At 33.4% G+C, this 72,089-nt stretch overlaps 2 protein-coding genes across 2 annotated transcripts in view; both read left to right on the plus strand.

Annotated features, from left to right (window-relative positions):
* The window catches only part of LOC121733330 (scoloptoxin SSD14-like), a 12,947-nt gene extending 8,017 nt beyond the window's left edge, over positions 1–4,930 (plus strand). Inside the window, exons 8-9 of the mRNA XM_042123547.1 lie at positions 1,822–1,935; positions 4,778–4,930. Of these exons, the coding sequence (XP_041979481.1) occupies positions 1,822–1,935; positions 4,778–4,930 (267 nt within the window). The remainder of the gene's footprint in view (positions 1–1,821; positions 1,936–4,777) is intronic.
* Positions 4,931–29,514: 24,584 nt separating this feature from the next.
* Positions 29,515–43,740, plus strand: LOC121733161 (glutathione hydrolase 1 proenzyme-like). Its single transcript, XM_042123331.1, has 11 exons — positions 29,515–29,579; positions 30,223–30,381; positions 31,701–31,970; positions 32,393–32,530; positions 32,687–32,887; positions 33,255–33,367; positions 33,845–33,987; positions 35,248–35,438; positions 36,887–37,127; positions 40,175–40,288; positions 43,131–43,740. The coding sequence occupies exons 1-11, from the start codon at positions 29,530–29,532 to the stop codon at positions 43,284–43,286; spliced, it is 1,776 nt and encodes a 591-aa protein (XP_041979265.1). The 5' UTR covers positions 29,515–29,529; the 3' UTR covers positions 43,287–43,740.
* Positions 43,741–72,089: the final 28,349 nt, after the last annotated feature.

Consider the following 72,089-nt stretch of genomic DNA (forward strand, 5'->3'; position numbering starts at 1 on the left):
TTTTCGCAATTATTTTTTTTACAACTTTGAAATACTCTCAGTTAACATCCCACCACGCGTGCGGCGACTGACGCTGATTATATTGATTGATAAATATTAAGCTACCACTGGACAAAAATTTGGTCGGTATGAAATAACTTAGCAAACGATAGCACTACCTCCCCTACTATTAGGGAGATCGCAGACGGCACACTTTTTGTGTGATCGAGTCTGCGGTGCACATACAGATTACAGTCTGCATGGCCGCGCAAGAAAAGTTAATTTAAATTACGGAATTTAATATGAACTGTCCCTTCAGTAATCTTTCCGATATTATAGGATTATACCCAAGATGTACCCAACATTTTCTATTTTTTCTTCGCGATCTCTGCACGATTTCCATAGCGTCTACATCCCTACAGTTCAGTGGACAGAATGATCGAAGATGAGCGTCGTGTGCGTTTAGTCAAAAAAGTCCGCGCACAACTTTATGCGCGCCATGACGATTTTGTGCGCCGCAGACTCGATCACACAAAAAGTGTGCCGTCTACGATCTCCCTAAACCCGGACACGCACTAGCGGCCAGGTCGCGGCGGCCATCGAGATAGATACCTTAGTATGAAACCGCCATGGACGACGCGCACCTGGCCGCAACGCGACCAGCGGCCACACCATACTTTCGATGGCCGCCGCGGCCTAGCCGCCGCGGCTTGGCCGCTAGTGCGCGCCCGGGCTAAGGGCGGCAAAATTACAGTGGTCTATACTCATCCTACTATCCTACCTCCTACTAATCCTACTCCCTACTAATATTATAAAGGCGAAAGTTTGTTTGGATGTGTGGATGTATGGACGTTTGTTACTCGTTCACGCAAAAACTACTGAACGGATTTTAATGAAACTTTACAATAATATAGCTTATACATCAGAATAACACATAGGCTACAATTTTAACCGACTTTCAAAATGGGGGAGGTGCTCAGAACAGGAAAATAAGGGCAGGTGTTATGTTCGTTTTTTTATGTTCAACGATTACTCCGCCGTTTGTTAACCGAATTTCAAAATTTTTCTTTTGGTATATAGAGAATCATCCCAATTTGGTATTACATTCATAAAAGTGGTGATCTAATAAAGGATCCATAAGTAATCGAGGGAACTCCTCAAAATTTATAGGGATATGTGTGGTGACTTCGGTTTAGTGAAAAATATTCTAAACATATTATGCTACCAACAAGTAATGTTTTGCACCGAGGTATACCTGGTATACCGTGGTTCGGAAGGTGCTGAGAAAACTCCTGATTCTTTATAGATACACGTTTGGGAGTGTCGGCGTTGTTTTAAGAACGGAAAGCATATTATGCTACTATGCAAATTACATTCATCATCATCATCACTTTCCCATAAGCTATTTTTTATGGGAAAATGTACGGTTTCCGTAAAATTCCTAAATTACGCGGGCGAAGCCGCGCGGGAAATCTTGTAAAAATATAAATCCGCCCCTGTACAGCTGTCATGTAGCTCAGCCGTATCCTTGTAATTAAACTTGCTTAGAAGCATTATTTATTATTATAACGTTAAACTTAGATGTATTAGGGCCTGTTTCACCACTTCCGGTGCCGGGTAGGCTTATTTGACTGATTCTCCATACTCTATCTGTCAAGTTAAGTGGTAGATAGCCTTTTCAGGAAGTGATGTAACAAGCCCTTAGTCTAATATTATTTTCAATTGTATCTGAATTCGCGCTAATGTGTATACTAAATAATTTGAGCGATATGCATGAAGATATTCTGCTGCATATACTTATTTTCATATAACATAATATTTACATCAATATATTTTGTTTAGGTGGTAATGCAGACCCTGTATGAGAAGGAGGAGTACTCGCCTGTGATACGGCGGCCGCGTCTGCACCACCAACTCGTGCCGATGCACATCGAGCACGAAGCCAATGTCGATCCGGTAAGTTACACCTTTTTAGGGTTCCGTAGCCAAATGGCAAAAAACGGAACCCTAATAGGTTCGTCATGTCTATCTGTCCGTCCGTATGTCACAGCCACTTTTCTCTGAAACTAGAACTATACTATTGAAACTTGGTAAGTAGATGTAGTCTGTGAACCGCATTAAGATTTTGATACAAACATGGAAAAATTAATAAAAATTTTAGGGGTCCCCATAGGAACAACTGAAACAAAAAAACATTTTTTTCATGTAACCTATGCGTGTGGGGTATGTATCTTCAAAAATCATATTGAGTTTTCCAATATCATTTTTTTCTAATCTGAATAGTTTGTGAGAGAGACTCTTCCAAAGTGGTAAAATGTGTGCCGAATACCCCCCCCCCCCTATAACTTGACTAAAGTCATGATAATTCTAACAAAAATATATGATGTACATTACTATAAAAACTACCAACGAAAATTGGTTTGAACGAGATCGAGCAAGTGGTTTTTATACGTCATGTCATAACTTTTATTAAAATCAACTGATATATAAAAATAAATCAAAAACCTTTTAATTTCATAGACATAAACCTTATTGCTGCTGCGGAACCCTTCATGGGCGAGTCCAACTCGTTTTTTCTTCTTTAATATATTTATTATATTAAAAATATTTCTGTATCTACAAGTATTAGTAATGAGAAATTAACGTCAAGAAATTATTTTCTACGATCGGGTTTGATCAAGCTCACCAGCTTTGTCAGCCGGATTGCCGTTGTATGGTTATTAGTAGTGACCGACCGAACTTACGGTTTCGGTTTCGGCCAGTTTCGACCAAAAAATCTAGTTTCGGCCTTAGTTTCGGTTTCGGAAAAAACATAGCCTAAACTTTCGGCCCTGCCGAAACTCATGCGTCGTTCAGTAAACTTCGCAGTTAACTCGTGCTTGATTGTCAGCGAGGCTCCGGCTCATCTTGCGAGATTTATCTAGTAAATCATCTCGCCACACTACGCTTTTTATTTAAATATTTAAAATATATGGACACGCAATCTCTTAGACCCTACTACCCTGCTAGAATCTTATCTAGCCCACTTCCCCGTACGCTTCACTCATGCGGCCCTCAATATATTTTTCAAGTTTAGTGGCAAAACGCCTTCTGGAGCAAAAAAAATGTACGTCAACTGCAAGTTTGCTTAGTAATTTAGTTTTGAACTTCGACCGCGGTCGCGTCCATGTTTCCCATAAAAATAATACACTGCAACTGAATATGTTTTCAGTAGTAGGTACGTTGTTAATGTCTAAGGGAGAATTTCACCAATCACACAACTTCGTTTTATAAAACTTAGTTCTCATTGAACGCGTTCCTACGGGGATGTAAATCTCGTTTTGTTTCAAATGAAATTCATAATCTTCTTTTAATCACTATTTACGACGACGACGACGAATAAATCTAATTTTATGTGACGTCACGCGATGATTTTACATTGTTTTATCTTTTTGGAGCCTTGTCGCTGTTTTATTAATAAAAAAATTGTTAACAAAATAGCAAGAAACGATAAATAAACTAACCAAACGCATCTGTGAACACTGTCATCTTAACTATTTTTTCGTCTATGTTTTTCGATCTATCATGACACTACACTGACAGGACTTCAATGTGTTTTATGAAGTTAAAACTCGAGTTTTAACTTCATAAAACACATTGAAGTCCTTATTGGGCGTTCAGAAGATAAAAATCGGATTGCCTGTGAACGAGTTTAGTTTATGTTGGTGAAATGCAATTGAGTGTTATTTAATTAAATTGTGTTTATGTGTTTAAGACCGGTTTAGTGTGAGCTAAGCGCGTTTAATTTCTTTGGTGAAATAGCACCTACTTGGAATCGTATAAAAAACGGAATATAGTACAAAAAAGTTTCTAGGGAACATATTCGAGTCTAAGATTAATAATTTTTATTATAATAAATGTCGCAAAAAGTAAAAAATTCAATGTGGTTAGTTTAAAAAGTTGTAATTTATGTAAAAATCAATCAGTACCGTAATTTTAAATGTTTTATCAAGTTTCGGTTTCGGTTTCGGCCGAAACTGAGTACCTATGGCCGAAAGTTCGGTTTCGGTTTCGGCTGAAAAATCTGTGTGCTGTAATATTATTAATATGTTTATAGGGCATACTACTGCGACTTATACCTCGCGAGCGTCTAAATATATTTTTTTCAATACAAAAACAGCGCTGTCATTATTTTTTTTTCGTGTAAAAAAGGCTTAGACTGGGTTGCACCAGAGGCCTGGGTAAAGTTAAAGTTAAATATGGCGTCCAAACACCCCATATTCTCATATGACATCTGTCAATTTTCCGGTTCTAGTTAAGGTTAAAGTTGAAGTTAGTTGGTGCAACCCAGTCTTACTGGATTGCACCAACTAACTTTAACTGTAACTTTAACTTTAACTTTGAATACAATGCAAAATGTCAAATCTTTAAAAATGGACGCCATCAAGACGCTATATTTAACTATAACCATAGAGCTCGACAAGGTTTTAAATGCATGTGGCGAAAAAAGGAACTAACGCTGTCATCATACAAAAACCGCAATTTTTGACAGTTCTCCTTTACCAGCAGCGCCCTCGCCCACGCCCATGTATAACCTTGTTGGATCAGCTGTCATCTGTCAACTCTCCGGGCAAAGTTAAGGGTAAAGTTAAAGTTAAAGTTAAATTTACCTTAACTATGACTATAACTTTAACTTTACCCACGCCTCTGGTGCAACCCAGTCTTAGACGTAAACTCTTATTTCGACCGTGTAATATTGTAGGTAATACAGTGTCATGATGTCATCGTGGTATTAACTGACTTATTTACTGTTTTACAGGAGTTGCTGAAGTCTCTCCAAGCGCGTGGGCACGAGACGACCCAGCTGGGTCCCACGGCTGGGTTCGCTGCCATCGTGGGCACCTTACGAGGTCCCGACGGCTTCTGGCAGACCCAGACAGACCCGCGCCGCGTCAGCATCGACGGACTATGATCGTAGATGTAACTTATTATAAATTATACCAGTGTAAGGGTCAATTCAAACTTTGACGAGACGGCGCACAATACTTAGGTATGCCTTGAAACGCAACAGGCAGCTAAGAGCGTTTGTCTCATGTTTAAAAGGCATATTTTGTTTCTAAATCGTCTCGTCTCAATGTCAATTGATCTAAGCTTGTGTTCTTTCAAGATTTTCTTTGTGGCTGCTAGTTGCAACACAATGAAAAGTGAAAAATTAAAAAAAAAATCAAAGAAAGGGTATTAGCTGTCTGTGGTTATAACTCACTATTTAAGAATAAGATTTTTGCCATGTTGTTGGAACAGCCGTGAATTTGTATCTCATACTCAAATAATTTATAAATGTTAATTTAAATTATTAGTTCGCCAATATTTAGTACCTACAGTTGTTATAGGTAAGTACTAAGTACTGATTGTTTATTGTTCAGTCAGGAGAAAATGGTTGTTTTTAGCAAATTATTTTAGTATGCGCAATAATTGAAGGAGACAAATAATTTTCTAAACACTCAAGTGAAAGGAGACCTTCATACTTATTTTATCTATAGTTTGTGCGTTTTATGATGATATATATGCGTGACACATTATAATTGACAATAGTAGGGAAGTTACCTAACAAAAATTAATCGATAGTTTAAAAATATCGAATCACTTTGTAAAGGAATTGCAATCGAAATTATCGATTTCGTACTGACATTTCAGTGGTGCCGGCGATTTAAGATGGCCGCCCTTTTTTATCGATTTGATTTCGATTTAACAGAGTCAATCTCTATTGACGTAAGTTCCGTTTCATGCATTATGAAATTTTTCAAATGTTTTCGTAACAATAATATTATACTCCTATTTCACAGTTAATATTTATAATTTTTATTAATAAGTTAGCATTTAGCATCTTTTCATTTTTATTCATTTACAATTATAGGAAACATTTGTTTTTGTAGATGGAATAGAATTTATTACATTTTGATTTTTTTTTGTTTTCTTGTAAAAAAAACCCGTAGCAAGGAACATGAAAACTGTCACCCATATCATCTTAGAACGCACAAACTATAAAATATGGTTTTACACATAAAAAAAAATGGTTTTACACATAAAAAAAAATAAGGTGGGGCTCATAGAGTTTTTATTGTTAGTTTGGTTAAGAGCAGTTTTGACTTTTGACTGTGATTGTAACTAAAATACTATGGTGCTATTTTTCTAAAACTCGTAGAATTGTACCTATTTCATTTTAAGGATTATAGCGTTTAGGCAATCATGATTCGTGATCTTATGACAAATAATTAAATATATTGACCTAAAGACGTAAATGTTGCTAATTATTTCAAGTAACGAATTTACTTTCTTGTACGTACTTAAATAAATAATGTTGTAAAAATTGGTGAGTCACTGATTTCAAAATTCAAATAACCGTATTAATTAGTTTAACAATTAATGCTCATGTAGTCTTGTTGATAATACACTTCTTTAAATTTTCTATTTATAATTATTACTTAAGGGTCCGGGTGCCATCGAAATTCTCATGCGTAATAATAATAACAAAATCATTGATTTCTCATACGAAAAATAACTCAAACATGTTAAATATTTTCGTATGAGAAAATGATTTTGGTATTACGTATGTATAAGAATTTCGATGGCACCCGGCCCGGCCCGGCACGATAATAATATTATTATTATTAATTGTTAGTACCTAGTTTATATTTTTGCAACGTGCTGTGATGATAAATGTTACCATTACATTACATAACGAATAAAATTCATTGTTTTGTTAAATTGTGTTACTATTTTATTTCAACCCGACGTCCTTAAGATAGTCCTTAACTTTAAATTCAGAAATATGAAAAGTAGGCCAAGGCCCATGATAGGCTTATAACCGAAAAAAAGGAGAAATCATTCAGCATAAACCTATAATGCATATTTTAAGTTATCATAGCTTAAAAACCACAGACAAAAACCTAAATTCACAGATTATGGTACCTAAATTTGAATATATGTCCTAGCCCTGGAATAATCATTTCGTCTTCTTTTTTCTAATATTTCAATCAACTTACATTTATTTTTCAACAGACTTTGCCCCGAACTATTTATTTTTTTAACCACACACGTTGTACACCCGAAAAAAATCCGTGAATGCGATGGCTTTGACTAAACAAAAGGGGCCAAGCAATAATTACTGGCTTCTGCAGAACTGGCGCCAAGATTATTGACTCTGTGTAAACTATACTTTATAATCAGACTGGTGCAGACTGCTGCAGACCTGGTAAATTGGGGTCTGTCGCACACCTGGTTCACACCACAGTAACAGCGAAGGATTGTTTTTTAATTGCCCGATTCATACCGCGGTTCGAAACAGAAAAGACCTGTTTTTGAATTAGTGGATTCGAACCGCAGTGTAGATAGTTCTATTATTACATATTCCTTTAAGTACAGTTAAGCTCAACATAATTAAGATATGATGACATCGTCTACTCCAACTCCTGTCCTTAAATACTAAAATTTTCTTTAATTCTCTCTTTTCGCACCCAGGCTGTTAATTTTGTTTTTATATTTTCAATGGAAGAATAAGGCCTAACTTTTTAAATATTATCAATAATCTTTCTAACGCCTCATCCCTTTAAGATATTTTATTAACATATATAGTTTTTGTAGGGTTTGTTCCACAAAACCAAAAGCGATATGATAATACTATAATCTTTTTCTATATTGTACTCGGCGAAACATGGCGGTAGCGGTCATTGACTCGATGTCAATCGCGGTTTATATGAAAAATGACAATTTTCCACATAAACCGCGATTGACAATGAATTGTCCGATGTTGTAGTCCATTGTCAATCGCGGTTTATAAGTAGAAAATGACAAGTTTTTTGACAGCGAGTCAATGACCGCTACCGCCACGTTTCGCCAAGTACAGTATACTTCGATCAAAGTAGCTTGCGGTGGCAAGACCCCCAGGCCCCACAGATGGTAGCGAGTAGCGACGAACCGTCCTCCTCCTCAATCGCGCAAAGAACATTGACTGACGTAAAACTGATGAACGCGGTTACACCATCAATCTGACGTCAATCTTACCGAGATTGACGAAAATTGCCAATATATCAAAATATTAAAAAATCCATCAATCCGGGCATTGAGGTATAGACGATCAGTTTCACGTCAATCTTACCAGATTGATGGATAAGCTTGTCGGAGGTGACACGTATAGTTTCTCATGGAGGTTACCTGTCAAAAAATTAACAGTCTAGGTTCGAATAACTATATTATCGAATAGAAGTAAAGGGACCGTGCAGAGCGATGACACTGCCACTAGTGACGAGTAGCCGAAACTTTTACGAAAATTTTATTGACAAGCTCAAGTCAAGCTACGGAAAATTAAAGGATTTCTTGAGAAATTTGAGTATTTTCAAGCATTGTTGCATTCCCGGGTGTTCTAATACATACAAGAAAAATAAAGGCAAATCGAACGATCTACAATTTTACTATTTTCCTGCCAAAAGTATTCACATGCCATGGCTTATTGAAAAACGAAAGAAATGGATAAAAGCCGGTAAAACATACGTAAGTACTTAAAAAGTTCCATGAATGTTATGTATAGACTCGTAAAAACACTGAATTTTGTAGATTATAACCGTATATTCATTTAGATGAACACAATATGAACCTAACCTATAACCGTTGCTTCTTTCAGTAAACATCCAAACTGGCTTCCAAGTTCCATCTAAATTTTACATACCTACCTATGCACCGCGCATTTAATTGACCAAGATCGGAAAATCCTGTACACTCGGCAAATGATATACTTACCTACCTAACCTACCTACAATTTTTCCTGGAGAAGAAAATAAAAAAAAACTCTTTTAAAAAAGAATTTCAAAGACATCGACTAGAATGCAACAAGTTGCATCAAAAGTAAGGATAATTTGGAGAAGTCCTGCCAGAAATTCAACACTGAGGCACAGAATATAATATAATAGTACTCCGTAATAGTGCTTATCTTGAACCATCTTGTCAAAGTGTTGGTTCTCAAAAGGATGATTCTTCAAGTAGGAAAACTATTAATAGTGCAGTCTTTGTGTGTTATTTAAAGAATACTTATATAGTGTTTGCACTGATGAGGTACACTAGTTAAAAATAGTGACAGACAAAAGTTGTAAAGATGGTATCGAGCGAATCGCAGAAGGTTGATGAAATAAAAGCATTTATTTTAGTGAACTTGTTTTATTTTATTAATCCACAAGCATTTTCAGTATATTATTATTATAAGTATTTTTGCATCTTCATTATTTTATTTGCAATAATATTTATCAAGTTTTTATTTTCTATGCTGATGGATGCTACTTATTACTTTTTCAGATATTTTCTTAGATAACTAGATAAGCTTTAAACATTTTTATTCACGCTTTCGTTCTTTGTTTACGGTTAGAAACTCATCCATACTCAATATTATAAATGCGAAAGTGTAGACGTCTGTTAGCACTTCACGCCCAAACCGCTGAACCAATTTTGCTGAAATTTGGTATGGATTTACTTTGAGCCCCGGGAAAGGACATAGAATACTTTGTATTCCGGAAAAATGTACGGTTCTTGCGCGATAGATGATTTTTGGCGCAACGGAGTTGCGGGCGTCATCTTTTACTTTAATCCTTCGATCGCGGATTCTTGGAAATCTGTTGTTGTTCTCGCATGTGGCAACTTGGGAGTGTAAGTATTAAATCATTTCATAGTCTAAAACATATAAAAAACACTTATAAACTACCCGTGGTCAAAGAGAATGCGAAGCCAAAGTCACTCACAAGTTACTTCTTTTACTCGCATCGTGTCGCTGCTGTCGAATTACGACGCCCTCTATAGTTTCTGCACGGTCCCTAAAGAAAAGTTAATCTAAGTCAGGAGCCCGAGTAGACGATGTCTATACACCAAAAAGCTGCAAAACACGTCTGACGTCAAATCGAGTTAGTAATTCCAGTTTTAGTAATTTTTTGTTTTAGTAATTCCATTATATAATTTTAGTGCTTTTTATAGGTATTCCGTTGGTTCAAATAACATTGGAACGAAGGATTACGTCAAATCGAGTTTATATATTGACAAACGTCATGTCAAAATACCAGTTTGTATTGTGTCTAAGTGCGGGGCGCGGGTGTGTATTAAAGGCAGTGCAGTAAAAAAATGTCTATTTGGTGGATAAAATATTAAAATGTTATAGAAAATGTTATAAAAGCATTGTGTGTATCGAAATTATATAATTTTAGTGTTTTTATAGGTATTCCGTTGAACTGCAAAATGTGATGTGATATTTGAAGCGATGACAATATTATGCTGCAATATAATTTTGTTAAATTGTGAATAAAACAGTTTTAAATCAATGGTTTTTTATTTGTATTTTCAGAATCAGATGTAATCCGATAAAAATAAACAGAACTATAGAATAGTTCTAATGATTGCAGGTAATATTAGATTGTTATTTTACTGTAGTTGAAATATTTTAGGCATTCTTTAAATGCTAAATTAGTATTCTGTAGAATAACACTAATATATTTTCATTGTTTTCAGGTATTATTTCAGTTCAGGGTACTAAAAATCGTAAAAAATATAGGAAAGAGACGATGTTTACAATATTTGACAGGTATGTTTGGCGTCTCCTTAACAACGACAACAGATTCAAATTTTGAATTTCAAATAACATTGGAACGAAGGATTACGTCAAATCAAGTTTATATATTGACAAACGTCATGTCAAAATGCCAGTTTGTATTGTGTCTAAGTGCGGGGTGGGTGTGTTTTAAAGGCAGTGCAGTAAAAAATATTTATTCGGTGGATAAAATATTAAAATGTTATAGAAAATGTTATAAAAACATTGTGTGTATCGAAATTATATAATTTGAGTGTTTTTATAGGTATTCCGTTGAACTGCAAAATGTGATGTGATATTTGAAGCGATGACAATATTATGCTGCAATATAATTTTGTTAAATTGTGAATAAAACAGTTTTAAATCAATGGTTTTTTATTTGTATTTTCAGAATCAGATGTAATCCGATAAAAATAAACAGAACTATAGAATAGTTCTAATGATTGCAGGTAATATTAGATTGTAATTTTACTGTAGTTGAAATATTTTAGGCATTCTTTAAATGCTAAATTAGTATTCTGTAGAATAATACTAATATTTTTTAATTGTTTTCAGGTATTGTTTCAGTTCAGGGTACTAAAAATCGTAAAAAATATAGGAAAGAGACGATGTTTACAATATTTGACAGGTATGTTTGGCGTCTCCTTGACAACGACAACAGATTCAAAATTTGAATTTCAAATAACATTGGAACGAAGGATTACGTCAAATCGAGTTTATATATTGACAAACGTCATGTCAAAATGCCAGTTTGTATTGTGTCTAAGTGCGGGGCGGGTGTGTTTTAAAGGCAGTGCAGTAAAAAAATGTCTATTTGGTGGATAAAATATTAAAATGTTATAGAAAATGTTATAAAAGCATTGTGTGTATCGAAATTATATAATTTGAGTGTTTTTATAGGTATTCCGTTGAACTGCAAAATGTGATGTGATATTTGAAGCGATGACAATATTATGCTGCAATATAATTTTGTTAAATTGTGAATAAAACAGTTTTAAATCAATGGTTTTTTATTTGTATTTTCAGAATCAGATGTAATCCGATAAAAATAAACAGAACTATAGAATAGTTCTAATGATTGCAGGTAATATTAGATTGTTATTTTACTGTAGTTGAAATATTTTAGGCATTCTTTAAATGCTAAATTAGTATTCTGTAGAATAATACTAATATTTTTTAATTGTTTTCAGGTATTGTTTCAGTTCAGGGTACTAAAAATCGTAAAAAATATAGGAAAGAGACGATGTTTACAATATTTGACAGGTATGTTTGGCGTCTCCTTGACAACGACAACAGATTCAAAATTTGAATTTCAAATAACATTGGAACGAAGGATTACGTCAAATCGAGTTTATATATTGACAAACGTCATGTCAAAATGCCAGTTTGTATTGTGTCTAAGTGCGGGGCGGGTGTGTTTTAAAGGCAGTGCAGTAAAAAATGTCTATTTGGTGGATAAAATATTAAAATGTTATAGAAAATGTTATAAAAGCATTGTGTGTATCGAAATTATATAATTTGAGTGTTTTTATAGGTATTCCGTTGAACTGCAAAATGTGATGTGATATTTGAAGCGATGACAATATTATGCTGAAATATAATTTTGTTAAATTGTGAATAAAACAGTTTTAAATCAATGGTTTTTTATTTGTATTTTCAGAATCAGATGTAATCCGATAAAAATAAACAGAACTATAGAATAGTTCTAATGATTGCAGGTAATATTAGATTGTTATTTTACTGTAGTTGAAATATTTTAGACATTCTTTAAATGCTAAATTAGTATTCTGTAGAAAAATACTAATATTTTTTAATTGTTTTCAGGTATTATTTCAGTTCAGGGTACTAAAAATGGTAAAAAATATAGGAAAGAGACGATGTTTACAATATTTGACAGGTATGTTTGGCGTCTCCTTGACAACGACAACAGATTCAAAATTTGAATTTCAAATAACATTGGAACGAAGGATTACGTCAAATCGAGTTTATATATTGACAAACGTCATGTCAAAATGCCAGTTTGTATTGTGTCTAAGTGCGGGGCGGGTGTGTTTTAAAGGCAGTGCAGTAAAACATATTTATTCGGTGGATAAAATATTAAAATGTTATAGAAAATGTTATAAAAAACATTGTGTGTATCGAAATTATATAATTTGAGTGTTTTTATAGGTATTCCGTTGAACTGCAAAATGTGATGTGATATTTGAAGCGATGACAATATTATGCTGCAATATAATTTTGTTAAATTGTGAATAAAACAGTTTTAAATCAATGGTTTTTTATTTGTATTTTCAGAATCAGATGTAATCCGATAAAAATAAACAGAACTATAGAATAGTTCTAATGATTGCAGGTAATATTAGATTGTTATTTTACTGTAGTTGAAATATTTTAGACATTCTTTAAATGCTAAATTAGTATTCTGTAGAATAACACTAATATATTTTCATTGTTTTCAGGTATTATTTCAGTTCAGGGTACGAAAAATCGTAAATAATATTAGAAAGAGACAATGTTTACAATATTTGACAGGTATGTTTGGCGTCTCCATGACAACGACAACAGATTCAAAATTTGAATTTCAAATAACATTGGAACGAAGGATTACGTCAAATCGAGTTTATATATTGACAAACGTCATGTCAAAATGCCAGTTTGTATTGTGTCTAAGTGCGGGGCGGGTGTGTTTTAAAGGCAGTGCAGTAAAAAAATGTCTTTTTGGTGGATAAAATATTAAAATGTTATAGAAAATGTTATAAAAGCATTGTGTGTATCGAAATTATATAATTTGAGTGTTTTTATAGGTATTCCGTTGAACTGCAAAATGTGATGTGATATTTGAAGCGATGACAATATTATGCTGCAATATAATTTTGTTAAATTGTGAATAAAACAGTTTTAAATCAATGGTTTTTTATTTGTATTTTCAGAATCAGATGTAATCCGATAAAAATAAACAGAACTATAGAATAGTTCTAATGATTGCAGGTAATATTAGATTGTTATTTTACTGTAGTTGAAATATTTTAGGCATTCTTTAAATGCTAAATTAGTATTCTGTAGAATAATACTAATATTTTTTAATTGTTTTCAGGTATTATTTCAGTTCAGCGTACCGTACTAAAAATCTTAAATAATATTAGAAAGAGGCAGTTTACAATATTTGACAATCTTAAAATACATAGGAATGAATTGATTGGTTACGTCAAACGAATTTAATTTACTGACAAACGTCATGTCAAACTGCCAGTTTGGTTTGTATCATAGATAATAATTATTCAATGGATACCTACTAATGTTTTTTTTTTTTTGTTTTCAGGTATATTTAAGTTTCATGAGCCGAAAAGTGGGAATAATAATTGGAAAGGGAAAATAATATTTTGTTAATCGCACACGTCTCTTTTTGCATTTACCTACGTAACAACAAGAATTTAAAATGATAATTTTGGAAATCACCAATAAATTGGTTTCGATTAAAAGAGTATTATTATTTGTACCTTAATCAATAATCATAGTTGAAGTAGTAGAATGAAAATAAGCTTTGAGAGTAAATTAAAATATAATTAGTTGGTAAAACAATGATAATTTAAAAAAAAACATTCTTATTGAGTATAAAGGGATGGCTAGTAGGGGATGGTGGAGGCCATTGAGCTCCCGAACCATAGTGAGAGGGAGCTCAGCGTAGATTAGGTGTAATTATAGTTATAAGTTGATACAAGAATTAGTTGTTAGAGTAAATGGTGTTGAGTTAGTAGTTGTAGTAAGTATTAGGTAACATATAAGGTATTGAATTAGATGTAAGATTAAATGGTGTTGTTAGTTAGTAGTTGTAGAACGTAAAGAGTATTGAATTAGATGTAAGAGCAAATGGTGTTGTTAGTTAGTAGTTGTAGATCGTATATGATATTGAATTAGATGTAAGACCAAATGGTGTTATTAGTTAGTATAGCAATTAAATTTTGAAAACCTTTCTTTTTGAGTGGAAAGGGATGGCTAATAGGGGATGGTGGAGGCCATTGAGCTCCCGAACCAAAGTGAGAGGGAGCTCAGCGTAGATTAGGTGTAATTATAGTTATAAGTTGATACAAGAATTAGTTGTTAGAGTAAATGGTGTTGAGTTAGTAGTTGTAGTAAGTATTAGGTAACATATAAGGTATTGAATTAGATGTAAGATTAAATGGTGTTGTTAGTTAGTAGTTGTAGAACGTAAAGAGTATTGAATTAGATGTAAGAGCAAATGGTGTTATTAATTAGTATAGCAATTAGATTTTGAAAACCTTTCTTTTTGAGTGGAAAGGGATGGCTAATAGGGGATGGTGGAGGCCATTGAGCTCCCGAACCAAAGTGAGAGGGAGCTCAGCGTAGATTAGGTGTAATTATAGTTATAAGTTGATACAAGAATTAGTTGTTAGAGTAAATGGTGTTGAGTTAGTAGCTGTAGTAAGTATTAGATGTTTGATTTAGATGTAGGAATAAATGGTGTGATTAGTAAGTATTTGTAGAACGTATAAGGTATTGAATTAGATTTAGGAGTAAATGGTGTTGTTAGTTAGTAGTTGTAGAACGTAAAGCGTATTGAATTAGATGTAAGAGTAAATGGTGTTGTTAGTTAGTAGCTGTAGAATGTAAAGCGTATTGAACTAGATGTAAGAGTAAATGGTGTTGTTAGTTAGTAGTTGTAGAACGTAAAGAGTATTGAATTAGATGTAAGAGTAAATGGTGTTGTTAGTAAGTAGTTGTAGAACGTAAAGAGTATTGAATTAGATGTAAGAGTAAATGGTGTTGTTAGTAAGTAGTTGTAGAACGAAAAGAGTATTGGATTAGATGTAAGAGTAAATGGTGTTGTTAGTAAGTAGTTGTAGAATGTAAAGCGTATTGAATTAGATGTAAGAGTAAATGGTGTTGTTAGTTAGTAGTTGTCAAACGTAAAGAGTATTGAATTAGATGTAAGAGTAAATGGTGTTGTTAGTAAGTAGTTGTAGAACGAAAAGTGTATTGAATTAGATTAAGAGTAAATGTTGTTAGTAAGTAGTTGTAGAACGTAAAGTGTATTGAATTAGATTAAGAGTAAATGGTGTTGTTAGTTAGTAGTTGTAGAACGTAAAGCGTATTGAATTAGATGTAAGAGTAAATGGTGTTGTTAGTTAGTAGTTATAGAATGTAAAGCGTATTGAATTAGATGTGAGAGTAAATGGTGTTGTTAGTTAGTAGTTGAAGAACGTAAAGAGTATTGAATTAGATGTAAGAGTAAATGGTGTTGTTAGTTAGTAGTTATAAAATGTAAAGCGTATTGAATTAGATGTAAGAGTAAATGGTGTTGTTAGTAAGTAGTTGTAGAACGAAAAGAGTATTGGATTAGATGTAAGAGTAAATGGTGTTGTTAGTAAGTAGTTGTAGAACGTAAAGAGTATTAAATTAGATGTAAGAGTAAATGGTGTTGTTAGTAAGTAGTTGTAGAACGTAAAGAGTATTGAATTAGATGTAAGAGTAAATGGTGCTGTTAGTAAGTAGTTGTAAAACGTAAAGCGTATTAAATTAGATGTAAGAGTAAATGGTGTTATTATTTAGTAGTTGTAGAACGTAAAGCGTATTGAATTAGATGTAAGAGTAAATGGTGTTGTTAGTTAGTAGTTGTAGAACGTAAAGAGTATTGAATTAGATGTAAGAGTAAATGGTGTTGTTAGTTAGTAGTTGTAGAACGTAAAGCGTATTGAATTAGATGTAAGAGTAAATGGTGTTGTTAGTTAGTAGTTGTAGAACGTAAAGAGTATTGAATTAGATGTAAGAGTAAATGGTGATGTTAGTTAGTAGTTGTAGAACGTAAAGCGTATTGAATTAGATGTATGAGTAAATGGTGTTGTTAGTAAGTAGTTGTAGAACGAAAAGAGTATTGGATTAGATGTAAGAGTAAATGGTGATGTTAGTAAGTAGTTGTAGAACGTAAAGTGTATTGAATTAGATTAAGAGTAAATGGTGTTGTTAGTTAGTAGTTGTAGAACGTAAAGAGTATTGAATTAGATGTAACAGTAAATGGTATTGTTAGTAATTGTAGAACGTAAAGAGTATTGAATAAGATGTAAGAGTAAATGGTGTTATTAGTTAGTATAGCAATTAGATTTTGGAAACCTTTCTTTTTGAGTGGAAAGGGATGGCTAATAGGGGATGGTGGAGGCCATTGAGCTCCCGAACCAAAGTGAGAGGGAGCTCAGCGTAGATTAGGTGTAATTATAGTTATAAGTTGATACAAGAATTAGTTGTTAGAGTAAATGGTGTTGAGTTAGTAGCTGTAGTAAGTATTAGATGTTTGATTTAGATGTAGGAATAAATGGTGTGATTAGTAAGTATTTGTAGAACGTATAAGGTATTGAATTAGATTTAAGAGTAAATGGTGTTGTTAGTAAGTAGTTGTAGAACGTAAAGTGTATTGAATTAGATTAAGAGTAAATGGTGTTGTTAGTAAGTAGTTGTAGAACGTAAAGTGTATTGAATTAGATTAAGAGTAAATGGTGTTGTTAGTTAGTAGTTGTAGAACGTAAAGAGTATTGAATTAGATGTAAGAGTAAATGGTGTTGTTAGTAGTTGTAGAACGAAAAGAGTATTGGATTAGATGTAAGAGTAAATGGTGTTATTAGTTTATAGTTGTAGATCGTTTATGATATTCAATTAGATGTAAGAGTAAATGGTGTTGTTAGTTAGTAGTTGAAGAACGTAAAGAGTATTGAATTAGATGTAAGAGTAAATGGTGTTGTTAGTTAGTAGTTGTAGAATGTAAAGCGTATTGAATTAGATGTAAGAGTAAATGGTGTTGTTAGTTAGTAGTTGTAGAATGTAAAGCGTATTGAATTAGATGTAAGAGTAAATGGTGTTGTTAGTTAGTAGTTGTAAAACGTAAAGAGTATTGAATTAGATGTAAGAGTAAATTGTGTTGTTAGTAAGTAGTTGTAGAACGAAAAGAGTATTGGATTAGATGTAAGAGCAAATGGTGTTATTAGTTAGTATAGCAATTAAATTTTGAAAACCTTTCTTTTTGAGTGGAAAGGGATGGCTAATAGGGGATGGTGGAGGCCATTGAGCTCCCGAACCAAAGTGAGAGGGAGCTCAGCGTAGATTAGGTGTAATTATAGTTATAAGTTGATACAAGAATTAGTTGTTAGAGTAAATGGTGTTGAGTTAGTAGTTGTAGTAAGTATTAGGTAACATATAAGGTATTGAATTAGATGTAAGATTAAATGGTGTTGTTAGTTAGTAGTTGTAGAACGTAAAGAGTATTGAATTAGATGTAAGAGCAAATGGTGTTATTAATTAGTATAGCAATTAGATTTTGAAAACCTTTCTTTTTGAGTGGAAAGGGATGGCTAATAGGGGATGGTGGAGGCCATTGAGCTCCCGAACCAAAGTGAGAGGGAGCTCAGCGTAGATTAGGTGTAATTATAGTTATAAGTTGATACAAGAATTAGTTGTTAGAGTAAATGGTGTTGAGTTAGTAGCTGTAGTAAGTATTAGATGTTTGATTTAGATGTAGGAATAAATGGTGTGATAAGTAAGTATTTGTAGAACGTATAAGGTATTGAATTAGATTTAAGAGTAAATGGTGTTGTTAGTTAGTAGTTGTAGAACGTAAAGCGTATTGAATTAGATGTAAGAGTAAATGGTGTTGTTAGTTAGTAGCTGTAGAATGTAAAGCGTATTGAACTAGATGTAAGAGTAAATGGTGTTGTTAGTTAGTAGTTGTAGAACGTAAAGAGTATTGAATTAGATGTAAGAGTAAATGGTGTTGTTAGTAAGTAGTTGTAGAACGTAAAGAGTATTGAATTAGATGTAAGAGTAAATGGTGTTGTTAGTAAGTAGTTGTAGAACGAAAAGAGTATTGGATTAGATGTAAGAGTAAATGGTGTTGTTAGTAAGTAGTTGTAGAATGTAAAGCGTATTGAATTAGATGTAAGAGTAAATGGTGTTGTTAGTTAGTAGTTGTCAAACGTAAAGAGTATTGAATTAGATGTAAGAGTAAATGGTGTTGTTAGTAAGAAGTTGTAGAACGAAAAGTGTATTGAATTAGATTAAGAGTAAATGGTGTTGTTAGTAAGTAGTTGTAGAACGTAAAGTGTATTGAATTAGATTAAGAGTAAATGGTGTTGTTAGTTAGTAGTTGTAGAACGTAAAGCGTATTGAATTAGATGTAAGAGTAAATGGTGTTGTTAGTTAGTAGTTAAAGAATGTAAAGCGTATTGAATTAGATGTGAGAGTAAATGGTGTTGTTAGTTAGTAAATGAAGAACGTAAAGAGTATTGAATTAGATGTAAGAGTAAATGGTGTTGTTAGTTAGTAGTTATAGAATGTAAAGCGTATTGAATTAGATGTAAGAGTAAATGGTGTTGTTAGTAAGTAGTTGTAGAACGAAAAGAGTATTGGATTAGATGTAAGAGTAAATGGTGTTGTTAGTTAGTAGTTGTAGAACGAAAAGAGTATTGAATTAGATGTAAGAGTAAATGGTGTTGTTAGTTAGTAGTTTTAGAACGAAAAAGTATTGGATTAGATGTAAGAGTAAATGGTGTTATTAGTTTATAGTTGTAGATCGTTTATGATATTCAATTAGATGTAAGAGTAAATGGTGATGTTAGTTAGTAGTTGTAGAACGTAAAGAGTATTGAATTAGATGTAAGAGTAAATGGTGTTGTTAGTAAGTAGTTGTAGAACGTAAAGTGTATTGAATTAGATTAAGAGTAAATGGTGTTGTTAGTTAGTAGTTGTAGAACGTAAAGCATATTGAATTAGATGTAAGAGTAAATGGTGTTGTTAGTTAGTAGTTGTAGAACGAAAAGAGTATTGAATTAGATGTAAGAGTAAGTGGTGTTGTTAGTTAGTAGTTGTAGAACGAAAAGAGTATTGGATTAGATGTAAGAGTAAATGGTGTTGTTAGTAAGTAGTTGTAGAACGTAAAGAGTATTAAATTAGATGTAAGAGTAAATGGTGTTGTTAGTAAGTAGTTGTAGAACGTAAAGAGTATTGAATTAGATGTAAGAGTAAATGGTGCTGTTAGTAAGTAGTTGTAAAACGTAAAGCGTATTAAATTAGATGTAAGAGTAAATGGTGTTATTATTTAGTAGTTGTAGAACGTAAAGCGTATTGAATTAGATGTAAGAGTAAATGGTGTTGTTAGTTAGTAGTTGTAGAACGTAAAGAGTATTGAATTAGATGTAAGAGTAAATGGTGTTGTTAGTTAGTAGTTGTAGAACGTAAAGCGTATTGAATTAGATGTAAGAGTAAATGGTGTTGTTAGTTAGTAGTTGTAGAACGTAAAGAGTATTGAATTAGATGTAAGAGTAAATGGTGATGTTAGTTAGTAGTTGTAGAACGTAAAGCGTATTGAATTAGATGTATGAGTAAATGGTGTTGTTAGTAAGTAGTTGTAGAACGAAAAGAGTATTGGATTAGATGTAAGAGTAAATGGTGATGTTAGTAAGTAGTTGTAGAACGTAAAGTGTATTGAATTAGATTAAGAGTAAATGGTGTTGTTAGTTAGTAGTTGTAGAACGTAAAGAGTATTGAATTAGATGTAACAGTAAATGGTATTGTTAGTAATTGTAGAACGTAAAGAGTATTGAATAAGATGTAAGAGTAAATGGTGTTATTAGTTAGTATAGCAATTAGATTTTGAAAACCTTTCTTTTTGAGTGGAAAGGGATGGCTAATAGGGGATGGTGGAGGCCATTGAGCTCCCGAACCAAAGTGAGAGGGAGCTCAGCGAAGATTAGGTGTAATTATAGTTATAAGTTGATACAAGAATTAGTTGTTAGAGTAAATGGTGTTGAGTTAGTAGCTGTAGTAAGTATTAGATGTTTGATTTAGATGTAGGAATAAATGGTGTGATTAGTAAGTATTTGTAGAACGTATAAGGTATTGAATTAGATTTAAGAGTAAATGGTGTTGTTAGTAAGTAGTTGTAGAACGTAAAGTGTATTGAATTAGATTAAGAGTAAATGGTGTTGTTAGTAAGTAGTTGTAGAACGTAAAGTGTATTGAATTAGATTAAGAGTAAATGGTGTTGTTAGTAAGTAGTTGTAGAACGTAAAGAGTATTGAATTAGATGTAAGAGTAAATGGTGTTGTTAGTAGTTGTAGAACGAAAAGAGTATTGGATTAGATGTAAGAGTAAATGGTGTTATTAGTTTATAGTTGTAGATCGTTTATGATATTCAATTAGATGTAAGAGTAAATGGTGTTGTTAGTTAGTAGTTGAAGAACGTAAAGAGTATTGAATTAGATGTAAGAGTAAATGGTGTTGTTAGTTAGTAGTTGTAGAATGTAAAGCGTATTGAATTAGATGTAAGAGTAAATGGTGTTGTTAGTTAGTAGTTGTAGAATGTAAAGCGTATTGAATTAGATGTAAGAGTAAATGGTGTTGTTAGTTAGTAGTTGTAAAACGTAAAGAGTATTGAATTAGATGTAAGAGTAAATTGTGTTGTTAGTAAGTAGTTGTAGAACGAAAAGAGTATTGGATTAGATGTAAGAGTAAATGGTGTTGTTAGTAAGTAGTTGTAGAACGTAAAGTGTATTGAATTAGATTAAGAGTAAATGGTGTTGTTAGTAAGTAGTTGTAGAACGTAAAGTGTATTGAATTAGATTAAGAGTAAATGGTGTTGTTAGTTAGTAGTTGTAGAACGTAAAGGGTATTGAATTAGATGTAAGAGTAAATGGTGTTGTTAGTTAGAAGTTATAGAATGTAAAGCATATTGAATTAGATGTGAGAGTAAATGGTGTTGTTAGTTAGTAGTTGTAGAACGAAAAGAGTATTGGATTAGATGTAAGAGTAAATGGTGTTATTAGTTTATAGTTGTAGATCGTTTATGATATTCAATTAGATGTAAGAGTAAATGGTGTTGTTAGTTAGTAGTTGTAGAACGTAAAGAGTATTGGATTAGATGTAAGAGTAAATGGTGTTGTTAGTAAGTAGTTGTAGAACTTTAAGAGTATTGAATTAGATGTAAGAGCAAATTGTGATATTAGTTAGTATAGCAATTAGATTTTGAAAACCTTTCTTTTTGAGTGGAAAGGGATGGCTAATAGGGGATGGTGGAGGCCATTGAGCTCCCGAACCAAAGTGAGAGGGAGCTCAGCGTAGATTAGGTGTAATTATAGTTATAAGTTGATACAAGAATTAGTTGTTAGAGTAAATGGTGTTGAGTTATTAGCTGTAGTAAGTATTAGATGTTTGATTTAGATGTAGGAATAAATGGTGTGATTAGTATTTGTAGAACGTATAAGGTATTGAATTAGATGTAAGAGTAAATGGTGTTGTTAGTAAGTAGTTGTAGAACGAAAAGAGTATTGGATTAGATGTAAGAGTAAATGATGTTGTTAGTAAGTAGTTGTAGAACGTAAAGTGTATTGAATTAGATGTAAGAGTAAATGGTGTTGTTAGTTAGTAGTTGTAGAATGTAAAGCGTATTGAATTAGATGTAAGAGTAAATGGTGTTGTTAGTTAGTAGTTGTAGAACGTAAAGCGTATTGAATTATATGTAAGAGCAAATGGTGTTGTTAGTTAGTAGTTGTAGAACGAAAAGAGTATTGAATTAGATGTAAGAGTAAATGGTGTTGTTAGTAAGTAGTTGTAGAACGTAAAGAGTATTGAATTAGATGTAAGAGTAAATGGTGTTGTTAGTTAGTAGTTGTAGAATGTAAAGCGTATTGAATTAGATGTAAGAGTAAATGGTGTTGTTAGTAAGTAGTTGTAGAACGAAAAGAGTATTGGATTAGATGTAAGAGTAAATGGTGTTGTTAGTTTATAGTTGTAGATCGTTTATGATATTCAATTAGATGTAAGAGTAAATGGTGTTGTTAGTTAGTAGTTGTAGAACGTAAAGAGTATTGAATTAGATGTAAGAGTAAATGGTGTTGTTAGTAAGTAGTTGTAGAACGAAAAGAGTATTGGATTAGATGTAAGAGTAAATGATGTTGTTAGTAAGTAGTTGTAGAACGTAAAGTGTATTGAATTAGATTAAGAGTAAATGGTGTTGTTAGTTAGTAGTTGTAGAACGTAAAGCGTATTGAATTAGATGTAAGAGTAAATGGTGTTGTTAGTTAGTAGTTGTAGAACGAAAAGAGTATTGAATTAGATGTAAGAGTAAATGGTGTTGTTAGTTAGTATAGCAATTAGATTTTGAAAACCTTTCTTTTTGAGTGGAAAGGGATGGCTAATAGGGGATGGTGGAGGCCATTGAGCTCCCGAACCAAAGTGAGAGGGAGCTCAGCGTAGATAAGTTGTAATTATAGTTATAAGTTGATACAAGAATAAGTTGTTAGAGTAAATGGTTTTGAGTTAGTAGCTGTAGTAAGTATTAGATGTTTGATTTAGATGTAGGAATAAATGGTGTGATTATTATTTGTAGAACGTATAAGGTATTGAATTAGATTTAAGAGTAAATGGTGTTGTTAGTTAGTAGTTGTAGAACGTAAAGCGTTTTGAATTATATGTAAGAGTAAATGGTGTTGTTAGTTAGTAGTTATAGAATGTAAAGCGTATTGAATTAGATGTGAGAGTAAATGGTGTTGTTAGTTAGTAGTTGAAGAACGTAAAGAGTATTGAATTAGATGTAAGAGTAAATGGTGTTGTTAGTTAGTAGTTGTAGAATGTAAAGCGTATTGAATTAGATGTAAGAGTAAATGGTGTTGTTAGTTAGTAGTTGTAAAACGTAAAGAGTATTGAATTAGATGTAAGAGTAAATTGTGTTGTTAGTAAGTAGTTGTAGAACGAAAAGAGTATTGGATTAGATGTAAGAGTAAATGGTGTTATTAGTAAGTAGTTGTAGAACGTAAAGTGTATTGAATTAGATTAAGAGTAAATGGTGTTGTTAGTAAGTAGTTGTAGAACGTAAAGTGTATTGAATTAGATTAAGAGTAAATGGTGTTGTTAGTTAGTAGTTGTAGAACGTAAAGGGTATTGAATTAGATGTAAGAGTAAATGGTGTTGTTAGTTAGTAGTTATAGAATGTAAAGCGTATTGAATTAGATGTGAGAGTAAATGGTGTTGTTAGTTAGTAGTTGTAGAACGAAAAGAGTATTGGATTAGATGTAAGAGTAAATGGTGTTATTAGTTTATAGTTGTAGATCGTTTATGATATTCAATTAGATGTAAGAGTAAATGGTGTTGTTAGTAAGTAGTTGTAGAACTTTAAGAGTATTGAATTAGATGTAAGAGCAAATTGTGATATTAGTTAGTATAGCAATTAGATTTTGAAAACCTTTCTTTTTGAGTGGAAAGGGATGGCTAATAGGGGATGGTGGAGGCCATTGAGCTCCCGAACCAAAGTGAGAGGGAGCTCAGCGTAGATTAGGTGTAATTATAGTTATAAGTTGATACAAGAATTAGTTGTTAGAGTAAATGGTGTTGAGTTAGTAGCTGTAGTAAGTATTAGATGTTTGATTTAGATGTAGGAATAAATGGTGTGATTAGTATTTGTAGAACGTATAAGGTATCGAATTAGATATAAGAGTAAATGGTGTTGTTAGTTAGTAGTTGTAGAACGTAAAGCGTTTTGAATTAGATGTAAGAGTAAATGATGTTGTTAGTTAGTAGCTATAGAATGTAAAGCGTATTGAATTAGATGTAAGAGTAAATGGTGTTGTTAGTTAGTAGTTGTAGAACGTAAAGAGTATTGAATTAGATGTAAGAGTAAATGGTGATGTTAGTAAGTAGTTGTAGAATGTAAAGAGTATTGAATTACATATAAGAGTAAATGGTGTTGTTAGTAAGTAGTTGTAGAACGTAAAGTGTATTGAATTAGATGTAAGAGTAAATGGTGTTATTAGTTAGTATAGCGATTAGATTTTGAAAACCTTTCTTTTTGAGTGGAAAGGGATGGCTAATAGGGGATGGTGGAGGCCATTGAGCTCCCGAACCAAAGTGAGAGGGAGCTCAGCGTAGATTAGGTGTAATTATAGTTATAAGTTGATACAAGAATTAGTTTTTAGAGTAAATGGTGTTGAGTTAGTAGCTGTAGTAAGTATTAGATGTTTGATTTAGATGTAGGAATAAATGGTGTGATTAGTAAGTATTTGTAGAACGTATAAGGTATTGAATTAGATTTAAGAGTAAATGGTGTTGTTAGTAAGTAGTTGTAGAACGTAATGAGTATTGAATTAGATTAAGAGTAAATGGTGTTGTTAGTAAGTAGTTGTAGAACGTAAAGTGCATTGAATTAGATTAAGAGTAAATGGTGTTGTTAAAAAGTAGTTGTAGAACGAAAAGCGTATTGAATTAGATGTAAGAGTAAATGGTGTTGTTATTTAGGAGTTGTAGAACGTAAAGAGTATTGAATTAGATGTAAGAGTAAATGGTGTTGTTAGTAAGTAGTTGTAGAACGAAAAGAGTATTGGATTAGATGTAAGAGTAAATGGTGTTGTTATTTAGGAGTTGTAGAACGTAAAGAGTATTGAATTAGATGTAAGAGTAAATGGTGTTGTTAGTAAGTAGTTGTAGAACGAAAAGAGTATTGGATTAGATGTAAGAGTAAATGGTGTTGTTATTTAGGAGTTGTAGAACGTAAAGAGTATTGAATTAGATGTAAAAGTAAATGTTGTTGTTAGTTAGTAGTTGTAGAACGAAAAGAGTATTGGATTAGATGTAAGAGTAAATGGTGTTGTTAGTTTATAGTTGTAGATCGTTTATGATATTTAATTAGATTAAGAGTAAATGGTGTTGTTAGTTAGTAGTTGTAGAACGTAAAGCGTATTGAATTAGATGTAAGAGTAAATGGTGTTGTTAGTTAGTAGTTGTAGAACGAAAAGAGTATTGGATTAGATGTAAGAGTAAATTGTGTTATTAGTTTATGGTTGTAGATCGTTTATGATATTCAATTAGATGTAAGAGTAAATGGTGTTGTTAGTTAGTAGTTGTAGAACGTAAAGAGTATTGAATTAGATGTAAGAGTAAATGGTGTTGTTAGTAAGTAGTTGTAGAACGAAAAGAGTATTGGATTAGATGTAAGAGTAAATGGTGTTGTTAGTAAGTAGTTGTAGAACGTAAAGTGTATTGAATTAGATGTAAGAGTAAATGGTGATGTTACTAAGTAGTTGTAGAACGTAAAGAGTATTGAATTACATATAAGAGTAAATGGTGTTGTTAGTAAGTAGTTGTAGAACGTAAAGTGTATTGAATTAGATGTAAGAGTAAATGGTGTTATTAGTTAGTATAGCGATTAGATTTTGAAAACCTTTCTTTTTGAGTGGAAAGGGATGGCTAATAGGGGATGGTGGAGGCCATTGAGCTCCCGAACCAAAGTGAGAGGGAGCTCAGCGTAGATTAGGTGTAATTATAGTTATAAGTTAATACAAGAATTAGTTGTTAGAGTAAATGGTGTTGAGTTAGTAGTTGTAGTAAGTATTAGATGTTTGATTTAGATGTAGGAATAAATGGTGTGATTAGTAAGTATTTGTAGAACGTATAAGGTATTGAATTAGATTTAGAGTAAATGGTGTTGTTAGTAAGTAGTTGTAGAACGAAAAGCGTATTGAATTAGATGTAAGAGTAAATGGTGTTGTTATTTAGGAGTTGTAGAACGTAAAGAGTATTGGATTAGATGTAAGAGTAAATGGTGTTGTTAGTTTATAGTTGTAGATCGTTTATGATATTCAATTAGATGTAAGAGTAGATGGTGTTGTTAGTTAGTAGTTGCAGAACGTAAAGAGTATTTAATTAGATGTAAGAGTATGGGAGCCCCCCCTAAAATATTAACTTTGTTTTGTTTTTCTAATTTTTTGTTACAGTGGCAACTGGCCACTATAACAAAAAATAAGACTGGCAGATATAAGTACACAATCTGTGAATATTTCAGAAGTCTAGCTATAGCGGTTCTTGAGATACTGCCTGGAGACAGACAGACATACAGGCAGACAACGAAGACCCTATTACTAAGACTTTAACCTTTGAGTACGGAACCCTAAAACGAGATTTTGTTTCTCTGTCTGTCTGTACCCTCTTTACTGAAGTCATAGACTTATTTATATACTGTCGACTGAAGTATTATAATAATAATATGTTATGACTTATGACTTTAGAGGGTCTTTTTTTATTTTTACGGTTTCTTAAAAACACTAATTTTAGAATTAAGACTAAAGGTGCCCATATACGGGACAATTTGTCGTTTCGATCGATCGTCAAGAAAATCGTCCAATCGATCTTTTGAACGTAAAATCGTTTGCGATATTGCTACACACGTACAATTTGTCGTTCGATTTTAACATCGAGGAGATAAATCGTTACGATAATTGTCCCGTGTACGGCCACCTTAAGGCATAGAACTGATAAGCTACGGTTAAGGAAAATTGGGTACCAAATTGTTAAGATTTTTTTGTGAATCTTCCAAGTAATGGGCGTGGGCGCAACCAATTACTTATATAATTTACTGAAGGTTACAACTAACATAATCCTACTAATATTATAAAGGCGAAAGTTTGTTTGGATGTATGGATGTGTGAATGTATGAATGTTTGTTACTCTTTCACGCAAATACTACTGAACGGTATTTTAATTAAACTTTACAATAATATAGCTTATACATCAGAATAACACATAGGCTACAATTTTAATCTACTTTCGAAATGGAGGAGGTGTTATGTTCGTTTTTTTATCTTCAGCGATTACTCCGCCGTTTGTGAACCGATTTCCAAATATTTTTTTTGGTGTATAGGTTACTAGATGTCCCACGCGGCTTCGCCTGCGTAAGGACTTGTGTTATACGTACCAGACAACGGAAATATATTTAATACTTTTATACTATACATATTATATTTAAGATTTTTATTATATTATGATACACATATTTAATACACATCCATGATCCAGGAACTTTGAAAAGTTTTTGTTCCATATCCCGAATCGAAACTGAATCTGCGACCCCCGGCTTGAGCTACCACTGAGCCACAGAGGTCGTCAAAATAGTTCGCAGTCTATTGATGAAATGACTATTTAATTTATCAGATATCTTTCATCTTATCATTCATTCTTATAAGATTAGGTTCATTATTTGTAAGTATGTAATTTTACAATTTATAATAATTAACAATTTGATTTAAAAAAAAAAACTGTGACGCGATTAATACGCAACTCATAAGTCATAATAATATTATGTGTAGGTACATACTTGTAAACAAGTAGGGAAACACATTCTTCAGCAGGTAGAGCAGTCCACTCAATCACAACATACCGAAGTATAAAAAATCTAAAATATTTTAATACTGTTAAAACCAGTTAAATTTTATATTACTTACTAGACGTTCCGGGCGGTTTCGCCCGCTTAAATTAGATATTTCACAGAAAAATTAGTCCACAAAAAAAAGGCTATGATCCTTCACGTGGTCTACTTCTTATCTGATCCAATTAACAGAAAAAATGCTCTAGTAATTTGTAAGATGAGCCCTTTCAAATAAATTCCCTCCGTTTTTCTCCACATCTTCCTCTATTTCTTCGCTCCTATTAGTCTTAGCGTGACAAAATATAGCCTTCCTCAATAACTGGGCTATCTAACACTGAAATAATTTTTCAAATCGGACCAGTAGTTCCTGAGATTAACGCGTTCAAATAAGCCCTTTCAAATAATTTCCCCCTGTTTTTTCCACATTTTCCTCTATTTCTTCGCTCCTATTAGGCTTAGCGTGATAAAATATATAGCCTATAGCCTTCCTCGATAAATGGAGTATCTAACACTGAAAGAATATTTTTTCAAATCGGACCAGTAGTTCCTGAGATTAGCGCGTTCAAACAAACAAACAAACAAACAAACAAACTAACAAACTCTTCCGCTTTATAATATTATAGTATAGATTGGTTCTTTGATTCTACAAATTATGTAACTCGAATCCCAGTCCTCAATTTAGTAACTCCGCACAATTTCTATTTAAACATTAATTAAGATCATAGGTCAATGCTATAATATTATGTCGGAAGTTTTGGTCAGATATTCGGTTATATTCAGTATCTGACCACGGAAAGTTAGAACATTTGGATTCTAAAAACAATATTTCGATAAGACGTTTGCGACACCACGCTATGGTGACTGGTGAGGAACCGTGAACAAAAATATTATGAGTTATACAAAAATATTAGAGAAAACTAGATGACGCCCGCAACTCTGTTGCGCCAAAACTCATGTATCGCGCGGGAACTGTATATTTTTCCGGGATAAAAAGTATTCTATGTCCTTTCCCGGGACTCAAAGTATCTCCATGCCAAATTTCAGCAAAATCGGTTCAGCAGTTTGAGCGTGAAGAGGTAACAGACAGACACACTTTCGAATTTATAATATTAGTAAGTATAATGTATATGGATAACAAGAACAGTAATCAAAAAAGGGAAAATCTGGGGAATTAAAATAAATGATGTTACTATCCCGTCTCTAGGTGTCTAGGGTACGATTTCATTGGCATATCAGTTGATGTAGAAGCTATGAGAGAACAAACACACATACATAGCTGTTACTAAGACCTATATTTTGACTCTACCATAGTAGAGGACATGGCATCCATTAAGTTAGGAAATTGATAGAAAAACTAGATTCTAGGCCCGTAAAATAAATTAAAAAAAAGTAACATCCCGACCCAAGGAAAAAAAATTTGCGCTGTCAAAATTGACATAATATGAACATCCATTGTTTTTGTCTATACTTTTTTATCAAATTTTTCGTGTTCTGTCTGTCCAAAATATTTATAAAATATTTATATACACTTGCACTAATTTTTAACAAATATAAGCAAAAAATATTATATTACGTTTTGATTTCTAGCCGACCTGTGTCCGTATATTTGTTAGCAAAATAAAATTTTAACAAAAATCTGCTATCTACACAAGAAATCACCAAATTTTGAGGTGAGGAAACCCAAGTTAAAACTAAATTCTAAGGCTAATAAAAATACGCGCATATTGATAAGGAATTTAAATTAAAAACTTAAATCGTCAAAGGCATGACCTGCCTGATGAATATGTTTTGTTCACTCGGGATATCCTCCGTTATGTAAGTGTAGTCCATGAACAGAAAAGTTTGCAGTCAGGTTCCCTAGTATACAGATGTAACAAAACATAGTAATAATACTTAAGGGTGACTGTTATTGTATATAATTATGTCTCTTATATAGACGTCACGGCTAAGGTTTACAAACCTACCCCAAATTTTTTTTGGTGGACACATGGGTTGACTGTTGAGGAAGGATCTTTTGGACGCGAAAAAGCTCCCCGTACCACTTCCAGCAAAACCCCACCGTTTAGGAGGAATGCGCATTTCAAATTTTCGTAATATTGAGATAAGGTCATATTATGTTTTCTGGTGTTTACTTACTAACTAATAGTGTTTTCAAGGCATCGTAAGGCTGTGGTAAGTGCAGTGGCGGGGCAAGACCTAAATTTGATGTGGGCAAGATATATCTTGCCGGCCCCCTAAAATAGGTATATTATTTTGCGAGGCCCCATGATGAATCACGCAAGAGGACATCAAAACTCGTAAATCCTAAAAAAAACCTCGTAACCAAAAGGGCGCGAGCGGCGAGGCACCTTAGACCGCGGGCCGTGGGCGGTCGTCCACGCCTTACGCCGCCTCTGGGTAAGTGGGGGACTCATCACCATCCGTTTCAGAAACTCGTACTCATTACCATCCCTTTCAGGAACCGACGATGCGTGATAGTGGGCAGCGTGTTGGCGGCGGTGGTGCTGTGCGCGCTGGTCGCCGTGCTCGTGCTCCGGCCCTGGGCTAGCGAGGAGCACCGCCGCTACCGGCGCGCCGTCGTCGCCGCTAATGGCATAGAGTGCGCTGCTATCGGACGGTGGGTACTGTTTAGGCCAGCCTTTCCCGAAGTGGGCGATAACGCCCCCTGAAGGTCTGAAGGTGTAGGGCCCAGAAAAAAAATGGGGGCGTTGTGTGGGCACTAAAATATAATTTGTTCTTAAAGTGGGCGGTAGACAAAATAAGTTTGGGGACCTCTGGTTTAGCCCAACATTGGAGTTAGACAGTTAATTAAGTTGCTGAAAGGCTTCTTAGAGACGAACGGCACTTGTTGACGGCACGCGTCGAGTGTCGACGGCAGTCGGCGGCACGCGACAAGTGCCGTTCGTCTGTAAGCCCTCTTAGCATGGCCACCACAGAAATATCCATTTCTGTGATGGCCACAGTAGAAAAACTGACAGATTTAAGGCCCTAAACGACAGATTTCCTTTGCCAATCCACTTTGTTTCCTCATTCCTACGAAGAAAGCATTTCAAGGGTGGCCGTACAAACAAACAAATATCTGTCCACGGATGTGACGTAGGCCGTCAGCGAACATGCTCTACATTGTAGATAACGCACAACTTTTCTCGATATAATGCGGATCATTTTCTTATTGAATCTACAGACTTTAATATCTCTATAATTCTAAAGTTACAATTATATTCAGTTGCGCTAACAAGTAACAATAATCACGACAAGGTCTGTAGATTGTTGTTGTAACTATACTTATAGTAATCTGGTACAAGTAGGTGCTGGCACTACCCGAAAATCTTTTGTGTGGATTATGAGCGTATTTGTGTAGCATTGTCAACAAATTATTGCAAACTAAGTATTTGCCGACTCAGTTAATGCGATAAAGATAAGTAAATAATTCTAGATACCTATACTTAGCACGTTTACTTTAATGTGGGATCCTGATACCATAGTAAAAAAAGTCTGGCACCCGGGAACTGCCGCGGTAAAGCTATTGCGTAGCATTTTTTGCCAACTTATTCCATTATAATTAGCATTCGTCTAGTAACACGCACACAAACACCGTGCCGAAGTCTGGCAACGCAGCCGCACCGCTGTGCCGGTCGGAGTGCGGTGTGTTAGATTTTTCGTTACGGAATTTCTTGATTCGGTCGCCGCGCTCCAAGCCCACGATAAAAGCTATGCAATAGTATGTATCTGTAGGCCTACTACAAAACCGTTTTGAGACTCAAACAATCGGACGAGAATGCCGCGTCCTGCTCTAACAACGTCATTTCACGTTTGTTAGAGTATGACCCAACATTCTCGTCCGATTGTTTGAGTCTCAAAACCGTTTCGTGGTACCCTGTATCTTGATTCTTTTTCAGCAGCAACTCAGCGGTAATGCTGTCGTTTTTATTTCAGCGGCATACTAGAGAAGGGGGGCTCCGCCGTCGATGCTGCTATAGCGACGCTGTTCTGCGAGGGCGTAGGATGCGCCCAGTGCATGGGCCTCGGGGGCGGCTTCCTGGCCACCGTGTACGATGCCTCTACACGGCAAGTTCGGGTGCTCAACGCGCGCGAGCGGGCGCCCGCAGCCGCGTACGCAGAAATGTACCAGAACGCCTCGTCTACCGTTGGAGGGCTGGCGGTGGCGGTGCCGGGCGAGCTGCGTGGCTACGGCGCATTACACGAGTAAGAAAGTTTCCGTATTAAGGACTGAAAAAATAAACGATATAAATACACTATTTTGCATTACAGCAATTGGCTGGTTATTAATTACTTTTAAATCTCTCAACACGGCAGGGTTTCTTATTTCCCTGTCAATTTATCTATTTTAACTTTTCCGTATGCGGTATGGGCAATCTCATAACGCTGGGGCACTTGCCCGCCCCCAATCACAAAAAAATTGTACTGATAGACTTGAAGAGTTTATTTATTTAAACGCGCAAATCTCACAAACCAATGGAGCGATTTTATTTGGCACATATTTATTAGCTTATTAGACCACGTGATAGGACATTACATAGTACGTTCGTACGTACGTCGTTTGCCCCCTTATTTTATATAAAAAATACGCTAGTGCTTTGTTATACAGGTGACAACCATGTCCACAGGAAGTTCGGGCACCTGGAGTGGCGGGAACTAGTGAAGCCCACGGCGGAGCTCTGCCGGAAGGGCCACCGCGTCAGCGAATACCAGGGCCGCGTCCTCGACTCGTACAGCAACGTCATCCACGAGCAGCCTTCAATGAGTTACGTTATTTAAATTCGAGAGATCAGAGTGAAAGCAGTAGTGGCGTTAGGGGAGTTTTAAGTCCGGATTGAGAATGACTGCGACATTTCCGAAGTGATAAGTATTAAGTACTGTATATTATGTGTTTAAGTGAATTAATAAAAATCAATTTTCAGAGAGCTGTACGTCAATCCAGAAACCGGGGAGGTGTACAAAGAAGGAGACTTAATCAAAGACCCGTTGTTCGCGCAAACCCTGGACCGTATAGCGGAGGAGGGCCCGGAGGCGATTCACAACGGATCCATGACGGCCTCGCTGGCCCGAGATATACAAGGCTTCGGGGGTATCGTCACAGAGGACGATCTCAGGAATTACCAGTGAGTTCATTGTGAATAGAACCTTGCAAATTAAATTTCAAAATAACTTTTTAAGGGCCTGTTTCACCACTTCCTGATAAGTGCCGGATAGGCTATCCATAATAATATATATAATATATGATATATGAATAAATATATGATAGATAAATTATGGAGTATCAGCTGTCAGATGAGTTGTGTTCAATATCAGGTGGTTTTTTTAAATTGTACTGTACCGAATTATTGTACGATCTCCGTCATTTGCCTTTAAACCGACTACTCTGATAGTATAAATCGTCTTCCATATTTATATCCCTGTTTTATTTAACGAATATCCAACATTTTTAAATGACGTTGGACGATATTCACAAATAATTTAATCTTTTAGCGTAGAATGGCAGGATCCAATAACGGTAGAGTTGTCGCCGGAGCGCACCCTGTACACCGTACCGTTGCCGGGCTCGGGTTCGGTTCTGGCCTACATCCTCAACATCCTTAAGAGGATTCCACACCGCCATTTTTTCCATACAAACGTTGTCCCCTGTTTCCTCCCTGGATAATGCTAGTAGAGTTATAATTTTTTTCCTGAATATCTACGGCCACTAATACAATGTCCCTATGTTTTCTTTTTTTTCATAATTTAATTATTAAATAAGATATGAACGTTCAAAAACCCAAAAAAATGGCCAGATTTTCCACTGTGTTCAAACGTCCAGAAAACAGATTTGGATAGATTATACAAAAAAAGCAAAACATAGGAACACAGCTCAAGCCTTTTTTTAATCTTTAATGAAAAAAGTACTTAAATCGGTTAAGTTTTGGAGAAGGAATCAGGGGACAACGAATCGTTGATTTTCTGGATTTTCTGCAGTTGTCTCTATCGCGTTCTGCGGTATAGGCTTGAGGTAAGGGAGACAGCTATAGATATTACACGTACTTTTTTTTCATTTCTCTAGCCGCTGTGGTATCCTCTTAAAGGCTGGGTGGGGACCGGCACCGACGTGGAGGCCTACAGCGGCCTCTACTGGCATCGCATCATACAGACGTTCAAGTACGCGTACGCCAAACGTACGGGTCTGGGAGACCCCACACGAGTTCACTCGCCGATTAATATACGTGAGGTAATTTAGTGTTAAAAATACTTATATCATACAATACTTCTTTAAGCTTTATTTTTCCCCTTGAGGAAAAAGAGGGATGTATGTACTATGTAAATTGTAATAAAGAACAGTCTATCTGTCGGTCTGTGTATTTTTCGTGGCATCGTATCCTGCAAACGGGCGGATCGATTTTCGGTCTAGTTTTTTATTCTCATAAATCTTTGTCTACCGAAAATCAATATTAGCCTAATTTTAGTGTTTCGCCGTTAACGTATTAAACAGTCAAAGTTATTAGAGTTTATATTGTTAACACTGTATGTATATATAGGTGTTTACCATAACATTCGTAACTAAATTAGTTTATACAGCTTCCTTACGGCTGCGAAATGATTGCTTAAATCTTACTGTGTAATGCTGTGATTTGAGAAACAGTTAATTGCTTGACAAAAGCAAAGCAAGTTAAGATGCTATGAATTAGGTATTTACTCAACTTACGAGTTACGACCGCTATATTAGAGTGCCAAGAAAGTCTTATCAAATCTCCTTACACCGTTTTATGGTATTTTTTATTGTTTTCACGGTAAATAATGTTTTTATCATAGATAGTCGTGTTGCTTATTATTATTACATTGTTCGTTGCAATTTACTGCTTCTGCAGGGCTGGCATAACAACATTAGACATGGGAAAGAATCGACATACTGACAGATTTTATCGACAAATTGGCGGATTTCCTTCGTCTAACTGTCACTTTGTCTATTCTTCCGTAGAAAGAAACCATATTTTCTATAGTGACCATGCTACGCCTGCTGAATATGAGCTGGTTTCTAAGTCGCTGCTTAGAAACCAGCGACTTAAGAAGACATAGCTTTAGTTTTAATTTCACAATTTTTTGAGTATTATGTATATTGTATGTATTATTATACTTGGGTTGTTATTGTAAAGCTATCCCTCTAATACTAATAAGTACTTAATACAATATGAGCAAACGAAGCGTCAGGCAGAGTCTAGTATTCTACGTTTGTGGTTTTCAAATGACGCGACCGATGCTGCGAAGGTAACCCTTTGCTTTTTTATCATGCATGAATGTTTATGAATATATATAAGTATGTATACTTTTGTAAAAATTCTCTTACTTCATAGTTTTTTTTACTGAAACATTCTCAAGTCTCGACTAACTGGCGACCCTCCCACAGAAGCTTCGCGACCCACAGGTTGAAAATCACTGCTCTACATTTTTGGAATTTGTTTATTTTAGGATTTAAATAAGGTGTACATTTCAGTTACAAAGCAACCTGACATCGGAGTCCTGGTCGCTGACGTACCGGAGTCTGATCGACGACACGCGTACGTACAACGACTGGCGTCACTACGGCGCGCTGTTCGAGGGCGCGGACGACCACGGCACCGCCCAAGTGTCGGTGGTGGCGCCCGACGGCAGCGCCGTGTCTGTCACTAGCACTATTAATTACATGTAAGTGATAGCTTTGCGACTCAGCCCGGGCGCGCACAGCGGCCAAACCGCAGCGGCCAGGTCGCGACGGACATCGAGATAGATACCTTAGTATGAAACTGCCATAGACCACGCGCACCTGGCCGCACGGCGGTCAGCGGCCACACCATATTTTCGATGGCCGCCGCGACCTAGCCGCTGCCGCTAGTGCGCGCCTGGCCTAAAGGCCAATCCACACGCACCACAACCACACCACGTCGCAACGACAAAATGCCGTCGAGCAGTGGTTACGTGTGAATGGTGTCGCTGCAGCTTTTTGTAGTTGCGTTGTGGTACCGACAAAATGTCGACGTGGTTGCGTAGTCGCCAGTAGTTGCGCTGTGGTTACGTACGAAAGTCAATGAAACGGAGGGGGGAAGAGCGCGGGTGGTGTGCGCGGAGCGTGAGTAATTTGTATTCTGTGGCGCGGAGTGTCATTGCATCGACGCAACGTTGTGGTTGCGATGTGGTCGGTATCACACAAGTGGTCGACAACGACTGCAATATGTGACCTACTTGTATGTAAATAGTCCAGTTCATTTGCAATACGAAATGACCACGTGGTGTTGTTGTAGTGTGGAACTTGTGGTACGTGTCGGCTGGCTCTCTCACTCTCTCGTCTCACCCTTTATTAGTCGGTGAGAAAGGTTAAAGGCTATCTTGGTGTAACGGAGATCTACTACACCAAGATGCCACAAAAATTAACAATATCGCAATTGTCATATAATTATAGTAAAAGCGATTTGACGAAAAAAAATATGTTTTGTTGGAATTTGGAGTGCGGGGCCTCCCAAAGAGCAGTGCCCGTAGCACGTGCGACATGTACTCCTAGGTTAAATCCGCAGGGTAATTACGTAAATTGCGACAGCTTTGCAACAGGCGCAATATCTGCTATCACAGTCCATAACAAAGGCTTGTGGCATAGCTGTTACAATTTGCAAGATAGGTGCGGAAGGAGTTCCCCTGCCGGCCATGTGCACAGTGCAAACGATATAAATTATGTACTGATAAAAATTGATAAACTATATTTTAAATACAAAATAACTTTATTCACGCCTTTGATAGTTTATATTGTTAAGGTTCTTGGAATCTTGTCATAAACTTATAAGGAGATATTATTTATGTAAGTTACTTACTTATATTTTATCTACGGCAGGTAGACAAGTATTTAAAGTAACATAACTATTTAGTTTTATATAAGTATTGTAATGTATAGGTAGTAAAATGTCCGTCTGATTATACACGGTGAATTCTTCAAAGATCTAACATGATGTCACTACCTAACAAACTAACAATCTATTGTTCCAATGTCAAAGATTTTTATTCAATATATTCGAAACGCTCTTTCTATTCAAATCTTTGTTTTTTTTTATTAAGCAAGGTGCATAGAAACTGTAACGGTCGCTAATTTCTTGTTTTTTTTTTTTCAGTTGGGGTGCGCAAAGACGTTCGCCTTCCTTAGGCTTTATGTTGAACAACGAGATGGATGACTTCGCTGTGCCCGACCAGGTCAACTCGTACGGTATGCCTCCGTCGCCGTCCAACATGATAGAGCCCGGTATCCAACCGCTGAGCTCCATGGTTCCGTCCATCGTGGTCAATAAAGACGGACATCCGGACTTAGTAATCGGAGCAGCTGGAGGCACGAAGATCACTACGCAGATTTCATTGGTAATTAATAATGCTATTATACATCATACAACTGCAGCTCTGGACTTACGTATAGGCAGTATGGGCCACGGCCTATGGGCGGCAGCGACCTATGGCGTCCTTGGATAGCAGCATAGTTCGTACATAGAGGGAACGCGGGTGCAGTAGAATTTTAACGAAGAAACTATTGCCATCACGCTTCACCCTGTGCCGGCACGTGTATTGTGATAGAGACAGATACAGTAAATCGAGGTAACGTAGTTCTATGATTCTTCCTTCAAAATAGAGCCTATCTAATATACAATGTGTAACAAAAACAAGTGATAATAGTTGGTGTGTACGTGTTCCTTGTAGAGAGTTCACTGTGAAAGTAGCAGCGCTGAAAAACCAAATTTTTTTTTCACTTTTGTATGGGGAAACTCGTGACGCTCGGGCTCTTCCCATACAAAAGTGAAAAAATTTTTTCGTCTTTCAGAGCTGCCACTTTCACAGTAAACTCTCTACAAGGAACACGTACACACCCTAAAATATTATAACTTATTTTTGGTACACACTGTATATTATATTTTTTAATATCTTCAGGAAGAGCGAGTCTTTGCCTCTACGTTTTTATTTTATCTTAAAAATCTTTCAAATTTGTTTTATGGTCGGTGGATTGGCGGGGTACGGGGCATTAATTTTTTGCTATTTTTGAAGGGTCATATTTTTTATTTATTAGTAAATTTAATTAAAAACGAACGTAGAGGCATAGACTTTATCCCAATATTTTGTTAAAAAATCATTTGTCTAGACGCACTGTCCAGGGTGTAAATTGGGAATACGTTTGTATAGAATAACAGTGACTAGCGTTTCCTCACAAGGTGCTGCGCAGACGACAGACTATCCGTGACGCACTTTTTAAATATGATATTGAATGTACTGTCACTTCTTGGTGGAAATTCATCTTCTTGTTAAATACACGACCGGTTCCGATAAAATCCGAATTTTTTTCGAAACCGGTCGTATGTATTTAACAATTTTGTAATAAATATATTAAAATAAAGTGGAATAAGTGCAAGGAAAGCGTTTAATTATTTAATTGACGCACTTTTTAGTCTGTGGAAATAGAACCTATGCAATTATAATATGCAGTAAGGGAAGCTGCGTCGGCGATCTCTCTAAGTAGTAACGCACACGACGCGCAAAAAGTCCGGCGCACAAAAAATCCGTGTAATTCGGGCACACCGCACCGCGCCGGGTCGCGCCGCGCCGCACAAAAATTGTGCGAAAAAAATTGAACGTTTGCTTCAACACGCGCTAATGCAGACGGCGCACACTTTTAGTCTGCAATCTGCATTTGCAGTGATGTATTATAGTAGGGGAGGTCGCGCTCATTTTAAAAAGTCATTTCATACCGAGTGAAAATCGTAACAATAATACTATTCTATTAATACATAAGAGTTTAGGTCGCCAGCTACTCCAGTATGGGTGGAATAAAAATTGAGAGTATCTCAAAGTTGTTGTTGGGAAGCGTATTGAATTGACATTAAAAAGATCCAAATTCGCACCCAATAAAGGTTCATATCTAGATTATACACGTTTAGGTTCGGTAGGTGCTATTTTAGTTTTAGTATATAACAACAGATGGCGCTTTTAAAGTTAAATGTATATAATTCTTTTTCATAAATATTGACTATCGAATTAATTGCTTAAAATTGCTATGTGAGACAATTTTATGGGTAATTCAAACGAAAATCGCCATCAGCTGAATATTTGCAGGTGGAAATGTCGTATACGCGACACCCTAGGATACATTGAGCGCGAAGTAAGGCTATATTGGTTATAGCTTATATCGCTGGCTGACGGGCTTTCCACCCGCATATTAACGACTGACGGTGGTCTTTATTATTAAAAAGGTATCAACATTCACCTGTATAAATTTTGTACGGTATGAAATTACTTTATATTTTAATTTTTTTAACATAGTTCAGTAACGCGACTGACGTTGAATCCCTTGTCTGCGATACGGCTAACGGTGCATTTTTGGTTAAGCATGACCTCAATAATCATCCATAAAATTTTCATTCGGTATAAAATCACTTTTCGCAATTATTTTTTTTACAACTTTGAAATACTCTCAGTTAACATCCTACCACGCGTGCGGCGACTGACGCGGATTATATTGATTGATAAATATTAAGCTACCGCTGGACAAAAATTTGGTCGGTATGAAATGACTTAGCAAACGATAGCACTACCTACTATTAGGGAGATTTATTTTAACCGACTTTCCGCCGTTTGTTAACCGATTTTCAAAATTTTTCTTTTGGTATATAGAGAATCATCCCAATTTGGTATTACATTCATAAAAGTGGTGATCTAATGAAGGATCCATAAGTAATCGAGGGAACTCCTCAAAATTTATAGGGAAATGTGTGGTGACTTCGGTTTCGTGAAAAATATTCTAAACATATTATGCTACCAACAAGTAATATTTTGCACCGAGGTATAGGTACCTGGTATACCGTGGTTCGGAAGGTGCTGAGAAAACTCCTGATTCTTTATAGTTACAAGTTTGGGAGTTTCGGCGTTGTTTTAAGAACGGAAAGCATATTATGCTACTATGCAAATTACATTCATCATCATCATCACTTTCCCATAAGATATTTTTTATGGGAAAATGTACGGTTTCCGTCAAATTCCTAAATTACGCGGGCAAAGCCGCGCGGGAAATCTTGTAAAAATATAAATCCGCCCCTGTACAGCTGTCATGTAGCTCAGCCGTATCCTTGTAATTAAACTTGCTTAGAAGCATTATTTATTATTATAACGTTAAACTTAGATGTATTAGGGCCTGTTTCACCACTTCCGGTGCCGGGTAGGCTTATTTGACTGATTCTCCATACTCTATCTGTCAAGTTAAGTGGTAGATGGCCTTCAAGCCCTTAGTCTAATATTATTTTCAATTGTATCTGAATTCGCGCTAATGTGTATACTAAATAATTTGTGCGATATGCATGAAGATATTCTGCTGCATAATATACTTATTTTCATATAACATAATATTTACATCAATATATTTTGTTTAGGTGGTAATGCAGACCCTGTATGAGAAGGAGGAGTACTCGCCTGTGATACGGCGGCCGCGTCTGCACCACCAACTCGTGCCGATGCACATCGAGCACGAAGCCAATGTCGATCCGGTAAGTTACACCTTTTTAGGGTTCCGTAGCCAAATGGCAAAAAACGGAACCCTAATAGGTTCGTCATGTCTGTCTGTCCGTCCGTATGCCACAGCCACTTTTCTCTGAAACTAGAACTATACTATTGAAACTTGGTAAGTAGATGTAGTCTGTGAACCGCATTAAGATTTTGATACAAACATGGAAAAATTAATAAAAATTTTAGGGGTCCCCATAGGAACAACTGAAACAAAAAAACATTTTTTTCATGTAACCTATGCGTGTGGGGTATGTATCTTCAAAATTCATATTGAGTTTTCCAATATCATTTTTTTCTAATCTGAATAGTTTGTGAGAGAGACTCTTCCAAAGTGGTAAAATGTGTGCCGAATACCCCCCCCCCCCCCCTATAACTTGACTAAAGTCATGATAATTCTAACAAAAATATATGATGTACATTACTTTAAAAACTACCAACGAAAAACGAAAATTGGTTTGAACGAGATCGAGCAAGTGGTTTTTATACGTCATGTCATAACTTTTATTAAAATCAACTGATATATAAAAATAAATCAAAAACCTTTTAATTTCATAGACATAAACCTTATTGCTGCTGCGGAACCCTTCATGGGCGAGTCCAACTCGTTTTTTCTTCTTTAATATATCTATTATATTAAAAATATTTCTGTATCTACAAGTATTAGTAATGAGAAATTAACGTCAAGAAATTATTTTCTACGATCGGGTTTGATCAAGCTCACCAGCTTTGTCAGCCGGATTGCCGTTGTATGGTTATTAGTAGTGACCGACCGAACTTACGGTTTCGGTTTCGGCCAGTTTCGACCAAAAAATCTAGTTTCGGCCTTAGTTTCGGTTTCGGAAAAAACATAGCCTAAACTTTCGGCCCTGCCGAAACTCATGCGTCGTTCAGTAAACTTCGCAGTTAACTCGTGCTTGATTGTCAGCGAGGCTCCGGCTCATCTTGCGAGATTTATCTAGTAAATCATCTCGCCACACTACGCTTTTTATTTAAATATTTAAAATATATGGACACGCAATCTCTTAGACCCTACTACCCTGCTAGAATCTTATCTAGCCCACTTCCCCGTACGCTTCACTCATGCGGCCCTCAATATATTTTTCAAGTTTAGTGGCAAAACGCCTTCTGGAGCAAAAAAAATGTACGTCAACTGCAAGTTTGCTTAGTAATTTCGTTTTGAACTTCGACAGCGGTCGCGTCCATGTTTCCCATAAAAATAATACACTGCAACTGAATATGTTTTCAGTAGTAGGTACGTTGTTAATGTCTAAGGGAGAATTTCACCAATCACACAACTTCGTTTTATAAAACTTAGTTCTCATTGAACGCGTTCCTACGGGGATGTAAATCTCGTTTTGTTTCAAATGAAATTCATAATCTTCTTTTAATCACTATTTACGACGACGACGACGAATAAATCTAATTTTATGTGACGTCACGCGATGATTTTACATTGTTTTATCTTTTTGGAGCCTTGTCGCTGTTTTGTTAATAAAAAAATTGTTAACAAAATAGCAAGAAACGATAAATAAACTAACCAAACGCATCTGTGAACACTGTCATCTTAACAATTTTTTCGTCTATTTTTCGATCTATCATGACACTACACTGACAGGACTTCAATGTGTTTTATGAAGATAAAACTCGAGTTTTAACTTCATAAAACACATTGAAGTCCTTATTGGGCGTTCAGAAGATAAAAATCGGATTGCCTGTGAACGAGTTTAGTTTATGTTGGTGAAATGCAATTGAGTGTTATTTAATTAAATTGTGTTTATGTGTTTAAGACCGGTTTAGTGTGAGCTAAGCGCGTTTAATTTCTTTGGTGAAATAGCACCTACTTGGAATCGTATAAAAAACGGAATATAGTACAAAAAAGTTTCTAGGGAACATATTCGAGTCTAAGATTAATAATTTTTATTATAATAAATGTCGCAAAAAGTAAAAAATTCAATGTGGTTAGTTTAAAAAGTTGTAATTTATGTAAAAATCAATCAGTACCGTAATTTTAAATGTTTTATCAAGTTTCGGTTTCGGTTTCGGCCGAAACTGAGTATGGCCGAAAGTTCGGTTTCGGTTTCGGCTGAAAAATCTGTGTGCTGTAATATTATTAATATGTTTATAGGGCATACTACTGCGACTTATACCTCGCGAGCGTCTAAATATATTTTTTTCAATACAAAAACAGCGCTGTCATTATTTTTTTTTCGTGTAAAAAAGGCTTAGACTGGGTTGCACCAGAGGCCTGGGTAAAGTTAAAGTTAAATATGGCGTCCAAACACCCCATATTCTCATATGACATCTGTCAATTTTCCGGTTCTAGTTAAAGTTGAAGTTAGTTGGTGCAACCCAGTCTTACTGGATTGCACCAACTAACTTTAACTGTAACTTTAACTTTAACTTTGAATACAGTGCAAAATGTCAAATATTTAAAAATGGACGCCATCAAGACGCTATATTTAACTATAACCATAGAGCTCGACAAGGTTTTAAATGCATGTGGCGAAAAAAGGAACTAACGCTGTCATCATACAAAAACCGCAATTTTTGACAGTTCTCCTTTACCAGCAGCGCCCTCGCCCACGCGCATGTATAACCTTGTTGGATCAGCTGTCATCTGTCAACTCTCCGGGCAAAGTTAAGGGTAAAGTTAAAGTTAAAGTTAAATTTACCTTAACTATGACTATAACTTTAACTTTACCTACGCCTCTGGTGCAACCCAGTCTTAGACGTAAACTCTTATTTCGACCGTGTAATATTGTAATACAGTGACCGTGTCATGATGTCATCGTGGTATTAACTGACTTATTTACTGTTTTACAGGAGTTGCTGAAGTCTCTCCAAGCGCGTGGGCACGAGACGACCCAGCTGGGTCCCACGGCTGGGTTCGCTGCCATCGTGGGCACCTTACGAGGTCCCGACGGCTTCTGGCAGACCCAGACAGACCCGCGCCGCGTCGGCAGCATCGACGGACTATGATCGTAGATGTAACTTATTATAAATTATACCAGTGTAAGGGTCAGTTCAAACTTTGACGAGACGGCGCACAATACTTAGGTATGCCTTGAAACGCAAACAGGCAGCTAAGAGCGTTTGTCTCATGTTTAAAAGGCATATTTTGTTTCTAAATCGTCTCGTCTCAATGTCAATTGATCTAAGCTTGTGTTCTTTCAAGATTTTCTTTGTGGCTGCTAGTTGCAACACAATGAAAAGTGAAAAATTAAAAAAAAATCAAAGAAAGGGTATTAGCTGTCTGTGGTTATAACTCACTATTTAAGAATAAGATTTTTGCCATGTTGTTGGAACAGCCGTGAATTTGTATCTCATACTCAAATAATTTATAAATGTTAATTTAAATTATTAGTTCGCCAATATTTAGTACCTACAGTTGTTATAGGTAAGTACTAAGTACTGATTGTTTATTGTTCAGTCAGGAGAACAGAGAGACAAAATATAATTTTCTAAACACTCAAGTGAAAGGAGACCTTCATACTTATTTTATCTATAGTTTGTGCGTTTTATGATGATATATATGCGTGACACATTATAATTGACAATAGTAGGGAAGTTACCTAACAAAAATTAATCGATAGTTTAAAAATATCGAATCACTTTGTAAAGGAATTGCAATCGAAATTATCGATTTCGTACTGACATTTCAGTGGTGCCGGCGATTTAAGATGGCCGCCCTTTTTTATCGATTTGATTTCGATTTAACAGAGTCAATCTCTATTGACGTAAGTTCCGTTTCATGCATTATGAAATTTTTCAAATGTTTTCGTAACAATAATATTATACTCCTATTTCACAGTTAATATTTATAATTTTTATTAATAAGTTAGCATTTAGCATCTTTTCATTTTTATTCATTTACAATTATAGGAAACATTTGTTTTTGTAGATGGAATAGAATTTATTACATTTTGATTTTTTTTTGTTTTCTTGTAAAAAAAACCCGTAGCAAGGAACATGAAAACTGTCACCCATATCATCTTAGAACGCACAAACTATAAAATATGGTTTTACACATAAAAAAAATGGTTTTACACATAAAAAAAAAATAAGGTGGGGCTCATAGAGTTTTTATTGTTAGTTTGGTTAAGAGCAGTTTTGACTTTTGACTGTGATTGTAACTAAAATACTATGGTGCTATTTTTCTAAAACTCGTAGAATTGTACCTATTTCATTTTAAGGATTATAGCGTTTAGGCACTCATGATTCGTGATCTTATGACAAATAATTAAATATATTGACCTAAAGACGTAAATGTTGCTAATTATTTCAAGTAACGAATTTACTTTCTTGTACGTACTTAAATAAATAATGTTGTAAAAATTGGTGAGTCACTGATTTCAAAATTCAAATAACCGTATTAATTAGTTTAACAATTAATGCTCATGTAGTCTTGTTGATAATACACTTCTTTAAATTTTCTATTTATAATTATTACTTAAGGGTCCGGGTGCCATCGAAATTCTCATAGGTACATGCGTAATAACAAAATCATTGATTTCTCATACGAAAAATAACTCAAACATGTTAAATATTTTCGTATGAGAAAATGATTTTGGTATTACGTATGTATAAGAATTTCGATGGCACCCGGCCCGGCCCGGCACGATAATAATATTATTATTATTAATTGTTAGTGCCTAGTTTATATTTGTGCTGTGATGATAAATGTTACCATTACATTACATAACGAATAAAATTCATTGTTTTGTTAAATTGTGTTACTATTTTATTTTAACCCGACGTCCTTAAGATAGTCCTTAACTTTAAATTCAGAAATATGAAAAGTAGGCCAAGGCCCATGATAGGCTTATAACCGAAAAAAAGGAGAAATCATTCAGCATAAACCTATAATGCATATTTTAAGTTATCATAGCTTAAAAACCACAGACAAAAACCTAAATTCACAGATTATGGTACCTAAATTTGAATATATGTCCTAGCCCTGGAATAATCATTTCGTCTTCTTTTTTCTAATATTTCAATCAACTTACATTTATTTTTCAACAGACTTTGCCCCGAACTATTTATTTTTTTAACCACACACGTTGTACACCCGAAAAAAATCCGTGAATGCGATGGCTTTGACTAAACAAAAGGGGCCAAGCAATAATTACTGGCTTCTGCAGAACTGGCGCCAAGATTATTGACTCTGTGTAAACTATACTTTATAATCAGACTGGTGCAGACTGCAGACCTGGTAAATTGGGGTCTGTCGCACACCTGGTTCACACCACAGTAACAGCGAAGGATTGTTTTTTAATTGCCCGATTCATACCGCGGTTCGAAACAGAAAAGACCTGTTTTTGAATTAGTGGATTCGAACCGCAGTGTAGATAGTTCTATTATTACATATTCCTTTAAGTACAGTTAAGCTCAACATAATTAAGATATGATGACATCGTCTACTCCAACTCCTGTCCTTAAATACTAAAATTTTCTTTAATTCTCTCTTTTCGCACCCAGGCTGTTAATTTTGTTTTTATATTTTCAATGGAAGAATAAGGCCTAACTTTTTAAATATTATCAATAATCTTTCTAACGCCTCATCCCTTTAAGATATTTTATTAACATATATAGTTTTTGTAGGGTTTGTTCCACAAAACCAAAAGCGATATGATAATACTATAATCTTTTTCTATATTGTACTCGGCGAAACATGGCGGTAGCGGTCATTGACTCGATGTCAATCGCGGTTTATATGGAAAATGACAATTTTCCACATAAACCGCGATTGACAATGAATTGTCCGATGTTGTAGTCCATTGTCAATCGCGGTTTATAAGTAGAAAATGACAAGTTTTTTGACAGCGAGTCAATGACCGCTACCGCCACGTTTCGCCAAGTACAGTATACTTCGATCAAAGTAGCTTGCGGTGGCAAGACCCCCAGGCCCCACAGATGGTAGCGAGTAGCGACGAACCGTCCTCCTCCTCAATCGCGCAAAGAACATTGACTGACGTAAAACTGATGAACGCGGTTACACCATCAATCTGACGTCAATCTTACCGAGATTGACGAAAATTGCCAATATATCAAAATATTAAAAAATCCATCAATCCGGGCATTGAGGTATAGACGATCAGTTTCACGTCAATCTTACCAGATTGATGGATAAGCTTGTCGGAGGTGACACGTATAGTTTCTCATGGAGGTTACCTGTCAAAAAATTAACAGTCTAGGTTCGAATAACTATATTATCGAATAGAAGTAAAGGGACCGTGCAGAGCGATGACACTGCCACTAGTGACGAGTAGCCGAAACTTTTACGAAAATTTTATTGACAAGCTCAAGTCAAGCTACGGAAAATTAAAGGATTTCTTGAGAAATTTGAGTATTTTCAAGCATTGTTGCATTCCCGGGTGTTCTAATACATACAAGAAAAATAAAGGCAAATCGAACGATCTACAATTTTACTATTTTCCTGCCAAAAGTATTCACATGCCATGGCTTATTGAAAAACGAAAGAAATGGATAAAAGCCGGTAAAACATACGTAAGTACTTAAAAAGTTCCATGAATGTTATGTATAGACTCGTAAAAACACTGAATTTTGTAGATCATAACCGTATATTCATTTAGATGAACACAATATGAACCTAACCTATAACCGTTGCTTCTTTCAGTAAACATCCAAACTGGCTTCCAAGTTCCATCTAAATTTTACATACCTATGCACCGCTCATTTAATTGACCAAGATCGGAAAATCCTGTACACTCGGCAAATGATATACCTACCTACCTAACCTACCTACAATTTTTCCTGGAGAAGAAAATAAAAAAAAACTCTTTTAAAAAAGAATTTCAAAGACATCGACTAGAATGCAACAAGTTGCATCAAAAGTAAGGATAATTTGGAGAAGTCCTGCCAGAAATTCAACACTGAGGCACAGAATATAATAGTACTCCGTAATAGTGCTTATCTTGAACCATCTTGTCAAAGTGTTGGTTCTCAAAAGGATGATTCTTCAAGTAGGAAAACTATTAATAGTGCAGTCTTTGTGTGTTATTTAAAGAATACTTATATAGTGTTTGCACTGATGAGGTACACTAGTTAAAAATAGTGACAGACAAAAGTTGTAAAGATGGTATCGAGCGAATCGCAGAAGGTTGATGAAATAAAAGCATTTATTTTAGTGAACTTGTTTTATTTTATTAATCCACAAGCATTTTCAGTAAATTATTATTATAATTATTTTTGCATCTTCATTATTTTATTTGCAATAATATTTATCAAGTTTTTATTTTCTATGCTGATGGATGCTACTAATTACTTTTTCAGATATTTTCTTAGATAACTAGATAAGCTTTAAACATTTTTATTCACGCTTTCGTTCTTTGTTTACGGTTAGAAACTCATCCATACTCAATATTATAAATGCGAAAGTGTAGACGTCTGTTAGCACTTCACGCCCAAACCGCTGAAAAAATTTTGCTGAAATTTGGTATGGATTTACTTTGAGCCCCGGGAAAGGACATAGGATACTTTGTATTCCGGAAAAATGTACGGTTCTTGCGCGATAGATGATTTTTGGCGCAACGGAGTTGCGGGCGTCATCTTTTACTTTAATCCTTCGATCGCGGATTCTTGGAAATCTGTTGTTGTTCTCGCATGTGGCAACTTGGGAGTGTAAGTATTAAATCATTTCATAGTCTAAAACATATAAAAAACACTTATAAACTACCCGTGGTCAAAGAGAATGCGAAGCCAAAGTCACTTACAAGTTACTTCTTTTACTCGCATCGTGTCGCTGCTGTCGAATTACGACGCCCTCTATAGTTTCTGCACGGTCCCTAAAGAAAAGTTAATCTAAGTCAGGAGCCCGAGTAGACGATGTCTATACACCAAAAAGCTGCAAAACACGTCTGACGTCAAATCGAGTTAGTAATTCCAGTTTTAGTAATTTTTTGTTTTAGTAATTCCATTATATAATTTAAGTGCTTTCTATAGGTATTCCGTTGGTTCAAATAACATTGGAACGAAGGATTACGTCAAATCGAGTTTATATATTGACAAACGTCATGTCAAAATACCAGTTTGTATTGTGTCTAAGTGCGGGGCGGGTGTGTTTTAAAGGCAGTGCAGTAAAAAAATGTCTATTTGGTGGATAAAATATTAAAATGTTATAGAAAATGTTATAAAAGCATTGTGTGTATCGAAATTATATAATTTTAGTGTTTTATAGGTATTCCGTTGAACTGCAAAATGTGATGTGATATTTGAAGCGATGACAATATTATGCTGCAATATAATTTTGTTAAATTGTGAATAAAACAGTTTTAAATCAATGGTTTTTTATTTGTATTTTCAGAATCAGATGTAATCCGATAAAAATAAACAGAACTATAGAATAGTTCTAATGATTGCAGGTAACAATGATATTCTATGTTACTAACGTAACAGGTAATATTAGATTGTTATTTTACTGTAGTTGAAATATTTTAGACATTCTTTAAATGCTAAATTAGTATTCTGTAGAAAAATACTTATATTTTTTAATTGTTTTCAGGTATTATTTCAGTTCAGGGTACTAAACATCGTAAAAAATATAGGAAAGAGACGATGTTTACAATATTTGACAGGGATGTTTGGCGTCTCCTTGACAACGACAACAGATTCAAAATTTGAATTTCAAATAACAAATAACATTGGAACGAAGGATTACGTCAAATCGAGTTTATATATTGACAAACGTCATGTCAAAATGCCAGTTTGTATTGTGTCTAAGTGCGGGGCGGGTGTGTTTTAAAGGCAGTGCAGTAAAAATGTCTATTTTCTGGATAAAATATTAAAATATTATAGAAAATGTTATAAAAAGCATTGTGTGTATCGAAATTATATAATTTGAGTGTTTTTATAGGTATTCCGTTGAACTGCAAAATGTGATGTGATATTTGAAGCGATGACAATATTATGCTGCAATATAATTTTGTTAAATTGTGAATAAAACAGTTTTAAATCAATGGTTTTTTATTTGTATTTTCAGAATCAGATGTAATCCTATAAAAATAAACAGAACTATAGAATAGTTCTAATGATTGCAGGTAATATTAGATTGTTATTTTACTGTAGTTGAAATATTTTAGGCATTCTTTAAATGCTAAATTAGAATTCTGTAGAATAATACTAATATTTTTTAATTGTTTTCAGGTATTATTTCAGTTCAGGGTACTAAAAATGGTAAAAAATATAGGAAAGAGACGATGTTTACAATATTTGACAGGTATGTTTGGCGTCTCCTTGACAACGACAATAGATTCAAAATTTGAATTTAAAATAACATTGGAACGAAGGATTACGTCAAATCGAGTTTATATATTGACAAACGTCATGTCAAAATGCCAGTTTGTATTGTGTCTAAGTGCGGGGCGGGTGTGTTTTAAAGGCAGTGCAGTAAAAAAATGTCTATTTGGTGGATAAAATATTAAAATGTTATAGAAAATGTTATAAAAGCATTGTGTGTATCGAAATTATATAATTTTAGTGTTTTTATAGGTATTCCGTTGAACTGCAAAATGTGATGTGATATTTGAAGCGATGACAATATTATGCTGCAATATAATTTTGTTAAATTGTGAATAAAACAGTTTAAATCAATGGTTTTTTATTTGTATTTTCAGAATCAGTTGTAATCCGATAAAAATAAACAGAACTATAGAATAGTTCTAATGATTGCAGGTAATATTAGATTGTTATTTTACTGTAGTTGAAATATTTTAGGCATTCTTCAAATGCTAAATTAGTATTCTGTAGAATAATACTAATATTTTTTTATTGTTTTCAGGTATTATTTCAGTTCAGGGTACTAAAAATGGTAAAAAATATAGGAAAGAGACGATGTTTACAATATTTGACAGGTATGTTTGGCGTCTCCTTGACAACGACAACAGATTCAAAATTTGAATTTCAAATAACAAATAATATTGGAACGAAGGATTACGTCAAATCGAGTTTATATATTGACAAACGTCATGTCAAAATGCCAGTTTGTATTGTGTCTAAGTGCGGGGCGGGTGTGTTTTAAAGGCAGTGCAGTAAAAAATGTCTATTTGGTGGATAAAATATTAAAATATTATAGAAAATGTTATAAAAAGCATTGTGTGTATCGAAATTATATAATTTTAGTGTTTTTATAGGTATTCCGTTGAACTGCAAAATGTGATGTGATATTTGAAGCGATGACAATATTATGCTGCAATATAATTTTGTTAAATTGTGAATAAAACAGTTTTAAATCAATGGTTTTTTATTTGTATTTTCAGAATCAGATGTATTCCGATAAAAATAAACAGAACTATAGAATAGTTCTAATGATTGCAGGTAATATTAGATTAGATTGTTATTTTACTGTAGTTGAAATATTTTAGGCATTCTTTAAATGCTAAATTAGTATTCTGTAGAATAATACTAATATTTTTTAATTGTTTTCAGGTATTATTTCAGTTCAGGGTAGGTACTAAAAATCGTAAAAAATATAGGAAAGAGACGATGTTTACAATATTTGACAGGTATGCTTGGCGTCTCCTTGACAACGACAACAGATTCAAAATTTGAATTTCAAATAACATTGGAACGAAGGATTACGTCAAATCGAGTTTATATATTGACAAACGTCATGTCAAAATGCCAGTTTGTATTGTGTCTAAGTGCGGGGCGGGTGTGTTTTAAAGGCAGTGCAGTAAAAAATATTTATTCGGTGGATAAAATATTAAAATGTTATAGAAAATGTTATAAAAAACATTGTGTGTATCGAAATTATATAATTTTAGTGTTTTTATAGGTATTCCGTTGAACTGCAAAATGTGATGTGATATTTGAAGCGATGACAATATTATGCTGCAATATAATTTTGTTAAATTGTGAATAAAACAGTTTTAAATCAATGGTTTTTCATTTGTATTTTCAGAATCAGATGTAATCCGATAAAAATAAACAGAACTATAGAATAGTTCTAATGATTGCAGGTAATATTAGATTAGATTGTTATTTTACTGTAGTTGAAATATTTTAAGCATTCTTTAAATGCTAAATTAGTATTCTGTAGAATAATACTAATATTTTTTTATTGTTTTCAGGTATTATTTCAGTTCAGGGTACTAAAAATCGTAAAAAATATAGGAAAGAGACGATGTTTACAATATTTGACAGGTATGTTTGGCGTCTCCATGACAACAACAGATTCAATCTTAAAATACATTGGAATGAATTAATTGATTACGTCAAACGAATTTAATTTATTGACAAACGTCATGTCAAACTGCCAGCTTGGTTTGTATCATAGATAATACAATGTTTGTATTGTGTCAAAGTACAAGACGGGTCGGGACGGGACGGGTTTTAAAAGTCGGTGCAGAATGTAGGTATAAGGTGTTTCCGAATGGTCACACTTACGTGTAACGTGGTGTAAAAAAATTAAAACATTTGAATCGAAATAATAAGATTCTAGGCGAGAACATTGAATTTAAACTGTTTTATTTAACATTTGTGAAAATATTATGTCGAATAATAATTATTAAATGGATACCTACTAATGTTTTTTTTTTTTGTTTTCAGGTATATTTAAGTTTCATGAGCCGAAAAGTGGGAATAATAATTGGAAAGGGATAATAATATTTTGTTAATCGCACACGTCTCTTTTTGCATCTACCTACCTAACAGCAAGAATTTAAAATGATAATTTTGGAAATCACCAATAAATTGGTTTCGATTAAAAGAGTATTATTATTTGTACCTTAATCAATAATCATAGTTGAAGTAGTAGAATGAAAATAAGCTTTGAGAGTAAATTAAAATATAATTAGTTGGTAAAAACAATGATAATTAAAAAAAAACATTCTTATTGAGTATAAAGGGATGGCTAGTAGGGGATGGTGGAGGACATTGATCTCCCGAACCATGGTGAGAGGGAGCTCAGCGTAGAGTAACTTTAATTGTAGTTAAAAATTAGATATAAGAGTAAATGGTATTGAGTTAGTAGTTGTAGTAAGTATTTGGTACTTGATTTAGATGAAGGAATAAATGGTGTGATTAGTAAGTATTTGTAGAACGTATAAGGTATTGAATTAGATGTAAGTGTAAATGGTGTTATTAGTTTGTAGTTGAAGATCGTAAAGAGTATTGAATTAGATGTAAGAGTAAATGGTGTTGTTAGTTAGTAGTTGTAGAACGTAATGAGTATTGGATTGCATGTAAGATGACATGGTGTTGTTAGTTAGTAGTTGTAGATCGTACATGGTATTGAATTAGATCTACTCTTACGTAAATGGTGTTGTTAGTTAGTATAGCAATTAGATTTTGAAAACCTTTCTTTTTGAGTGGAAAGGGATGGCTAATAGGGGATGGTGGAGGCCATTGAGCTCCCGAACCAAAGTGAGAGGGAGCTCAGCGTAGATTAGGTGTAATTATAGTTATAAGTTGATACAAGAATTAGTTGTTAGAGTAAATGGTGTTGAGTTAGTAGCTGTAGTAAGTATTAGGTGTTTGATTTAGATGTAGGAATAAATGGTGTGATTAGTAAGTATTTGTAGAACGTATAAGGTATTGAATTAGATTTAAGAGTAAATGGTGTTGTTAGTAAGTAGTTGTAGAACGAAAAGAGTATTGGATTAGATGTAAAAGTAAATGGTGTTGTTAGTTTATAGTTGTAGATCGTTTATGATTTTCAATTAGATGTACGAGTAAATGGTGTTGTTAGTTAGTAGTTGTAGAACGTAAAGAGTATTAAATTAGATGTAAGAGTAAATGGCGTTGCTAGTTAGTAGTTGTAGAACGAAAAGTGTATTGAATTAGATTAAGAGTAAATGGTGTTGTTAGTAAGTAGTTGTAGAACGTAAAGATTATTAAATTAGATGTAAGAGTAAATGGCGTTGCTAGTTAGTAGTTGTAGAACGAAAAGTGTATTGAATTAGATTAAGAGTAAATGGTGTTGTTAGTTAGTATAGCAATTAGATTTTGAAAACCTTTCTTTTTGAGTGGAAAGGGATGGCTAATAGGGGATGGTGGAGGCCATTGAGCTCCCGAACCAAAGTGAGAGGGAGCTCAGAGTAGAGTAGGTATAATTATAATTATAAGTTGATACAAGAATTAGTTGTTAGAGTAAATGGTGTTGAGTTAGTAGCTGTAGTAAGTATTAGGTGTTTGATTTAGATGTAGGAATAAATGGTGTGATTAGTAAGTATTTGTAGAACGTATAAGGTATTGAATTAGATTTAAGAGTAAATGGTGTTGTTAGTAAGTAGTTGTAGAACGAAAAGAGTATTAGATTAGATGTAAGAGTAAATGGTGTTATTAGTTTATAGTTGTAGATCGTTTATGATATTCAATTAGATGTAAGAGTAAATGGTGTTGTTAGTTAGTAGTTGTAGAACGTAAAGAGTATTGGATTAGATGTAAGAGTAAATGGTGTTGTTAGTAAGTAGTTGTAGAACGAAAAGAGTATTGGATTAGATGTAAGAGTAAATGGTGTTGTTAGTGAGTAGTTGTAGAACGTTAAGTGTATTGAATTAGATTAAGAGTAAATGGTGTTGTTAGTTAGTAGTTGTAGAACGTAAAGCGTATTGAATTAGATGTAAGAGTAAATGGTGTTGTTAGTTAGTAGTTGTAGAATGTAAAGCGTATTGAATTAGATGTAAGAGTAAATGGTGTTGTTAGTTAGTAGTTGTAAAACGTAAAGAGTATTGAATTAGATGTAAGAGTAAATGGTGTTGTTAGTTAGTAGTTGTAGAACGTAAAGCGTATTGAATTAGATGTAAGAGTAAATGGTGTTGTTAGTTAGTAGTTATAGAATGTAAAGCGTATTGAATTAGATGTAAGAGTAAATGGTGTTGTTAGTTAGTAGTTGTAGAACGTAAAGAGTATTGAATTATATGTAAGAGTAAATGGTGTTGTTAGTTAGTAGTTATAGAATGTAAAGCGTATTGAATTAGATGTAAGAGCAAATGGTGTTATTAGTTAGTATAGCAATTAGATTTTGAAAACCTTTCTTTTTGAGTGGAAAGGGATGGCTAATAGGGGATGGTGGAGGCCATTGAGCTCCCGAACCAAAGTGAGAGGGAGCTCAGCGTAGATTAGGTGTAATTATAGTTATAAGTTGATACAAGAATTAGTTGTTAGAGTAAATGGTGTTGAGTTAGTAGCTGTAGTAAGTATTAGAGGTTTGATTTAGATGTAGGAATAAATGGTGTGATTAGTAAGTATTTGTAGAACGTATAAGGTATTGAATTAGATTTAGGAGTAAATGGTGTTGTTAGTTAGTAGTTGTAGAACGTAAAGCGTATTGAATTAGATATAAGAGTAAATGGTGTTGTTAGTTAGTAGCTGTAGAATGTAAAGCGTATTGAATTAGATGTAAGAGTAAATGGTGTTGTTAGTTAGTAGTTGTAGAACGTAAAGAGTATTGAATTAGATGTAAGAGTAAATGGTGTTGTTAGTAAGTAGTTGTAGAACGAAAAGAGTATTGGATTAGATGTAAGAGTAAATGGTGTTGTTAGTAAGTAGTTGTAGAACGTAAAGAGTATTGAATTAGATGTAAGAGTAAATGGTATTGTTAGTTAGTAGTTATAGAATGTAAAGCGTATTGAATTAGATGTAAGAGTAAATGGTGTTGTTAGTTAGTAGTTGTAGAACGTAAAGAGTATTGAATTAGATGTAAGAGTAAATGGTGTTGTTAGTAAGTAGTTGTAGAAAGAAAAGAGTATTGGATTAGATGTAAGAGTAAATGGTGTTGTTAGTAAGTAGTTGTAGAACGTAAAGTGTATTGAATTAGATTGAGAGTAAATGGTGTTGTTAGTAAGTAGTTGTAGAACGTAAAGTGTATTGAACTAGATTAAGAGTAAATGGTGTTGTTAGTTAGTAGTTGTAGAACGTAAAGCGTATTGAATTAGATGTAAAAGTAAATGGTGTTGTTAGTTAGTAGTTGTAGAATGTAAAGCGTATTGAATTAGATGTAAGAGTAAATGATGTTGTTAGTTAGTAGTTGTAAAACGTAAAGAGTATTGAATTAGATGTAAGAGTAAATGGTGTTGTTAGTAAGTAGTTGTAAAACGTAAAGAGTATTGAGTTAGATGTAAGAGTAAATGGTGTTGTTAGTAAGTAGTTGTAGAACGTAAAGTGTATTGAATTAGATTAAGAGTAAATGGTGTTGTTAGTTAGAAGTTGTAGAACGTAAAGCGTATTGAATTAGATGTAAGAGTAAATGGTGTTGTTAGTTAGTAGTTATAGAATGTAAAGCGTATTGAATTAGATGTAAGAGTAATTGGTGTTGTAAGTTAGTAGTTGTAGAACGTAAAGAGTATTGAATTAGATGTAAGAGTAAATGGTGTTGTTAGTAAGTAGTTGTAGAATGTAAAGAGTATTGAATTAGATGTAAGAGTAAATGGTATTGTTAGTTAGTAATTGTAGAACGTAAAGAGTATTGAATTAGATGTAAGAGCAAATGGTGTTATTAGTTAGTATAGCAATTAGATTTTGAAAACCTTTCTTTTTGAGTGGAAAGGGATGGCTAATAGGGGATGGTGGAGGCCATTGAGCTCCCGAACCAAAGTGAGAGGGAGCTCAGCGTAGATTAGGTGTAATTATAGTTACAAGTTGATACAAGAATTAGTTGTTAGAGTAAATGGTGTTGAGTTAGTAGCTGTAGTAGGTATTAGATGTTTGATTTAGATGTAGGAATAAATGGTGTGATTAGTATTTGTACAACGTATAAGGTATTGAATTAGATTTAGGAGTAAATGGTGTTGTTAGTTAGTAGTTGTAGAACGTAAAGCGTATTGAATTAGATGTAAGAGTAAATGGTGTTGTTAGTTAGTAGCTGTAGAATGTAAAGCGTATTGAATTAGATGTAAGAGTAAATGGTGTTGTTAGTTAGTAGTTGTAGAACGTAAAGAGTATTGAATTAGATGTAAGAGTAAATGGTGTTGTTAGTAAGTAGTTGTAGAACCGAAAAGAGTATTGGATTAGATGTAAGAGTAAATGGTGTTGTTAGTAAGTAGTTGTAGAACGAAAAGAGTATTGGATTAGATGTAAGAGTAAATGGTGTTGTTAGTAAGTAGTTGTAGAATGTAAAGCGTATTGAATTAGATGTAAGAGTAAATGGTGTTGTTAGTTAGTAGTTGTAAAATTTAAAGCGTATTGAATTAGATGTAAGAGTAAATGGTGTTGTTAGTAAGTAGTTGTAGAACGAAAAGAGTATTGGATTGGATGTAAGAGTAAATGGTGTTGTTAGTAAGTAGTTGTAGAACGAAAAGAGTATTGGATTAGATGTAAGAGTAAATGGTGTTGTTATTATGTAGTTGTAGAATGTAAAGCGTATTGAATTAGATGTAAGAGTAAATGGTGTTGTTAGTTAGTAGTTGTAAAATGTAAAGCGTATTGAATTAGATGTAAGAGTAAATGGTGTTGTTAGTTAGTAGTTGTAAAACGTAAAGAGTATTGAATTAGATGTAAGAGTAAATGGTGTTGTTAGTAAGTAGTTGTAGAAAGAAAAGAGTATTGAATTAGATGTAAGAGTAAATGATGTTGTAGTACGTAAAGCGTATTGAATTAGATATAAGAGTAAATGGTGTTGTTAGTAAGTAGTTGTAGAACGAAAAGAGTATTGGATTAGATGTAAAAGTAAATGGTGTTGTTAGTTAGTAGTTGTAGAACGTAAAGCGTATTGAATTAGATGTAAGAGTAAATGGTGTTATTAGTTTATAGTTGTAGATCGTTTATGATATTCAATTAGATGTAAGAGTAAATGGTGTTGTTAGTTAGTAGTTGTAGAACGTAAAGAGTATTGAATTAGATGTAAGAGTAAATGGTGTTGTAAGTAAGTAGTTGTAGAACGAAAAGAGTATTGGATTAGATGTAAGAGTAAATGATGTTGTTAGCAAGTAGTTGTAGAACGTAAAGTGTATTGAATTAGATTAAGAGTAAATGGTGTTGTTAGTTAGTAGCTGTAGAACGAAAAGAGTATTGGATTAGATGTAAAAGTAAATGGTGTTGTTAGTTTATAGTTGTAGATCGTTTATGATTTTCAATTAGATGTACGAGTAAATGGTGTTGTTAGTTAGTAGTTGTAGAACGTAAAGAGTATTAAATTAGATGTAAGAGTAAATGGTGTTGTTAGTAAGTAGTTGTAGAACGTAAAGATTATTAAATTAGATGTAAGAGTAAATGGCGTTGCTAGTTAGTAGTTGTAGAACGAAAAGTGTATTGAATTAGATTAAGAGTAAATGGTGTTGTTAGTTAGTATAGCAATTAGATTTTGAAAACCTTTCTTTTTGAGTGGAAAGGGATGGCTAATAGGGGATGGTGGAGGCCATTGAGCTCCCGAACCAAAGTGAGAAGGAGCTCAGAGTAGAGTAGGTGTAATTATAATTATAAGTTGATACAAGAATTAGTTGTTAGAGTAAATGGTGTTGAGTTAGTAGCTGTAGTAAGTATTAGGTGTTTGATTTAGATGTAGGAATAAATGGTGTGATTAGTAAGTATTTGTAGAACGTATAAGGTATTGAATTAGATTTAAGAGTAAATGGTGTTGTTAGTTAGTATTTGTAGAACGTAAAAAGTATTGAATTAGATGTAAGAGTAAATGGTGTTGTTAGTTAGTAGTTGTAGAACGAAAAGAGTATTAGATTAGATGTAAGAGTAAATGGTGTTATTAGTTTATAGTTGTAGATCGTTTATGATATTCAATTAGATGTAAGAGTAAATGATGTTGTTAGTTAGTAGTTGTAGAACGTAAAGAGTATTGGATTAGATGTAAGAGTAAATGGTGTTGTTAGTTAGTAGTTGTAGAACGTAAAGAGTATTGGATTAGATGTAAGAGTAAATGGTGTTGTTAGTAAGTAGTTGTAGAACGAAAAGAGTATTGGATTAGATGTAAAAGTAAATGGTGTTGTTAGTTTATAGTTGTAGATCGTTTATGATTTTCAATTAGATGTACGAGTAAATGGTGTTGTTAGTTAGTAGTTGTAGAACGTAAAGAGTATTAAATTAGATGTAAGAGTAAATGGTGTTGTTAGTTAGTAGCTGTAGAACGAAAAGAGTATTGGATTAGATGTAAAAGTAAATGGTGTTGTTAGTTTATAGTTGTAGATCGTTTATGATTTTCAATTAGATGTACGAGTAAATGGTGTTGTTAGTTAGTAGTTGTAGAACGTAAAGAGTATTAAATTAGATGTAAGAGTAAATGGTGTTGTTAGTAAGTAGTTGTAGAACGTAAAGATTATTAAATTAGATGTAAGAGTAAATGGCGTTGCTAGTTAGTAGTTGTAGAACGAAAAGTGTATTGAATTAGATTAAGAGTAAATAGTGTTGTTAGTTAGTATAGCAATTAGATTTTGAAAACCTTTCTTTTTGAGTGGAAAGGGATGGCTAATAGGGGATGGTGGAGGCCATTGAGCTCCCGAACCAAAGTGAGAGGGAGCTCAGAGTAGAGTAGGTGTAATTATAATTATAAGTTGATACAAGAATTAGTTGTTAGAGTAAATGGTGTTGAGTTAGTAGCTGTAGTAAGAATTAGGTGTTTGATTTAGATGTAGGAATAAATGGTGTGATTAGTAAGTATTTGTAGAACGTATAAGGTATTGAATTAGATTTAAGAGTAAATGGTGTTGTTAGTTAGTATTTGTAGAACGTAAAAAGTATTGAATTAGATGTAAGAGTAAATGGTGTTGTTAGTTAGTAGTTGTAGAACGAAAAGAGTATTAGATTAGATGTAAGAGTAAATGGTGTTATGAGTTTATAGTTGTAGATCGTTTATGATATTCAATTAGATGTAAGAGTAAATGGTGTTGTTAGTTAGTAGTTGTAGAACGTAAAGAGTATTGGATTAGATGTAAGAGTAAATGGTGTTGTTAGTAAGTAGTTGTAGAACGAAAAGAGTATTGGATTAGATGTAAGAGTAAATGGTGTTGTTAGTGAGTAGTTGTAGAACGTAAAGTGTATTGAATTAGATTAAGAGTAAATGTTGTTGTTAGTAAGTAGTTGTAGAACGTTAAGTGTATCGAATTAGATTAAGAGTAAATGGTGTTGTTAGTTAGTAGTTGTAGAACGTAAAGCGTATTGAATTAGATGTAAGAGTAAATGGTGTTGTTAGTTAGTAGTTGTAGAATGTAAAGCGTATTGAATTAGATGTAAGAGTAAATGGTGTTGTTAGTTAGTAGTTGTAAAACGTAAAGAGTATTGAATTAGATGTAAGAGTAAATGGTGTTGTTAGTTAGTAGTTGTAGAACGTAAAGCGTATTGAATTAGATGTAAGAGTAAATGGTGTTGTTAGTTAGTAGTTATAGAATGTAAAGCGTATTGAATTAGATGTAAGAGTAAATGGTGTTGTTAGTTAGTAGTTGTAGAACGTAAAGAGTATTGAATTAGATGCAAAAGTAAATGGTGTTGTTAGTAAGTAGTTGTAGAACGTAAAGAGTATTGAATTAGATGTAAGAGTAAATGGTGTTATTAGTTAGTATAGCAATTAGATTTTGAAAACCTTTCTTTTTGAGTGGAAAGGGATGGCTAATAGGGGATGGTGGAGGCCATTGAGCTCCCGAACCAAAGTGAGAGGGAGCTCAGCGTAGATTAGGTGTAATTATAGTTATAAGTTGATACAAGAATTAGTTGTTAGAGTAAATGGTGTTGAGTTAGTAGCTGTAGTAAGTATTAGAGGTTTGATTTAGATGTAGGAATAAATGGTGTGATTAGTAAGTATTTGTAGAACGTATAAGGTATTGAATTAGATTTAGGAGTAAATGGTGTTGTTAGTTAGTAGTTGTAGAACGTAAAGCGTATTGAATTAGATATAAGAGTAAATGGTGTTGTTAGTTAGTAGCTGTAGAATGTAAAGCGTATTGAATTAGATGTAAGAGTAAATGGTGTTGTTAGTTAGTAGTTGTAGAACGTAAAGAGTATTGAATTAGATGTAAGAGTAAATGGTGTTGTTAGTAAGTAGTTGTAGAACGAAAAGAGTATTGGATTAGATGTAAGAGTAAATGGTGTTGTTAGTAAGTAGTTGTAGAACGTAAAGAGTATTAAATTAGATGTAAGAGTAAATGGTGTTGTTAGTTAGTAGTTGTAGAACGTAAAGAGTATTGAATTAGATGTAAGAGTAAATGGTGTTGTTAGTAAGTAGTTGTAGAAAGAAAAGAGTATTGGATTAGATGTAAGAGTAAATGGTGTTGTTAGTAAGTAGTTGTAGAACGTAAAGTGTATTGAATTAGATTGAGAGTAAATGGTGTTGTTAGTAAGTAGTTGTAGAACGTAAAGTGTATTGAACTAGATTAAGAGTAAATGGTGTTGTTAGTTAGTAGTTGTAGAACGTAAAGCATATTGAATTAGATGTAAAAGTAAATGGTGTTGTTAGTTAGTAGTTGTAGAATGTAAAGCGTATTGAATTAGATGTAAGAGTAAATGATGTTGTTAGTTAGTAGTTGTAAAACGTAAAGAGTATTGAATTAGATGTAAGAGTAAATGGTGTTGTTAGTAAGAAGTTGTAGAACGTAAAGAGTATTGAATTAGATGTAAGAGTAAATGGTGCTGTTAGTAAGTAGTTGTAGAACGAAAAGAGTATTGGATCAGATGTAAGAGTAAATGGTGTTGTTAGTAATTAGTTGTAGAACGTTAAGTGTATTGAATTAGATTAAGAGTAAATGGTGTTGTTAGTTAGTAGTTGTAGAACGTAAAGCGTATTGAAATAGATGTAAGAGCAAATGGTGTTGTTAGTTAGTAGTTGTAGAATGTAAAGCGTATTGAATTAGATGTAAGAGTAAATGGTGTTGTTAGTAAGTAGTTGTAGAACGAAAAGAGTATTGGATTAGATGTAAGAGTAAATGGTGTTGTTAGTAAGTAGTTGTAGAACGTAAAGTTTATTGAATTAGATTAAGAGTAAATGGTGTTGTTAGTAAGTAGTTGTAGAACGTAAAGTGTATTGAATTAGATTAAGAGAAAATGGTGTTGTTAGTTAGTAGTTGTAGAACGTACAGCGTATTGAATTAGATTTAAGAGTAAATGGTGTTGTTAGTAAGTAGTTGTAGAACGTAAAGTGTATTGAATTAGATTAAGAGTAAATGGTGTTGTTAGTTAGTATAGCAATTAGATTTTGAAAACCTTTCTTTTTGAGTGGAAAGGGATGGCTAATAGGGGATGGTGGAGGCCATTGAGCTCCCGAACCAAAGTGAGAGGGAGTTCAGCGTAGATAAGGTGTAATTATAGTTATAAATTGATACAAGAATTAGTTGTTAGAGTAAATGGTGCTGAGTTAGTAGCTGTAGTAAGTATTAGATGTTTGATTTAGATGTAGGAATAAATGGTGTGATTAGTATTTGTAGAACGTATAAGGTATTGAATTAGATTTAGGAGTAAATGGTGTTGTTAGTTAGTAGTTGTAGAACGTAAAGCGTTTTGAATTAGATGTAAGAGTAAATGATGTTGTTAGTTAGTAGCTATAGAATGTAAAGCGTATTGAATTAGATGTAAGAGTAAATGGTGTTGTTAGTTAGTAGTTGTTGAACGTAAAGAGTATTGAATTAGATGTAAGAGTAAATGGTGTTGTTAGTAAGTAGTTGTAGAACGAAAAGAGTATTGGATTAGATGTAAGAGTAAATGGTGTTGTCAGTAAGTAGTTGTAGAATGTAAAGCGTATTGAATTAGATGTAAGAGTAAATGGTGTTGTTAGTAAGTAGTTATAGAATGTAAAGCGTATTGAATTAGATGTGAGAGTAAATGGTGTTGTTAGTTAGTAGTTGAAGAACGTAAAGAGTATTGAATTAGATGTACGAGTAAATGGTGTTGTTAGTTAGTAGTTGTAAAACGTAAAGAGTATTGAATTAGATGTAAGAGTAAATGGTGTTGTTAGTAAGTAGTTGTAGAACGAAAAGAGTATTGGATTAGATGTAAGAGTAAATGGTGTTATTAGTTTATAGTTGTAGAACGTAAAGTGTATTGAATTAGATTAAGAGTAAATGGTGTTGTTAGTTAGTAGTTGTAGAACGTAAAGCGTATTGAATTAGATGTAAAAGTAAATCGTGTTGTTAGTTAGTAGTTGTAGAATGTAAAGCGTATTGAATTAGATGTAAGAGTAAATGATGTTGTTAGTTAGTAGTTGTAAAACGTAAAGAGTATTGAATTAGATGTAAGAGTAAATGGTGTTGTTAGTAAGTAGTTGTAAAACGTAAAGAGTATTGAATTAGATGTAAGAGTAAATGGTGTTGTTAGTAAGTAGTTGTAGAACGTAAAGTGTATTGAATTAGATTAAGAGTAAATGGTGTTGTTAGTAAGTAGTTGTAGAACGTAAAGTGTATTGAATTAGATTAAGAGTAAATGGTGTTGTTAGTTAGTAGTTGTAGAACGTAAAGCGTATTGAATTAGATGTAAGACTAAATGGTGTTGTTAGTTAGTAGTTATAGAATGTAAAGCGTATTGAATTAAATGTAAGAGTAAATGGTGTTGTTAGTTAGTAGTTGTAGAACGTAAAGAGTATTGAATTAGATGTAAGAGTAAATGGTGTTGTTAGTAAGTAGTTGTAGAACGTAAAGAGTATTGAATTAGATGTAAGAGTAAATGGTGTTGTTAGTTAGTAGTTGTAGAACGAAAAGAGTATTGAATTAGATGTAAGAGTAAATGGTGTTGTTAGTAAGTAGTTGTAGAACGAAAAGAGTATTGGATTAGATGTAAGAGTAAATGATGTTGTTAGTAAGTAGTTGTAGAACGTAAAGAGTATTAAATTAGATGTAAGAGTAAATGGTGTTGTTAGTAAGAAGTTGTAGAACGTAAAGAGTATTGAATTAGATGTAAGAGTAAATGGTGTTGTTAGTAATTAGTTGTAGAACGTAAAGAGTATTAAATTAGATGTAAGAGTAAATGGTGTTTTTAGTAAATAGTTGTAGAACGTAAAGAGTATTGAATTAGATGTAAGAGTAAATGGTATTGTTAGTTAGTAATTGTAGAACGCAAAGAGTATTGAATTAGATGTAAGAGCAAATTGTGTTATTAGTTAGTATAGCAATTAGATTTTGAAAACCTTTCTTTTTGAGTGGAAAGGGATGGCTAATAGGGGATGGTGGAGGCCATTGAGCTCCCGAACCAAAGTGAGAGGGAGCTCAGCGTAGATTAGGTGTAATTATAGTTATAAGTTGATACAAGAATTAGTTGTTAGAGTAAATGGTTTTGAGTTAGTAGCTGTAGTAAGTATTAGATGTTTGATTTAGATGTAGGAATAAATGGTGTGATTAGTATTTGTAGAACGAATAAGGTATTGAATTAGATTTAGGAGTAAATGGTGTTGTTAGTTAGTAGTTGTAGAACGTAAAGCGTATTGAATTAGATGTAAGAGTAAATGGTGTTGTTAGTTAGTAGTTGTAGAACGTAAAGAGTATTGAATTAGATGTAAGAGTAAATGGTGTTGTTAGTAAGTAGTTGTAAAACGTAAAGAGTATTGAATTAGATGTAAGAGTAAATGGTGTTGTTAGTAAGTAGTTGTAGAAAGAAAAGAGTATTGGATTAGATGTAAGAGTAAATGGTGTTGTTAGTAAGTAGTTGTAGAACGAAAAGAGTATTGGATTAGATGTAAGTGTAAATGGTGTTGTTAGTAAGTAGTTGTAAAACGTAAAGAGTATTGAATTAGATGTAAGAGTAAATGGTGTTGTTAGTAAGTAGTTGTAGAAAGAAAAGAGTATTGGATTAGATGTAAGAGTAAATGGTGTTGTTAGTTAGTAGTTGAAGAACGTAAAGAGTATTGAATTAGATGTAAGAGTAAATGGTGTTGTTAGTTAGTAGTTGTAAAACGTAAAGAGTATTGAATTAGATGTAAGAGTAAATGGTGTTGTTAGTAAGTAGTTGTAGAAAGAAAAGAGTATTGGATTAGATGTAAGAGTAAATGGTGTTGTTAGTAAGTAGTTGTAGAACGAAAAGAGTATTGGATTAGATGTAAGTGTAAATGGTGTTATTAGTTTATAGTTGTAGAACGTAAAGTGTATTGAATTAGATTAAGAGTAAATGGTGTTGTTAGTTAGTAGTTGTAGAACGTAAAGCGTATTGAATTAGATGTAAAAGTAAATGGTGTTGTTAGTTAGTAGTTGTAGAATGTAAAGCGTATTGAATTAGATGTAAGAGTAAATGATGTTGTTAGTTAGTAGTTGTAAAACGTAAAGAGTATTGAATTAGATGTAAGAGTAAATGGTGTTGTTAGTAAGTAGTTGTAGAACGTAAAGAGTATTGAATTAGATGTAAGAGTAAATGGTGCTGTTAGTAAGTAGTTGTAGAACGAAAAGAGTATTGGATTAGATGTAAGAGTAAATGGTGTTGTTAGTAATTAGTTGTAGAACGTAAAGAGTATTTAATTAGATGTAAGAGTAAATGGTGTTGTAAGTAAGTAGTTGTAGAACGAAAAGAGTATTGGATTAGATGTAAGTGTAAATGGTGTTATTAGTTTATAGTTGTAGAACGTAAAGTGTATTGAATTAGATTAAGAGTAAATGGTGTTGTTAGTTAGTAGTTGTAGAACGTAAAGCGTATTGAATTAGATGTAAAAGTAAATGGTGTTGTTAGTTAGTAGTAGTAGAATGTAAAGCGTATTGAATTAGATGTAAGAGTAAATGATGTTGTTAGTTAGTAAATGTAAAACGTAAAGAGTATTGAATTAGATGTAAGAGTAAATGGTGTTGTTAGTAAGTAGTTGTAGAACGTAAAGAGTATTGAATTAGATGTAAGAGTAAATGGTGCTGTTAGTAAGTAGTTGTAGAACGAAAAGAGTATTGGATTAGATGTAAGAGTAAATGGTGTTGTTAGTAATTAGTTGTAGAACGTAAAGAGTATTTAATTAGATGTAAGAGTAAATGGTATTGTTAGTTAGTAATTGTAGAACGCAAAGAGTATTGAATTAGATGTAAGAGCAAATTGTGTTATTAGTTAGTATAGCAATTAGATTTTGAAAACCTTTCTTTTTGAGTGGAAAGGGATGGCTAATAGGGGATGGAGGAGGCCATTGAGCTCCCGAACCAAAGTGAGAGGGAGCTCAGCGTAGATTAGGTGTAATTATAGTTATAAGTTGATACAAGAATTAGTTGTTAGAGTAAATGGTTTTGAGTTAGTAGCTGTAGTAAGTATTAGATGTTTGATTTAGATGTAGGAATAAATGGTGTGATTAGTATTTGTAGAACGTTTAAGGTATTGTATTAGATTTAGGAGTAAATGGTGTTGTTAGTTAGTAGTTGTAGAACGTAAAGCGTTTTGAATTAGATGTAAGAGTAAATGATGTTGTTAGTTAGTAGCTATAGAATGTAAAGCGTATTGAATTAGATGTAAGAGTAAATGGTGTTGTTAGTTAGTAGTTGTAGAACGAAAAGAGTATTGGATTAGATGTAAGAGTAAATGGTGTTGTTAGTAAGTAGTTGTAGAAAGAAAAGAGTATTGGATTAGATGTAAGAGTAAATGGTGTTGTTAGTAAGTAGTTGTAGAACGAAAAGAGTATTGGATTAGATGTAAGAGTAAATGGTGTTATTAGTTTATAGTTGTAGAACGTAAAGTGTATTGAATTAGATTAAGAGTAAATGGTGTTGTTAGTTAGTAGTTGTAGAACGTAAAGCGTATTGAATTAGATGTAAAAGTAAATGGTGTTGTTAGTTAGTAGTTGTAGAATGTAAAGCGTATTGAATTAGATGTAAGAGTAAATGATGTTGTTAGTTAGTAGTTGTAAAACGTAAAGAGTATTGAATTAGATGTAAGAGTAAATGGTGTTGTTAGTAAGTAGTTGTAAAACGTAAAGAGTATTGAATTAGATGTAAGAGTAAATGGTGTTGTTAGTAAGTAGTTGTAGAACGTAAAGTGTATTGAATTAGATTAAGAGTAAATGGTGTTGTTAGTAAGTAGTTGTAGAACGTAAAGTGTATTGAATTAGATTAAGAGTAAATGGTGTTGTTAGTTAGTAGTTGTAGAACGTAAAGCGTATTGAATTAGATGTAAGACTAAATGGTGTTGTTAGTTAGTAGTTATAGAATGTAAAGCGTATTGAATTAAATGTAAGAGTAAATGGTGTTGTTAGTTAGTAGTTGTAGAACGTAAAGAGTATTGAATTAGATGTAAGAGTAAATGGTGTTGTTAGTAAGTAGTTGTAGAACGTAAAGAGTATTGAATTAGATGTAAGAGTAAATGGTGTTGTTAGTTAGTAGTTGTAGAACGAAAAGAGTATTGAATTAGATGTAAGAGTAAATGGTGTTGTTAGTAAGTAGTTGTAGAACGAAAAGAGTATTGGATTAGATGTTAGAGTAAATGATGTTGTTAGTAAGTAGTTGTAGAACGTAAAGTGTATTGGATTAGATGTAAGAGTAAATGGTGTTGTTAGTAAGTAGTTGTAGAACGTAAAGAGTATTAAATTAGATGTAAGAGTAAATGGTGTTGTTAGTAAGAAGTTGTAGAACGTAAAGAGTATTGAATTAGATGTAAGAGTAAATGGTGCTGTTAGTAAGTAGTTGTAGAACGAAAAGAGTATTGGATCAGATGTAAGAGTAAATGGTGTTGTTAGTAATTAGTTGTAGAACGTAAAGAGTATTAAATTAGATGTAAGAGTAAATGGTGTTTTTAGTAAATAGTTGTAGAACGTAAAGAGTATTGAATTAGATGTAAGAGTAAATGGTATTGTTAGTTAGTAATTGTAGAACGCAAAGAGTATTGAATTAGATGTAAGAGCAAATTGTGTTATTAGTTAGTATAGCAATTAGATTTTGAAAACCTTTCTTTTTGAGTGGAAAGGGATGGCTCATAGGGGATGGTGGAGGCCATTGAGCTCCCGAACCAAAGTGAGAGGGAGCTCAGCGTAGATTAGGTGTAATTATAGTTATAAGTTGATACAAGAATTAGTTGTTAGAGTAAATGGTTTTGAGTTAGTAGCTGTAGTAAGTATTAGATGTTTGATTTAGATGTAGGAATAAATGGTGTGATTAGTATTTGTAGAACGTATAAGGTATTGAATTAGATTTAGGAGTAAATGGTGTTGTTAGTTAGTAGTTGTAGAACGTAAAGAGTATTGGATTAGATGTAAGAGTAAATGGTGTTGTTAGTTAGTAGTTGTAAAACGTAAAGAGTATTGAATTAGATGTAAGAGTAAATGGTGTTGTTAGTAAGTAGTTGTAGAACGTAAAGAGTATTGAATTAGATGTAAGAGTAAATGGTGCTGTTAGTAAGTAGTTGTAGAACGAAAAGAGTATTGGATTAGATGTAAGAGTAAATGGTGTTGTTAGTAATTAGTTGTAGAACGTAAAGAGTATTTAATTAGATGTAAGAGTAAATGGTGTTTTTAGTAAATAGTAGTTATAGAATGTAAAGCGTATTGAATTAGATGTGAGAGTAAATGGTGTTGTTAGTTAGTAGTTGAAGAACGTAAAGAGTATTGAATTAGATGTAAGAGTAAATGGTGTTGTTAGTTAGTAGTTGTAAAACGTAAAGAGTATTGAATTAGATGTAAGAGTAAATGGTGTTGTTAGTAAGTAGTTGTAGAAAGAAAAGAGTATTGGATTAGATGTAAGAGTAAATGGTGTTGTTAGTAAGTAGTTGTAGAACGAAAAGAGTATTGGATTAGATGTAAGTGTAAATGGTGTTATTAGTTTATAGTTGTAGAACGTAATGTGTATTGAATTAGATTAAGAGTAAATGGTGTTGTTAGTTAGTAGTTGTAGAACGTAAAGCGTATTGAATTAGATGTAAAAGTAAATGGTGTTTTTAGTTAGTAGTTGTAAAACGTAAAGAGTATTGGATTAGATGTAAGAGTAAATGGTGTTGTTAGTAAGTAGTTGTAGAACGAAAAGAGTATTGGATTAGATGTAAGTGTAAATGGTGTTATTAGTTTATAGTTGTAGAACGTAAAGTGTATTGAATTAGATTAAGAGTAAATGGTGTTGTTAGTTAGTAGTTGTAGAACGTAAAGCGTATTGAATTAGATGTAAAAGTAAATGGTGTTGTTAGTTAGTAGTTGTAGAACGCAAAGAGTATTGAATTAGATGTAAGAGCAAATTGTGTTATTAGTTAGTATAGCAATTAGATTTTGAAAACCTTTCTTTTTGAGTGGAAAGGGATGGCTAATAGGGGATGGAGGAGGCCATTGAGCTCCCGAACCAAAGTGAGAGGGAGCTCAGCGTAGATTAGGTGTAATTATAGTTATAAGTTGATACAAGAATTAGTTGTTAGAGTAAATGGTTTTGAGTTAGTAGCTGTAGTAAGTATTAGATGTTTGATTTAGATGTAGGAATAAATGGTGTGATTAGTATTTGTAGAACGTATAAGGTATTGTATTAGATTTAGGAGTAAATGGTGTTGTTAGTTAGTAGTTGTAGAACGTAAAGCGTTTTGAATTAGATGTAAGAGTAAATGATGTTGTTAGTTAGTAGCTATAGAATGTAAAGCGTATTGAATTAGATGTAAGAGTAAATGGTGTTGTTAGTTAGTAGTTGTAGAACGAAAAGAGTATTGGATTAGATGTAAGAGTAAATGGTGTTGTTAGTAAGTAGTTGTAGAAAGAAAAGAGTATTGGATTAGATGTAAGAGTAAATGGTGTTGTTAGTAAGTAGTTGTAGAACGAAAAGAGTATTGGATTAGATGTAAGAGTAAATGGTGTTATTAGTTTATAGTTGTAGAACGTAAAGTGTATTGAATTAGATTAAGAGTAAATGGTGTTGTTAGTTAGTAGTTGTAGAACGTAAAGCGTATTGAATTAGATGTAAAAGTAAATGGTGTTGTTAGTTAGTAGTTGTAGAATGTAAAGCGTATTGAATTAGATGTAAGAGTAAATGATGTTGTTAGTTAGTAGTTGTAAAACGTAAAGAGTATTGAATTAGATGTAAGGGTAAATGGTGTTGTTAGTAAGTAGTTGTAAAACGTAAAGAGTATTGAATTAGATGTAAGAGTAAATGGTGTTGTTAGTAAGTAGTTGTAGAACGTAAAGTGTATTGAATTAGATTAAGAGTAAATGGTGTTGTTAGTAAGTAGTTGTAGAACGTAAAGTGTATTGAATTAGATTAAGAGTAAATGGTGTTGTTAGTTAGTAGTTGTAGAACGTAAAGCGTATTGAATTAGATGTAAGACTAAATGGTGTTGTTAGTTAGTAGTTATAGAATGTAAAGCGTATTGAATTAAATGTAAGAGTAAATGGTGTTGTTAGTTAGTAGTTGTAGAACGTAAAGAGTATTGAATTAGATGTAAGAGTAAATGGTGTTGTTAGTAAGTAGTTGTAGAACGTAAAGAGTATTGAATTAGATGTAAGAGTAAATGGTGTTGTTAGTTAGTAGTTGTAGAACGAAAAGAGTATTGAATTAGATGTAAGAGTAAATGGTGTTGTTAGTAAGTAGTTGTAGAACGAAAAGAGTATTGGATTAGATGTTAGAGTAAATGATGTTGTTAGTAAGTAGTTGTAGAACGTAAAGTGTATTGGATTAGATGTAAGAGTAAATGGTGTTGTTAGTAAGTAGTTGTAGAACGTAAAGAGTATTAAATTAGATGTAAGAGTAAATGGTGTTGTTAGTAAGAAGTTGTAGAACGTAAAGAGTATTGAATTAGATGTAAGAGTAAATGGTGCTGTTAGTAAGTAGTTGTAGAACGAAAAGAGTATTGGATCAGATGTAAGAGTAAATGGTGTTGTTAGTAATTAGTTGTAGAACGTAAAGAGTATTAAATTAGATGTAAGAGTAAATGGTGTTTTTAGTAAATAGTTGTAGAACGTAAAGAGTATTGAATTAGATGTAAGAGTAAATGGTATTGTTAGTTAGTAATTGTAGAACGCAAAGAGTATTGAATTAGATGTAAGAGCAAATTGTGTTATTAGTTAGTATAGCAATTAGATTTTGAAAACCTTTCTTTTTGAGTGGAAAGGGATGGCTAATAGGGGATGGAGGAGGCCATTGAGCTCCCGAACCAAAGTGAGAGGGAGCTCAGCGTAGATTAGGTGTAATTATAGTTATAAGTTGATACAAGAATTAGTTGTTAGAGTAAATGGTTTTGAGTTAGTAGCTGTAGTAAGTATTAGATGTTTGATTTAGATGTAGGAATAAATGGTGTGATTAGTATTTGTAGAACGTATAAGGTATTGTATTAGATTTAGGAGTAAATGGTGTTGTTAGTTAGTAGTTGTAGAACGTAAAGCGTTTTGAATTAGATGTAAGAGTAAATGATGTTGTTAGTTAGTAGCTATAGAATGTAAAGCGTATTGAATTAGATGTAAGAGTAAATGGTGTTGTTAGTTAGTAGTTGTAGAACGAAAAGAGTATTGGATTAGATGTAAGAGTAAATGGTGTTGTTAGTAAGTAGTTGTAGAAAGAAAAGAGTATTGGATTAGATGTAAGAGTAAATGGTGTTGTTAGTAAGTAGTTGTAGAACGAAAAGAGTATTGGATTAGATGTAAGAGTAAATGGTGTTATTAGTTTATAGTTGTAGAACGTAAAGTGTATTGAATTAGATTAAGAGTAAATGGTGTTGTTAGTTAGTAGTTGTAGAACGTAAAGCGTATTGAATTAGATGTAAAAGTAAATGGTGTTGTTAGTTAGTAGTTGTAGAATGTAAAGCGTATTGAATTAGATGTAAGAGTAAATGATGTTGTTAGTTAGTAGTTGTAAAACGTAAAGAGTATTGAATTAGATGTAAGAGTAAATGGTGTTGTTAGTAAGTAGTTGTAAAACGTAAAGAGTATTGAATTAGATGTAAGAGTAAATGGTGTTGTTAGTAAGTAGTTGTAGAACGTAAAGTGTATTGAATTAGATTAAGAGTAAATGGTGTTGTTAGTAAGTAGTTGTAGAACGTAAAGTGTATTGAATTAGATTAAGAGTAAATGGTGTTGTTAGTTAGTAGTTGTAGAACGTAAAGCGTATTGAATTAGATGTAAGACTAAATGGTGTTGTTAGTTAGTAGTTATAGAATGTAAAGCGTATTGAATTAAATGTAAGAGTAAATGGTGTTGTTAGTTAGTAGTTGTAGAACGTAAAGAGTATTGAATTAGATGTAAGAGTAAATGGTGTTGTTAGTAAGTAGTTGTAGAACGTAAAGAGTATTGAATTAGATGTAAGAGTAAATGGTGTTGTTAGTTAGTAGTTGTAGAACGAAAAGAGTATTGAATTAGATGTAAGAGTAAATGGTGTTGTTAGTAAGTAGTTGTAGAACGAAAAGAGTATTGGATTAGATGTTAGAGTAAATGATGTTGTTAGTAAGTAGTTGTAGAACGTAAAGTGTATTGGATTAGATGTAAGAGTAAATGGTGTTGTTAGTAAGTAGTTGTAGAACGTAAAGAGTATTAAATTAGATGTAAGAGTAAATGGTGTTGTTAGTAAGAAGTTGTAGAACGTAAAGAGTATTGAATTAGATGTAAGAGTAAATGGTGCTGTTAGTAAGTAGTTGTAGAACGAAAAGAGTATTGGATCAGATGTAAGAGTAAATGGTGTTGTTAGTAATTAGTTGTAGAACGTAAAGAGTATTAAATTAGATGTAAGAGTAAATGGTGTTTTTAGTAAATAGTTGTAGAACGTAAAGAGTATTGAATTAGATGTAAGAGTAAATGGTATTGTTAGTTAGTAATTGTAGAACGCAAAGAGTATTGAATTAGATGTAAGAGCAAATTGTGTTATTAGTTAGTATAGCAATTAGATTTTGAAAACCTTTCTTTTTGAGTGGAAAGGGATGGCTCATAGGGGATGGTGGAGGCCATTGAGCTCCCGAACCAAAGTGAGAGGGAGCTCAGCGTAGATTAGGTGTAATTATAGTTATAAGTTGATACAAGAATTAGTTGTTAGAGTAAATGGTTTTGAGTTAGTAGCTGTAGTAAGTATT

Source organism: Aricia agestis, chromosome 13, assembly GCF_905147365.1.
Source record: "Aricia agestis chromosome 13, ilAriAges1.1, whole genome shotgun sequence".
Classification (NCBI taxonomy): domain Eukaryota; kingdom Metazoa; phylum Arthropoda; class Insecta; order Lepidoptera; family Lycaenidae; genus Aricia; species Aricia agestis.

Bases quoted from the DNA above. Each gene is read 5' to 3' on its own strand.
- LOC121733161 (XM_042123331.1), top strand. From the start codon at position 29,530: ATGACCTGCCTGATGAATATGTTTTGTTCACTCGGGATATCCTCCGTT. The intron at 29,580-30,222 runs GTAAGTGTAGTC...CATCCCTTTCAG, and splicing joins CTCGGGATATCCTCCGTTAT to GAACCGACGATGCGTGATAG. The intron at 33,368-33,844 runs GGATTCCACACC...ATCCTCTTAAAG, and splicing joins CATCCTCAACATCCTTAAGA to GCTGGGTGGGGACCGGCACC.